This window comes from Zootoca vivipara, chromosome 13 (genome assembly GCF_963506605.1).
Source record: "Zootoca vivipara chromosome 13, rZooViv1.1, whole genome shotgun sequence".
NCBI lineage: Eukaryota > Metazoa > Chordata > Lepidosauria > Squamata > Lacertidae > Zootoca > Zootoca vivipara.
The window spans coordinates 43662286-43733880 of NC_083288.1; the positions used below are offsets into that span (position 1 = coordinate 43662286).

General features: G+C 41.6%; 5 protein-coding genes across 5 annotated transcripts in view; all 5 read left to right on the forward strand.

Moving 5' to 3' along the window:
- The window catches only part of LOC132592984 (vomeronasal type-2 receptor 26-like), a 13668-nt gene extending 11939 nt beyond the window's left edge, over positions 1-1729 (forward strand). The window contains exon 3 of the mRNA XM_060281314.1: positions 828-1729. Coding sequence (XP_060137297.1) covers positions 828-1729 — 902 coding nt within the window. The remainder of the gene's footprint in view (positions 1-827) is intronic.
- A 15790-nt stretch (positions 1730-17519) lies between these two features.
- Positions 17520-23598, forward strand: LOC118095569 (vomeronasal type-2 receptor 26-like). Its single transcript, XM_060281315.1, has 4 exons — positions 17520-17555; positions 19703-19930; positions 21877-22003; positions 22847-23598. Exons 1-4 carry the CDS (start codon positions 17520-17522, stop codon positions 23596-23598), a joined length of 1143 nt encoding a protein of 380 aa, XP_060137298.1.
- Positions 23599-32614: 9016 nt separating this feature from the next.
- On the forward strand, positions 32615-39023 carry LOC118095570 (vomeronasal type-2 receptor 26-like). The gene is made up of 4 exons (XM_060281316.1): positions 32615-33156; positions 35353-35446; positions 35551-35677; positions 38122-39023. The coding sequence occupies exons 1-4, from the start codon at positions 32615-32617 to the stop codon at positions 39021-39023; spliced, it is 1665 nt and encodes a 554-aa protein (XP_060137299.1).
- Positions 39024-39233: 210 nt separating this feature from the next.
- LOC118095571 (vomeronasal type-2 receptor 26-like) lies at positions 39234-55940 on the forward strand (the record flags this gene model as incomplete). Its single annotated transcript, XM_060281317.1, has 4 exons — positions 39234-39329; positions 49974-50201; positions 52285-52411; positions 55075-55940. Coding segments are annotated over exons 1-4 (1317 nt in total), but the record flags the coding sequence as incomplete, so codon positions are not given.
- A 7829-nt stretch (positions 55941-63769) lies between these two features.
- On the forward strand, positions 63770-68313 carry LOC132592985 (vomeronasal type-2 receptor 26-like). The gene is made up of 3 exons (XM_060281318.1): positions 63770-63811; positions 66670-66796; positions 67562-68313. The coding sequence occupies exons 1-3, from the start codon at positions 63770-63772 to the stop codon at positions 68311-68313; spliced, it is 921 nt and encodes a 306-aa protein (XP_060137301.1).
- The last annotated feature ends 3282 nt before the right edge of the window (positions 68314-71595 follow it).

The window sequence follows — 71595 nt, forward strand, 5'->3', positions numbered from 1 at the left end:
AATATTAAAATACAGAAATCCATCAAACATTAAAAGCTTCCCTAAACAGTGCTGCCTTGAGATGCCTTCTAAAGGTCTGGTAGTTGTCATTCTCTTTGACCTCTGGTGGGAGGGTGTTCCACAGGGTGGGTGCCACTACTGAGAAGGCCCTCTGCCTGGTTCCCTGTAACTTGGCTTCTCGTAGCGAGGGAACCGCCAGAAGGCCCTCAGCGCAGGACCTCAGTGTCCGGGCAGAACGATTGTGTATTAACAATAGTAGAATAATTTCCCTCCAGTCTCAGTAAAAGCTGACCCTATAAATAAATTAACTTAACATTCAAGAGTGAATACCATGAGGAAGCGAGTTTAATCTATAATTAACCATCACTGTATCTACGTACATTGATATTCTAAACATTACTGCATATAATATTCTCTAATGTTTAATGCAGTTTCCCATTGCCAGTGGATCACTGCTGTGCTGCCACATTTGAATAATACCTTTTAATGTTATAAACCATGAGTGTAGCTCCTCCCGGTCTGTTTTGATGCAACACGACATAAAATTTGTACATGCATTCTGTCTTGGAAGACACTAAAGGTTTGGAGAAGGGAGGGTGGTCTTTTCTCTAATAACAAAGCACTTTGGGGTCTTCTTCTTTATCAATACATTTTATTGGTTTTACACATTTTAATAATGCATTTTATTTTTATTAACCACTACTCTAGCTCCACCCTAAGTCTGCTTTGATTCAACAAGACATAAAATTGGAGCATGGTAAGAGGAATTTTAAAAACCCCTCAAGCATATTCTGGATTGTTTCAAATTGCCATACCACCTTTTTCAGGGTTGGAAACCTGTGCAAGATGTCCTCCTGATCAATATCCAAATGAAGAGCAGAATGAGTGCATTCCCAAGAAACCTAACGTCCTAGGCTTTGGTGAAACTTTGGCCATTCTTTCAACTTTCTTTGTGCTTTTATTCTCTCTGATCACAGCTGTGGTACTTGGCATTTTCATTAAGCACCGGAACACTGCCATCGTCAAAGCCAATAACAGAAGCCTCACTTACATTCTCCTCATCTCCCTCCTCTTGTGTTTCCTTTGCTCTTTGATGTTCATTGGAATGCCTAATAAGGTGACCTGCCCACTCCGACAAACTGCTTTTGGCGTGGTCTTCTCAGTGGCCCTCTCCAGCATCTTGGCCAAGACAATTTCAGTAGTTTTGGCATTCATGGCTACCAAGCCAGGATCCAGGATCAGGAAATGGGTAGGCAAAAAACTGGCTTATTCCATTGTCCTTTCCTGCTCTGTGATTCAAATGGGAATCTGTGCCCTCTGGCTGGCAACCTCTGTCCCATTCCCAGATGTGGACATGCACTCAATGAGTGAAGAAATTATATTACTATGTAATGAAGGGTCAACCCTAATGTTCTATTTTGTTTTGGGCTACATGGGCTTCCTGGCCACTGTCAGCTTCACTGTGGCCTTCTTAGCCAGGAAGTTGCCTGACAGCTTCAACGAAGCCAAGTTCATCACCTTCAGCATGCTGGTCTTCTGCAGTGTTTGGTTCTCCTTTATTCCCACATACTTGAGCACCAGAGGAAAATACATGGTGGCTGTGGAGATCTTCTCCATCTTGGCTTCCAGTGCTGGGCTGCTGGGTTGCATCTTTTCCCCTAAATGCTACATTATTGTGGTGAGACCTGAGCTGAATAACAGAGAGCAGCTGATATGGAGAAAGATGTAAATAACAGTAGAGTTTGTAATTTCTTTATTTAGATTCTGTAGACTTGTTAGCAGGGTAATTTCACTGTGGTTTTTCAAGAAAGGAAGTTACCTGAAATGATCAAAATAACAGAAGAGATTGTCTTATCATTTATGTTCTTGATATCCAGCAGAGTTGCATATAAAAACATATCTTGAAGGTTTAAGATTAAGATTAAAAATTTAGGCGCCTAACTAAAATCAATATCTGATGTCATTTTTTAAAAAAATTCTTATAACTATCAATAATCAGGTAACATTCCATTCCGTCTCTTGTACGAGAGGACGGCTGTTAGGAATTTAGCAACCTGTAGAGTAATATAAGGGTCCACATCTTGAAGAACCCAGGCTAGCTGAAGGTCAACTGGATTGTCAGCCATAGGCTGGATTATGGAGTTTAATATACTAGCACGAGCCGAACTGTACATAGGGCAGATAAACATAACATGGTGTAAAGATTCAGTTGATTTCATTTCGCAAGCACACATTGAAGAGACTTGGCCCTTAGTAAATCTATGTCTCAGCTCGTTAGTTGGAAAAACATTGAACCTAGCTTTAAGGAAGGCATATGGATGAGACGCGGCCGTAAGCGTTGTTAAGTAGGATGGAGTACGGTAAATAGGGGTTATGCCGCTATTTAACGGTGAGCAGACTCCCCCGCCAGCTAGACAATTTTGATATAGCTCCACATCATCCAACCTTTGGTTTATATACCTTTTTGCTGCATTTAAATCCAGTTTGAGCAATTCAGAGGGAGAGATCTCATAGGACAGCAATTTGGCATGGATTTTTCTGGTCCACAAATTTGTGAAGTCATCCCGCCACATGCATTGAATAAGATAGTGGTTCGGGAGTTTATGCCATAGGGATATCCAGTAAATCAAAACTCGCCTCCATAAGACTAACTCAACTGAAGGGATCTTCATTTCTAAACGAATAGCAGCATTACTTACGCATGTTGGTAATTTTAAGAGTCGACGTATGAATTGGCTTTGAAGCGACTCTAAAGGTGAGAGATTTGCAAAAGCAGCCCATAAAGGGGCAGCATAGGCCATTGTAGCCAACACTTTAATGCTATACACTTTCAAGGCCGCAGGGATGAATAGGGCCCCCTCAGAAAAGAAGAAACGAAGGAGGGAGTGCGATAGGGCTTTTGTCTTGTTTTGAAGGTATTCAACATGCGCTTTCCACCCTAAATTATACTGAAAATAAATTCCTAAATATTTAAATTTATGTACTTGTTCGATTTTCGTACCCTCCAGTTTCCATGAATAAAGTTTACGACTCCTTGAAAATATCAGTACTTTGGACTTGGTGTGGTTGATAGACAGATGATTAAGAGAGCAATAAGTTGCAGAAATCTTTAGTGCCCTCCTTAAACCCACTCTGGAGTAAGAGAGTAGCACCGCATCATCTGCATAGAGAAGTAATGGGCAACGATAATCAGCTATTCGAGGGGCATGGATAAATTTTTGTGAGTCGGCTAATGGGTTCCTCATATCACTGATAAATAAGTTAAAAAGAAGTGGCGCTAAGATACAGCCCTGGCGTACTCCCTTATTTACTGGCACTGGGCTTGTTAGGTCGCCAGCAGGGGTTAATCTCACCCTGGCCACAGACCCGGCATGAAGTTGGGAGATAAGCCACAGAAGTCTTCTATCTATACCCCAACGGGCAAGTTTATCCCATAGTAATTTCCTCGGGATACTATCAAACGCAGCTTTCAAATCTATGAAAGCTGCGCAAAGTTGGCCCCGTCGAGGTGTCGAGTATTTCCGGGCTAAGTGATAAAGAATAATTGCCTGATCTGTTGTGGATCAGTTTAATCTAAATCCAGCTTGCTCGTGCTTAATCAGGTCAGCCTCAACCGACCACTTCATCAACCTTGCGAGCAAAAAACGGGCATATATTTTCCCAATGGATGATAGCAGACTAATATTCCGGTAGTTCCCTGGGTCACCGGGGGGACCTTTTTTATAGATAGGTATTATAATGGCCTCCTTCCATGTTTCTGGTATTGAGCCCGTGGCATTTATGGCGTCGAAGGTTTTAGCTAAAATCCCTGCCCACCATACAGAGTGTAGCTTTATAGCCTCAACAGGGACCAAATCCGGCCCGGGAGCCTTACCAGTTTTCAGCTCAGCTATCAATTCTAAGATTTCAGCAGGGTCAGTGTAGGGCCAGACAGGAAGGGATTAGAGGAAGGTCTCCAGTGAGTGGTCGGAGCTTCTGCCACTGAGAAATATTTTCTCAGGGACTGCTCCCACGTAGGGGCCGGGATCACCGTTAAGGGATAATTCCTCGTTCTTCCCTTTATTAAAGACCAAAATTTCCAGGAGTTATGAGATTTTGAGGCAGTAATTATAGTCTGCCAACGATTTAATTGCCATTCCCTTTTGGCCGATTTCTGGGCCTGTTTGTATGCTTTTTTAGCCAGGGGATAAGATTGAGGTAAGGCAGGAGCACTGGAGAGTTTATAGTCATTATATATCGTGTGTAGATGGAGTCTGGCTTGTTTGCAAGAGGAGTTGAACCAAGGGGCGCCAAATTTAAAATAATGGTTTTTAACTCCATAGGCTGGAGAAGTAAAAAAGCGAGTTAAAACTACTATCAGACAAGAAAAAACCCTCATACACTTAATTGGATCATGCGGGACTATTCCTACGTCCGGCTGGTCGCCAGGAAACTTTTCTCGGATAAAATCCCTATATCTATGGGCAAGGGCAGGGGACCATTTAATCCCCTTTTATTTTAGTAGTCAACCCCTCAATCACCGGGATTGGGTGGGAACGGTCGAGCAACTGCCAGTCAACACATAACTTGGTTGACAGGGGAAGATGGTCACTAAATTGAGCATTGTCAATTTTAAAAGAGGTGACATTCAAAAATAGATCCTGGGAGACCAATACATAGTCGAGGACACTGTTTGATTTTAACCCTAGATGGGTAAATTCTCCTGGAATATCTGGAGGACATCTACCATTTAATATAATTAAATTTAGGCGTAAAGTCATCTGATAAAGCATCACTCCTGCCTTATTGACTTTTACATCCTTTGATATTCTAGTGGGGATATATACTGGATCGTATGTTTGAGTGCCGGGGTTGACCCACCATTTAGACTTCATAAGAGCCTTCTGATTTGAAGCTATCCGAGCGTTAAAATCGCCTCCAATAAGGGAAGGGACATTTTGGAAACTTAAGATAGCAGGAAAGTAAAAAATCCTCTAGGGATTCCCATCTAGAAGTCAGATCAGCTGCTAACCCTCCTGGGGGGAAATAGACATTTGTAACCAATAAGGAGAAGTTTTCACCAGAGATCAGTCCGGTAATAGCATAGGGTGGTAATGCATGCACTAGTGAAAGTTTAGCCCGAAGTTTAAGAGAGATACCGATTGTAAGGCCATCTTTAGTGGATCAGGATTAGCAGATTTTAAGACCTCTTTGGTTATTGCCTCCAACAATAGCGGTTTAGGCATAGGGTCTATGAAGGCTCTCGTTGGTGTTATCCCACAGCGAGACAAAAATGCTTTCCTTCGTAATATGATAGAGGGAATTCTTGTAGATTGAAACGCAAGCAGGACTCTCTGGGATTTGTGGTGATGGGCAAGGGGGAGGACTGCACAAAGGTCAATTTGCGCTGCCTCAATATTTAAAATCACCTTCAGGAGTTCCTTAGCACCGCCCAGAGTTCTCCATCTTGGGTCCCCATTTTGTATAGATAGGCTCACTTGCCTTGGTTTTAGAATCAAGGATTGATGACCTAATTGAAGGTTAAGGTTGTATTTAGATTTGTCAGTACATTTGATATTTAAGGACAAACTCCTCGTCGCCTTTCTCTCTTCAAGGGACTTAACACCGGCTGACAATAGTGTAGTAGTAACTAGCTTTTGTTGAAGACTGTGCAGCTGGGAGGAAAGATCATCTATTCTTTTGAATATACAGTGCAAGGTTTTAATTATTAAATGTAACTGTTCAAATGTCATATGATTGGCTGCGTCAACGACCAATTCCTCCTTCTGAAGAGAGACTACACTTTTGCTGTTGGCCACATCGCTTGTTATTTGTGGCATAAATTGCTCTTCGTCTTTAAGTACTGGCATGTGATCAATCAGGGGGTTGAAGCGGTTCTACCGTGTAGGAACATTCCAGTAGATTACTCCCTTCTTTAAAGTGACATGATTCAACCCTTGTTTGCTTTGATCTTGGAAAGGGAAAGGGAACTGTCTCCTCGGAATCTCTAAGACGTTTCCCATATCCCATAATTCGGATTATCAAGAAGAGGGGGGATAATATTTTAACACGAACTCAGGTAATAAATATTTCCTTCGAGGCCACCGGCACTTGCAGTGAGGATATGTTTCACTGCCTGTTCATATGAAAGTCGGCGTCTTCACCTTCACCCCCACAGCCCAGGAATTTAGTTCTTCGGGGGGACTAAGCGTACCTTATCCAAGCCAGAACCAAGTCTCCACAGCAATGTATTAATCCAAGTTTTTAGCCAGTAGAGAAAACAGCAAGTCATTCACAGCAACAGGCTTCATCAGGCATCCGTTGTTGCAGTAGGACAGATTGAGCAGTAAAACAATAAAACAATAAACTAAAACAATAAACTAAAACCAAAGAGAAGCGATGAGGTAGTAAAACAGCCAGTAAAACGTTAAAACTGAGTTTAAAATCACGAAGTGGCTAAAAACTACTTAAAAGCTTAATTGAAAGCAGGAGAGTCAGACCAGGCTGCTGTCTCCATCGCCATCTTGAAACATCCATCCATCTTGGCTTCCAGTATTGGCGCGCTGGCTTGCCTCTTTTCCCCTAAATGCTACATTATTGTGATGAGGCCTGAACTGAATACTAGAGAACAGCTGATACGGAGCAAAATATAAATCACAGAAGAGATTGTAGTATATGTTGGGAGTTAGGCTCTATCACCTTTCTGGCCAGTGTTAGATGTGGGGGTCAAAATAACAGAAGAGATTGTCTTATCATTTATGTTCTTGATATTACATATGAGCTGGAAATGAATTCGGAATATATGAATGAAACGATGGATGAAATCCAACATATCCAACAATCTGAATGCCTACAGATTCCTTAATCTACTTTTCTGGCATCCACTTTCAACTCCTGAGCAGTTGTTGGGGTCTCAGGAAACTGCAGATAGAGGAAAGGGGAAAGGGCACCTTGTAAGCTCCCTTATATGAGGGCCATGCACTAGACTCAACAAGCTTCTGTCCAAATTATGGAAGAATTTGGACAGTTTGGGTTGTATGATGTGTGGCTGTTGGGAAGGAATCCAGTGGTACCTCGATTTAGGAAGGCGATCCATTGAGCGGCGCTCTTCATAAGTCGAATCCTTCGTAAATCGAATCGTCCAATTTTGAGCTTTGTGCATGCACAGACCGCGCACGCCATTTCTGTGCATGTGCAGAACACACGGCGAAAATACTTCCGGGTTAGCGGATTTCGTAAGTCAAAACCTTCGTAAGTCGAGGCATTCGTAAGTTGAGGTACCACTGTATCAGGCAAGATGTGGGGACAGGCACTAGCCTGGGGAGACTGTGTGTAGTCTGAGACCTATCTCCTCATCAGGTATGTCTTCCCCTGAGACTGTAAAAGCCTTGTGCCAATCTAAGATTCTAGTGAGCTACAACACTCCCTTTCTCTGCTCATCTCATCATTTTTTAATTTTTGCATAATTATTATTTCTTTGAAACTCTTCCTACCATTGGATAAAAATACAAAAGAGGGTCAGCTTTAATTTGAACTAATGGGAACCTGAACAGAACTCTACTATTTGCTAAAAGGTTGAGAAATAAGGGATGTATAAGTAGCACTGTGAGGTTGAGTCAGTTTCATTTAAAGAACAAATCTAGTCACTGTTAAATGGGAAGGGTTTTGCTATATTTCTTTGCTCTAACTATTCAACTGCTTTAAAGTAAAATTCTTTTTAAAATATCTCTTCACAGTCAATGTTTCTATAACTGCATTACAAAAAATAAAAAATAAATCTGAAAACTCTGAAGATAAACTAGGACTTCTACACTTCTTTAATCTTATACCTGCAATGAGATGGGGCTGGGAAGGGAGGCAGGAACTGACTCGCCTTCATACCAGGGATCAGCAAACATTTTCAGCAGGGGGCCGGTCCACTGTCCCTCAGACCTTCTGGGGAGTCGGACTATATTTTGAAACAAAATATCAACGAATTCCTATACCCCACAAATAACCCAGAGATGCATTTTAAATAAAAGGACACATTCCACTCATGTAAAAACATGCTGATTCCCAGACCGTCCGCGGGCCGGATTTAGAAGGCGATTGGGCCGCATCCGGCCCCCGGGCCTTAGTTTGGGAACCCTGAAATGGACACTGCTTCAGACTCAGAGGGCTCAAAAACTTGACAATGCCCCAACAGTTCAGCATCACACCGGGTATGAGGCATTTTTTCAACTGCCCAAACCTTCCTTACACCAAGGGTACCCAATCTGTTGCCCTCCAGATGTTGCTGGACTACAGCTCACATCATCTTACAATTGGCTATTATTACTATGGATGATGGAAGCTGTAATCCAGAAACATCTTGAGGGACAAATTCTGCCTATCACTGCCTGACAGTGATAGACCACCTAGTCTTCGGAATTACTACGTCTTACTAGAGTAAAAGACGATGGCACACTTGTTCCTAAGTATGCAACTGTGACGTGGTGTAAACCAGAGCTTATAGGGTTTACTGATCTGCGGAAGTGCGTCCTGTGAAACTGGGGAATCTCTATGTTCACTGTCTGTTTGTGAACTGTATTGGTTTAGTTTTTACTACGAACGGAGAAGCACAATGCCGTGTCTTTCACCGGGATGAGTTATTGCTGCTTTGTTAATAAACACTTCTTAGACTAGAAGAAGTACGTTTCCGTGCCTTATTCCTCCTGCTGACCACAAGTCTGCTGTGCAGGAATTATGCGAAGATACTCTGCTCTACCGAGAGCCCAGAAGAAGGGGGCCAGCAGAGCAAGCAGAGGGAAGTCTGCTGGGTGCCATTATCTCCCGGTCTCACTAGCTATGGAGGGTCAATATCCCCATAGCTGCTTTAGTGATGACTTTGGGCAAAGCCACATCACAATAGCCACTCTGCTTCAAACTGTATATATGTGCTCTTTCAACAGCAGTTAGGCCTTGTTCTCCTGGGTCTCTATATCCTGATTGTTCCCAAGATTCAGTAAATGTAATCGATGTTACAGATGTCAGAGAGTGTCAGGGCCAATAGCAGTAGGAAATTAGACAAATGGGGAAAGGATGCAGTTGGCTCCCTTCTAAACACATTTTGAAAGGGGAATTTTTCAGGAAAAGATGGATGCCTGCATAAAGGTGGGGTGTTTTTCTTTTTGTTTGTCATTCTGGATGTCCTGCATTAGCTCAAGCCGATAGGACTTGATGACCTTAGAAGTCTCTTCCTAATCTATGATTCTGTGATGTGACAGATATGTTTACTTCGGAAATCTTCCCATTGCTGATGCACCATGGAGTCCAAAAACATTATACAAAACTTTTTCTGACCTGTAATTATTAAAATTACTATAATCAGTTCACCTGGCAAAGCACCAGAAGGCATATTGAAAAATAAAGAATCAAAAATTAAATCTGAAATGATTAAAAGCACCCCAGTGTTGGTAAGGGAGGAGAGAGGAGGCCAGGCTCTGTTATTTCAGTCAGTTTCCCTCTTTCATTGTATAGGTCAGGTTTCAAATCACTCTATATTATATAGCATTCAATGCAATTTTTTTGGTAACAGTGAAAGTGGATAACTACCCCTTTAAGAACAGAATTGCCAAAGTCAGCTGTCACCAACTCCATCCTGTTCAAGTCAGGCTGATGATAGTAACAATATTGTATAGAGGCAAAGGAGAGGAGAATGATATTTGGGATCAGGATGTTGTTGTTGCTGCTTCTCCTGCTGCTTCCCAATATGGTGCCCAAAGTGCACACTGTTGTTTGCAGCAGAAATAACCCTGTACATATAACACATGAGTGGTATGAACCAGGTGACCTTATCATTGGTGGGATAGTGTCTCATATCCATTATTTATCCCCCAGCATTTCATTCCATAATTACCCATCTCTCCCCTTTATTGACCAGCCAGGGTAAGTAAATGGACCTTAAGATTATTTCCTTTATTCTTTATACATTTATATCGGCCTAGAAAGTACTTTTGCTTTGGAAAAAAATGCTATAAAAATTATTTTTAATTTATTTTAAAAAACCAGTGGTAAGAATTTATAAGAATATTTTATTCTTGGTTCAGAGGAAAGAGGAGACACACCATAACCTGCTTCATATTGGACGGTATCTCTCCATCCTCCAATGAAGCATAGATAACTCACTGAACTTCCCCAGATGGCAATGGACACAGAGCCATGGGAGCACTGCTTCAAAGCCGGTTAAGACAGGCAGTGGGCTTGGGGAGAGGGCCATGAGGATCTGACAAGGTCCTAGAGTCCTCCTGCCTCCTTCACAAAGCCTAGGTAAAGGGACCCCTGACCATTAGGTCCAGTCGTGACCGACTCTGGGTTTGTGCGCTCATCTCGCGTTATTGGCCAAGGGAGCCGGCGTATAGCTTCCGGGTCATGTGGCTAGCTTGACAAAGCCGCTTATGGCGAACCAGAGCAGCACACGGAAACACCATTTGCCATCTCGCTGTAGCGGTACTATTTATCTCCTTGCACTTTGACATGCTTTCGAACTGCTAGGTGGGCACGAGCTGGGACTGAGCAACCGGAGCTCACCCCGTCGCAGGGATTCAAACTGCCGACCTTCTGATTTAACCCAAAGCGCCACCTGCGTCCCTCAAAAAGCCTAGTTGTTAGTAATTTTTCAGTTTTGGGAACTAGGTGGAAGGACTCTAGGACCCTGCCAAAGCCTTGTGACTCCTTCCTAAGGGACGCCAATGCAAGGTCTAGGTGGGTGCAAATTTTGGCCTTGCACATCGTGCCATAGTACCCAAGTCTGCCACTGCCAGTCAATCCTATAAAGCTCCATTAAAAAAGCCAAGAGAGGCAAGAGTCAAGGGGTCAGTTTGACTACTTCATTTCTTCAAGCGCATTCACTACATTCTCTGGCCAGAATAATCAAAACTTATCCAGCAAAAATGGAACAGAGAGTGAACTGCATACCATTTGACTGGCTCCATTGTATTATGCGATTCTGTCTGAGACTGATTCCATCCCTAAAGTGCTTCCAAAGATGTAGCAACAGGCTGCAAATATTATACAGGTAAGAGAGATGCTCTCTTGGCCAGATAACAAAAGCATATTCAACATTGAAAAGCTCTTCCAGATAGCTGGTTGTCTGTAGTGTTCTCTTTTAGGAATTTAATGTAGGAAATCAGGAAAACTTAACCAAGTGGTGGTTGAGAAGGAGGTCTAGAACCAAGGGTTCTTCGGACAGACTTTTTCTGCCTGGGTTGAGGGATTCTGATTTCTGAGAATTAAATTCCTTGCTAAATTCCATTTCTCTTGGTGCTGGAATCTCGTTTCCAAGCTGGGTTCAAAAGACCAGGCATCTGTACCTGTTTGACTTCCAGTTGCCATTTGTTTCCTGCCTGGTTGTAAAACATTTGGTGTCTTTGACCAAAAGGGCATTCTGCATTCCTCTCTGGCAAACATCCTCCCAAAGTGCCTTTGATGTAGATCTACTATCTTTCACAGGTTTCTGTGTGTGTTTACTGCTTTTACAATTTCCTGCTTCTGCTCCTGTTCACATGCTTTGTAGTGTTAATCAGGGGAATGTGAGAAGGGGGTAGGATTTCAGGATTTCAGGATAGTCGCTGTTAATTATTCACTGTACTAGAATCTTATTGGAGCATTTGAATCTTGGTGTCACCGTAATTATAATAAAAATGGCCTGGAGAGGAAGGAAGAGGGATTCATTTCTTTTCCTTCTCTCTCTCAGGCTACTTGCTGGTCAAGAGCTCTGTTCCTTTGTCTTATTTCCAATGTGGTTTTGCCACATTTTGGTGCCCTCTCTGAGGCTAATTGGAATGCCAATGCAGCTTCTCTGAGGCATCCATGAAAAGAGGATCAGGTAAATGATCGCTCTTCTGATTTTGGGCTTAACAAAGCTCCCTAGGTGCCATTAGACTCTGTCTGCAAACAGAGGGCTTTTGGACTGAAAGATTCTTATCGTCCGGAACCTTGGACAGAACCTGTGCGCACAGAAAATAGGTAAGAATGGGGGGAGATCTAAGTATTTTGCAGAAAAAACATAAAAGAGATTTGCTCTTTTTGTTAAGTCCTCATGGTCACAATCAGGTGATGTCCCCACTGATTGACCAGTTATTGCATGAGATTTCTCATGTTGCATCCTTCTTCCCTGAGGAAGGTACCCTAGATCTAGAAAAATGGGACAAAGTGGGTTTGGTTTTGAGTAAATCTGACCGACCCTCTGTTCAAATCTTACATACGTGGAAACTTTGCCGATCAGCTGTAGCTAGAGTGGCTAATCCATTGCTTCAGCTTCAAGATGCTTCTTCAGCATCCCCAAGCCCAAGAATTTTGCCTCCTTCACAGCCTCCAGGTTTTGGGGGAGACTTTGTTTTAAAGGCAGCTTCAGCTCCTCCAGCGCCCCTGCCTTCTGCCAGCTCCCTGTTGCCTGGGTCTGGTTTAGAAGTAATGCCACCTTCTTATTCTGTGGGTTCTCATTCTGAGGTACCACAAATGGCAGTGCAACAGATGGTTAGTCAGGCTTTAAAGGAGGGTGATGGTGAGGTAACTTTGGATGTTCTGCCTTTAATGGCTAACCTTCCAAATGAGCAAACAGTCATGGTAAAATCTCAAGAGTTGCCTGTTATTCCATTGATTTTGACTGAAAGAGAGCAGCAAGTTGCTGCTGATGATAGTTTTTTGGATGCAAATGAGAGCAGACCACTGAGAAAGCTCTCTAGCCCTGATTTCACTGAGTTGCCAATCTCTGTTAATGTAAGCAAGGTCAAAGATTTTTTTCCTGTCTTGAATGAGCAAACATGCATTGTTGAAGATGGCTGGCAGGAATTGTTTGATACTCCACAACAACACTTTTTGGTTGTTACAAAATATGCTGGAGACTCTTTTCCTGCTTCCAGTAAGCAGCAAAACTTGTCATGCATTGCAGGAAAGTTTCTGCAGGAAGTTTTTGAGTTTAGTACCTTTCAAAGCAGTTTAGGGAAAATCTTTTTTCCAGAGCAGCTCTGCCGTATTTCAGTGAGTAGGAAATCTGATGAAATTGCTGCATATGAACCTGATTGAAGGAAAGAGTTAAATTTGCATTTCTTTCCTTGAGGCAAATTTGTTTGTTTGGCTACCAGAAAAGTTTTGCTAGTAGATGGTTTTTTGTTTCTCAGTTAACCAGAACTCTCTTTGTTAGAGAAGCTTGTTAAAGTTTTAATTCTTTAGTTTTCAGTTGGTTTTAAAATATCTGCTTACCAGCAACCAGACTGGGAAAATTGAAATTTGATATTTTTGCTGCATTGAAGTAAATTCTACACAACATACATGCAGTGAATTGGGGTTGAGTTTTAATACTTATCTCTTGATAGCAGTATTGTTTAGCTTCATGTATTTTATGTTTAGATATGCAGACATGAGCATGAGAGTAAATTTATAGGCTCAATTCTGCTCTATGTATTTAGTTTAAATCTTTTTTCTATCTATATGTGGGTAAGAGAGAAATTGAGGATTGTTTTTTTACAGAATTTTCCTTTTCAGAATGCCTAAATGTTCTCTGACTTGAATTTAATTTCTGAAGGAATTCTAGCATCTCAAATTAATGGTTAATGTTTCTTTCTTCAAGACTTAATTATTTTTTTCTCCTAGCACTGAGTGAGATGCTATCAGACTGGGACATGCATTTAAGTTCCTCTTCTTTGTGTGTGAGATGTTGGTTCTTTGTTCTCATTTCATAGGTTTACACTCTGTACATGCTCAAGCACCCTCTGATTGTGATTTCTTCTTTAAAGGAATCTCCAGTGGCAAGGGTATGGGTTAATGATGTTTTTTACCCACAGTAATTATTTACTCTAGCGTTATCTTCAGAATTTTGGTTCTTAATCTTTTATTTGCTGATAAATGTTTGATAATTTCTTCTATTGATATGATGTATGATATTTTAGGATGCTGTGACTGGTATTTAAAGAGCAGGTCCTGATTCCTCTGACTTCCAGGAAATTACATGAAGGGAATTTATTTTAATGCTAAATAACATGTTTTTCTTCTAGGTAATGTTTCAGAAGTGCTGAATATGTTTGTTGGCTGAAATTTTCCTATTTAGTCTTTGGTGGTATAAAGTTGGTTAACATGTCTGATTTCTTTTATCTAGCTTTTTTCATGGTTTTTATTGCTGTAATTCTCTCCCATATTAGATTAGTCTGAAGATGGATACAGAGCAACTGCATGATTTCTTTGTTTCTTCTCTGTTGTTTTGTTCAAGTCAAGTTGCCAGTCCTCAATGAGGAGAGCTAACAAAAGTTTTATTTTTAGCTAGTGAACTTGTTTCAACATATTTTTTTTTCTCATTGTATGTTTTTGGGTAATAACATGTTTTCTTTTCCAGAAACTATTCTCTAACTAGCTTTTGGGAATGGGTTACATAAATACTTTGTAAAGATTTCTTTCTTTGTAGGTTTTTTCAATTTATCTACATGTGCTCTTCTACATTCCTAGCCCCTTTGTTCTCACTTCCTCCTTTCTTTGGGGGGTGGGGGAAAGGGCTAATCAAGTTTTTTTAGGTTTACTTTTACCTCTAGCTGGAGAAAACTTTACTCAAGAGTAAATTTACCCACCAGGTTTTTTTTCCTTCACATTTTTTTTAATGAACTTTTTCTGAATGCCAATGGGATTTTAACTTCAGTTCTTATGAGATACTATATTTTAACTTCCTAGGTTTTTTACTTTTATACTTATTAGTTGCATTAATGTATTTTATATTTCTGCTTTTGTGGATTTCTTCTTTCTGCAGCTTCTACACGAAAAAATAAAAAATAAAAAAAAAGAAAGGTGAAATATGGGAATTTAGCTAGGAAGCTACAGAAATATGTTAGTACTATAATACTATTATTTAGTCTTTCACTTATCTCAGTTTAAACTTTTACTATTCAACTTTAATTAAAACAAAATAAAATAAAAAAAATAAAAAAAACTTTTTTCTATTTTAAGTTTTATAATATGTGTTTTAATTGTCATAGTGTTCTTTTAATATACTATTTTAGGATTGTTTTAGGTTAAGAGGTTCTTTTCCAGTTGCTGGATCATCTGCTGATTCAAATATGGAAGAAAAGGATTTTTGCTAACATTGCTCAAGCTCATAATTTTGGGGCAAGGGCAATTCTGCTTATTTTAACAGGTTCCTGTGGAAAATCCACGTTGATGTGGTGATGTGGACCTAGCACCAGATTCCTTCTACAGAAGTTTCATCCTAGTCCTAACTGAACAACACAGGCATAACTGGACAAAGTACCAGGAAAGACAATTTGGAGAACCGTGAAGACTTGATGTGTTCCAGATATCAAATGTCAATTACAGAATGCAGAAGTTCCAGGAAGATTCAGAGACTTTCCAGAGACGTTTTAGCTAAAGACTTTCCTGTAGTTATCAAATTATCAGAACATACCATCAATCAATTGATTGCTGTGATTTATATTAGCCTATTCATTTATTGTTTATGATCTTCTGTAATCATTGTATTTGTATTTCGTGATTTTTAGTTCTCATAGTGGGAACTTGCTGCTTTATTCAATGTATCCCATCTCTTTTTACCTTATGTTCATCACTGTGTTTGGTTAAACCTTCCACTGGTATTTCAAGGAAGGATCTATATAAGATCCGACGCCATCTACAGGAATGTGATGAGGATGCAATGCCCTTGTTGTCCTAATTGCCAGAGAATATTTTTCCTCTGCTTCACAAAACAAAAACAAAAAAAGAAAAGATGACATGTAGTGTTCTCTTTTAGGAATTTAATGTAGGAAATCAGGAAAACTTAACCAAGTGGTGGTTGAGAAGGAGGTCTAGAACCAAGGGTTCTTCGGACAGACTTTTTCTGCCTGGGTTGAGGGATTCTGATTTCTGAGAATTAAATTCCTTGCTAAATTCCATTTCTCTTGGTGCTGGAATCACGTTTCCAAGCTGGGTTCAAAAGACCAGGCATCTGTACCTGTTTGACTTCCAGTTGCCATTTGTTTCCTGCCTGGTTGTAAAACATTTGGTGTCTTTGACCAAAAGGGCATTCTGCATTCCTCTCTGGCAAACATCCTCCCAAAGTGCCTTTGATGTAGATCTACTATCTTTCACAGGTTTCTGTGTGTGTTTACTGCTTTTACAATTTCCTGCTTCTGCTCCTGTTCACATGCTTTGTAGTGTTAATCAGGGGAATGTGAGAAGGGGGTAGGATTTCAGGATTTCAGGATAGTCGCTGTTAATTATTCACTGTACTAGAATCTTATTGGAGCATTTGAATCTTGGTGTCACCGTAATTATAATAAAAATGGCCTGGAGAGGAAGGAAGAGGGATTCATTTCTTTTCCTTCTCTCTCTCAGGCTACTTGCTGGTCAAGAGCTCTGTTCCTTTGTCTTATTTCCAATGTGGTTTTGCCACAGTTGTCAACATAGTCCTGGTAAAGATGCAGATATGAAACTTCAGCCATGTTTGAGCTGATTCAGTTTCAGATCACCACCACACCACCTGCTCTGTAGCATTTATCCTGTTGCATTGCTCACAGTCATTTACCATAGCAGACTTGCATTGGGGAGATCTGGGTTCAGATCTCCATTTTTTGGCCAACTGCAACCTAGAGGCTTTCATGTGTATGCAAGGGGTGAGAGGAGAGCTGTGATATCCAGCTTGAGCTGCTTTATTGAGGGATGGCATAAAGCACATTGAAAACAATCAGGACTTTAGATGCACTTCGTAATAATTGGATGAAAGCCCTTTTACCATCATCACTACTAGCTCATCACTGCACATTCTTCATATTCAGAATGGCAGCTGCAAATTCCTTCATTTTAATTTCGGCAAAGCAAAGCAAAGATGTTTATTCGGCTGTACGCCCATCATAAAACACAACAAAACAAATCAAATAAAAACCGCAGACTCGTACAAACCACAGATAATATAACACAATTCACAGATCACAAGGACAAATATTTTAATTTCATAGCCGATTCTATTGCTAGGGACAGCTAGGTACTGACAAAGGGATATAGAACTGATTTCAATAACTGTAGCATAGCCATATGGCCCAGTTCTTGTTTCTTGTGATAATCAGGAATATGGTGAAAAAACCTGAAGCTTTATAAGTGAATATCTTTTCTCAATCTATGGGTTCAGATGTATTAAAAGATCTGGTTAGGATGGAAGAGAGATCCAAACATTAAGAGCACAAAGCAATTTCAATATCTACAATAAGATTTAACAGAGGCAGTTGAATCTCTCACATCTAGATGTTGGGTTCTGTTTGATTCTCTATAAAATAATAACACACTTTATTTGTAGGGTGATTAGAAAGTTCTACCAACATATCCTCGCCTTGGTGTTTGCTGTTGATGAGATCAATGAGAGTCCCAAGATCTTGCCCAATTCCACTCTTGGATTCCACATCTATGATAGCTATTCTGATTCAAGGATGACCTACCGAAACACTCTAGATCTGCTTTCTAAATCACATCACTTTTTCCCCAACTACATATGTGGCACTCAGAAAAAAGTAGTAGGAGTCATTGGGGGACTTAGCTATGACACCTCCTCATCCATGGCAGACGTCTTAGGTCTCTACAAGATTCCACAGGTACAATATACTGGAGGTTTCAAAAAATAGATATTTCATGCTGTAGTTCACTCTACACTCCTGCTAGGAAGCTGTTGATTCATAAATATCATGGTGAAAAAGGGAAATGGTTGCAATGTATTAATATTTGAAGGAGTTAGTATGTGTATAAACCAACTATTATGACAGTGCCGAGTTCCCAAAAATATGTGTTTAATATATTTAGTGGAGGATTGTTCAAAAAATTCCAGTTTGATAAATGGGGCACTTTGATGGGCTCACATTATTTCAATCCTGCAAGCATTATTGAAGGCAGTGCAAGTAAAAAAGCTCTCCTGTTCTGGGAGAGAATCCAAGTGTACAATTATGCAGCTCTGATGAAAGATGGAATATATAGGATTTATATAAGATATATGAGTGTTTTGTGAATTCTTCCTTCCAGTAGCAGCTTAGAGACCAATGAAAGCTCATACCAATGACAAACTTAGTTGGTCTCTAAGGAGCTACTGGAAGGCATTTTTGTATTTTCTTTCATCTACATCAGACCAACACGGCTACCCACTTGTGAATTCTTGTTTCCACATGGAAAAGTTTGGCTTTTTTTCCAGATTTCATATGGTTCATTTGAACCAGCCATAAATGATCACATCAAATTTGCTTCCATTTATCGCATGGTCCCCAATGAAGATCTTCAGTACAGGGGAATTATCCAGTTACTTCTGCATTTTAGATGGAAATGGGTTGGGCTCATCACTCCAGCTAATGAAGCTGGGGAACAATTCTTGCAGAGAATTGAACCAATGCTTTTCCAGAATGGAATCTGTTCAGAGTTCACAGAAAGAACAGAATACTACGTGCAATTCACAGGTAACGTGCTTGATATGGTGGATCAAACAAAGCTTTTCTCACTAATTTTCATGAAAAGCAAAGCAAATGTGATTGTTATATATGGAGAAAGTACATCTATTGTGTGGCTTACAAGTGTTATAATGGCAAGGAATATGATTCAGCTAATACTTCATCAATCTGTAAGGAAAGAAACTGAAGGAAAAGTATGGATTACAGCAGCTCAAATAGATTTCATATCAAATGTTCCAGGAAATCTTATGGACCCTAATATACAAATGCTGCAAGGTGCTATCTCCATTATGATTCACTCCAAGGAGTTTCGAGACTTCTCAGACTTTCTGCAGGGTGTAAAGCCTTCTGGACAAGATGCAGATGGTTTTATCAAGGCTTTCTGGGAACAAGCCTTTGTTTGCTCACTTTCAAACGACACTGAATTAGCACACATTTTGAATACATGTACTGGAGAGGAGAAGCTGGACAGCCTCCCTGCACCGTTTTTTGAAATGAGCATGACCGGCCACAGCTACAGTATCTATAATGCTGTCTATGCTCTGGCACAAGTCTTACATATTAGGTGCTCATCTGAAACCATCTGCAAAAGGATAAATGGTAAAGACAGACACTTTCCTCAGAATGTAGAGCCTTGGCAGGTAGGGATTCCTGTTACAAAGTTATCACTTTATAACCTGCTCAGTTTTGCGCACTCAATTGAAATAAATAAATGCCAACCCATATTGTATAAGTAAATAAGTAAAATAATAAACCTTAATATATCAAATTAAACATTAACTAATTTTATTGTGATCCCTTCCAACACTACAATTATATGATCCTATGATTCTGGAAAGTATTTGCTTGAATTTGCCCTGCCTGACTTCCTTCAATGTAAAGATTCTTTTTCAGTGGCAGGCTGCCTTTCTTATAGCAGAACATGAATTCTAGGGACATTTTGTAAGTATCTTCAACAAAGCCCCTCTCAATTCTTATGTCCTGTGTAGGGCACAGTGGTGTGACCTGCTGTAGCCAAGAGCATAAGCTCCTGGCCATTTTCTTGCCCATCATCTCAAATCCCTTCTATAGCTTGAATTGTATTGAAGACTGCTCTGAAACCAGCAGGTCTACAGCCTTTATGTGAATATCTCATGACTATTGAGTTTACACTGATTCACGATTTCCCTGCTGAAATTTGGGCCCCCTCCACTGGGAACTGAAGTGGTGAACTCCTGGAGGAAAAGAACTTATATTCTTCCCGGAAATCAGTTAAATTATCTTAGACTATTACGACAATTCATAGACCTTTTGATTCTCTTTCCACCTAGCTGCGCTCATGCCTGCAGAGGATCTCATTCAACAACAGTGCTGGGGATGAAATTACATTCAATGAACATGGAGAATTAGCAGGTGGATTTGATATTACAAACCTGGTCACTTTCCCAAATAATTCCTATGTCAGGGTTAAAGTAGGAAAGCTGGATCCTCAGGCCCCTCCTGGAAAAGAGCTCACCATAAATGGGGACAGAATCCAATGGCACAGAGTCTTCACTCAGGTAAGGAAATCACTGCACATAGCAGTGGCATTTTGGGGCATTAGCAAAATGCCACAGAGTGCGTGCAGAGTTGACCACACAGATGGAATCACTGAAGAGATGCAAATATATCTTTGCATGGTTTAATAACAAAACTCCTGTAATCTTACGTAGTGTCTATAATAGTCAGCCACCCATACAGCACATCCTATACCATTCACAATTGCTGACAAAGCAAATTACAGTGACTTATCAGCACCTGCTATCACAGCTGTGAAAACTAGGTCAGGATATGCACCCTGGCTTTTAAAGTGGTACACATCCTATGAAACAATAATGAACCCTAACATTAAATGTCTAGTTTTGCCACTTGAGATGAAAAGGGAATTGCTGCCCACTACTAATAACACTGCTACTATTAATTCTTATAGTAAATATAAAATGAACCATTCCTTCAAAAAGAGCAAAATGCCAAAAAAAGACACGTCAAACTAAGAAGGACCAATTGCTATAAGAGAGTGTCATCCAACATGCTTGTTTCTTCAAGGCAGCTCTCTACTTAGTGGCATTAGATAGAATGCTAGGCTAACTGTATCATTGTGAATAAACACTGGAATCTACTAGAGTTTTTCAAATGCCGCTTGAGACTCTAGGGTTGAATTGGAATGATAGAAGCAGGGGCATATGCAGGAGATTTTCAAGTTGGGCCCTGCGACGGGCCCAGACCCAGGAGGAGCCCCTGCACAATCACACCTTGCTTGGAGTGACTTGGAGCCTGGCTGCCCATCCATGTACTCCATGGGCTGCTGGGCAAGGCATGCAGGCTCCTCTCAGTGGCTCGGTGGAGGAATCCAGGTGCTTGTCATAGTCCTGTGCTGCCAGCTATGGCAGAGCTCAGAGGAGCGAGAAGCAAGCCAACCAGCCAAACCTCAGGGGGGTACTTGCCGGGAGGCAGAGTCCATATACACGCTCCACTTCAGTCCAGTCATAAGGTCAGGCGTATCTCAGTTCATGTAGTCAGACAATCTGTGGGTCGAGAAAGCCAAGGGTCAAAGCTCACGAGAAACAAGAAGCAGCGAGGTCTGGTCAGGAATGACAAACATTGTTTCCTGCAACTGACTGAGGCTGGAAACCCTGCTTAAGAAAGATGGAGCCAGCAGGTTCTCATCAGGAGCAAGAAGGCTGATCAGCAGCAGGTGGAGTCCCTTCACCTTCTCCTCCTTCAGGCTGCTGCCCACAGGAGAAGCCAACTCCTGACCAATGACACCACTGGCGTTGGCCATCAGAGGAGCTGTGCAGTTCCACATCCCTAGTTAGCTGGTGGGGATGGTGGGGATGCCAAAATAGCACCTTGCCAAGGGCACAAGGGAGCCTAGGAACACCTCTACATAGAAGGCATCAATATCCTCACAAGCAGATCTCAGTTTTACTAGAACTAAAAGTGGCAATATGATTGCTCCTTCTTTGAGGATATATATTGTAAAGAAAAAGAACACTAGGTAAAGTTCAACAGCAGTTGACTTGTAAAGGAGAAATCTTCAGTACTTCTTCCCAGAAAGAAATTATTGTTTTACAACTTCAAAATATATGTATAAAATCTTCCTTAATTCCCTTATATATCCAGCACTGCCAGTTTCGGCCTAAATAAATAAATTCTGTATGAAGTAAAATACCATTGGAATATTGATGTAAGATAGTTCTCTTTCAGGTTCACACTAAAAACCATTTTTGGAATGTTTTAATGCCCACATCCATTTTACTTTCAGGATTGTTAACCCAATATTTGCTAAATAACATTCCCATTTCCTTTTGTATGAAGGATGAAGATATTCTTTTGCATATATTGAGTGTAGGGATCCTACATTTAACATTTCTGGCCCTCTTTTTTACTGATAGATCACCTGATGTTAGATGAAATCCCCTGAAACATTTTCTTAATCTTAACCTCTTCATCTCTCTTTGGATAGGTGCCACCCCTTTCCTTATGTAATGCCAACTGCCTTCCTGGTTATGAGAAGAAAAAGAAGGAGGGCAAGAAGTTTTGTTGTTATGATTGTGATCCATGTCCTCGTGGGATGTTCTCAAATGAGAAGGGTGAGAGATGCCATATTAGCATATAAAAGGCATTTTAGTAATTTCTGGGCAAATCAGCAGTGGGATTTGCTCCGTCTGGTCTCAATTTATATTGTGTATTAAGAATAGTAGAATAATTTCCCTTCAGTCTCAGTAAAAGCTGACCTTATAAATAAATTAACTTAACATTCAAGAGTGAATACCATGAGAAAGCGAGTTTAATCTATAATTAACCATCACTGTATCTACGTACATTGATATTCTAAACATTACTACATATAATATTCTCTAATGTTTAATGCAGTTTCCCATTGCCAGTGGTTCACTGCTGTACTGCCTCATTCACTAACACATTTTAACGATATAAACCATGAGTGTAGCTCCTCCCGGTCTGTTTTGATGCCATACGACATAAAATTTGTACATGCATTCTGTCCTGGAAGACACTAAAGGTTTGGAGAAGGGATGATAGAATAGAAGTGGCGGTCTTTTCTCTAAGAACAAGGCACTTCGGGGACTTCTTCTTCATCAAGACATTTCATTGGTTTTACACATTATAATTAAGCATGTTATTGTTATTAACCACTACTGTAGCTCCACCCTAAGTCTGTTTTGATTCAACAAGACATAAAATTGGTACATGGTAAGGGGAATTTTAAATAAACCTCAAGCATATTCTGGATTGTTTCAAATTGTCATACCACCTTTTTTCAGGGTTGGAAACCTGTGCCAGATGTCCTCCAGATCAATATCCAAATGAAGAGCAGAATGAGTGCATTCCCAAGAAACCTAACGTCCTAGGCTTTGGTGAAACTTTGGCCATTGTTTCAACTTTCTCCGTGCTATTATTATCTCTGATCACAGCTATGGTACTTGGCATTTTCATTAAGCACCGGAACACTGCCATTGTCAAAGCCAATAACAGAAGCCTCACTTACATTCTCCTCATCTCCCTCCTCTTGTGTTTCCTTTGCTCTTTGATGTTCATTGGAATGCCTAATAAGGCAACCTGCCCACTTCGACAAACTGCTTTTGGCATGGTCTTCTCTGTGGCCCTCTCCAGCATCTTGGCCAAGACTATTTCAGTGGTTTTGGCATTCATGGCTACAAAGCCAGGGTCCAGGATCAGGAGATGGGTAGGCAAAAAACTGGCTTATTCCATTGTCCTTTCCTGCTCTGTGATTCAAGTAGGAATCTGTGTCTTCTGGCTGGCAACCTCTCCCCCATTCCCAGATGTGGACATGCACTCAATGAGTGAAGAAATTATATTACTATGTAATGAAGGGTCAGTTCTCATGTTCTATTGTGTTTTAGGGTACATGGGCTTCCTGGCCATTATCAGCTTCACTGTGGCCTTCTTAGCCAGGAAGTTGCCAGACAACTTCAACGAAGCCAAGTTCATCACCTTCAGCATGCTGGTCTTCTGCAGTGTTTGGTTCTCCTTTATTCCCACATACTTGAGCACCAAAGGGAAATACATGGTGGCTGTGGAGATCTTCTCCATCTTGGCTTCCAGTGCTGGGCTCCTGGCTTGCATCTTTTCCCCTAAATGCTACATTATTGTGGTGAGACCTGAGCTGAATAACAGAGAGCAGCTGATATGGAGAAAGATGTAAATAACAGTATAGTTTGTCATTTCTGTATTTAGATTTTGTATACTCATTGGAATGGTAATTTCACTTTGGTTTTTCAAGAGAGGAAGTTACCTGAAATGAACAAAATAACAGAAGTTCTAGTTACAGGTAGGTAGCCGTGTTGGTCTGAGTCGAAGCAAAATAAAAAAATTCCTTCAGTAGCACCTTAAAGACCAACTAAGTTTATATTTTGGTATGAGCTTTTGTGTGCATGCACACTTCTTCAGATACACTAGAAACAGAAGTGTCAGACCCTTATACAGAGGGTGGTGGGGGTGGGTGGGAATGGGAGATGGGCTGATGGGAGTGGTAAACCTGTAGATGGGTGTTAATGGCTGCTGATGGCTGCAATTAGTCCTGGGCTGAGGTGCTAAAGAAAGCTTGATCATGCATAATGAGATAAGAATCCGATATCTCTATTCATCCCAGGTGCTTCCATGGTTTTAAGCTTGGTAATGATTTCCAATTCAGCAACTTCCCTGTCCAGTCTGTTCCTGAAATTTCTCTGTAATAAAACAGCTGCTTTGAGATCTTGTATAGAATGTCCTGGGAGATTGAAGTGTTCTCCTACTGGTTTTTCAGTCTTATGGTTCCTGATGTCAGATTTATGTCCATTTATCCTTTGGCGTAGGGTTTGGCCTGTTTGTCCAATATAGAGAGCTGAAGGGCACCGTTGGCATTTGATGGCATACACAATGTTAGAAGATGAGCAATTAAATAGTCCTGAGATGGTATGTTGGATGTTGTTGGGGCCAGTAATGATGTTGTCCGGGTGTATGTGGCAGCAAAGTTGGCATCTGGGTTTATTGCAGGCTCTGGTACCAGTGTCCATGTTAAGTCTGGTGGTTGTATTATTGTGGGTGAGGAGTTGTTTAAGATTGGGTGGCTGTCTGTAGGCAATGAAAGGTCTTCCTCCCAGAGCTTGAGAAAGGGAGCTGTCATTGTCCAGGAGAGGCTGTAGATCTCTGATGATGCGTTGTACTGTTTTAACTTGGGAGCTGTATGTGATGACTAGTGGTGTTCTGTTATTTTCTTTTTTGGGTCTGTCTTGCAGCAGGTTCTCCCTAGGTATCAGTCTGGCTCTGTTGATCTGTTGTTTAACTTCATCAGGTGGATATTTTAGTTCTAAAAAGGTTTGCTGTAGATCTCTTAGGTGAGATTCTCTGTCTGTAGAGTTGGAACAGATACGGTTGTAACGTAGGGCCTGGCTGTATACGATGGATTGTTTGGTATGTTAGGGATGGTAGCTAGAAGCATGTAGATATGTTTGTCGGTCAGTTGGTTTTCTGTATAAGGTGGTGTCTATACGTCCATCCTGTATTTTTATAGTAGTGTCCAAAAAATGTATTTCTTGCATAGATTGGTTCATTGTTAGGTTGATGGTGGGGTGAAAGTCATTGAATGTCTGGTGGAAGGTTTCCAGGGTCTGTTGTCCATGTGATGACCTGTTCCTCCAGATCAGCGGCACAGCCATGGGCACCCGCATGGCCCCACAGTATGCCAACATCTTCATGGCAGACTTAGAACATCGTTTCCTAGACTCCTACCCACTCAAACCTCTCTTGTACCTACGATACATTGACGATATCTTTATTATCTGGACACATGGACTGAGGGAGCCATCGGACACAGGGCGTCTGTTTCCCCTGACACCTGAATTGAGGCGTGCTAGTACGTGTAGCAATAATAATAATAATAATAATAATAATAATAATAAAATTTATTATTTATACCCCGCCAGCCACTCTGGGCGGTTTCCAACATAAAAATAAAACACAGTAATCTGTTAAACATTAAAAGCCTCCCTAAACAGGCAAGGAGGGCAAGGAGGTGGCGTTTTGGGGTCCCCAGGCTTTTATGCTGGGAAAAGACCAGGAAAAAGCCATTGCGAGGTTCTGACACGGACTGAGCAGTCATGTTTCCCGATACTCTTGCACTGTAAATACCATGCACAATAAACCTCTGAAAGAAATGACGGAGTGCAGGATATTTACTCAAGAGTAGCCGCAACCTTTTCTGACAGCAACCTCACAATCTTTGAGGCTACTTGTGAGCAGGAACACCATGAGTGCCGCAGATTTGGCAGCCGTGCAGAGGGACTTCACGATAGCCAAAGTCGAAATGGTGAAGGTGGTGGAGGATGCAAAGAGGGAGATCGCAATTGCGAAGCAGGAAGCGAATGCAGCCGGCACAGAGGTCGAGCAGTTGGTGCAGGAGGTAAGGGACAAAACAAAGTGGGAACAGAAGCTCATTAGTCACTCAGCCCTGCTGAAGGCGCAGCTGGATCAGAGATGGCTGGTGGATCAGCGGAACGCCCAAGGGGCATTTGGGAGAAGGGTTCCAGCCCTAGTGAGCAAGTTCAATGGGGATCCGCAGGAGTACTTGGGCCTTACGACTGAAATAAATTACGCCCTTAAGCTGCAGGAGGCGGAATTCACCAACAATAAGCAAAGAGTGGCGTTTGTCATCAATCATTTGGAAGGTCCGGCAAGGGATTGGGTACACCCCCTTATCGCAGCGGACAATCCCACGATCCAAGACCTCACATTATTTAACGATGCGATGGATGTGAGGTTTTCCAGTGAATCGCAAATTGATGTGACTAAGGAGGAACTGCATAATTTGAAACAAGGTTCAATGTCAGTCCACGCTTACTGGTCAAAGTTCGCCATGTTAGCTCACAAGCTGGGGTGGGATCTGACTTCAGAGCCAGTGCAATCCATGTTCTACCTGGGTCTGCACCCAGAAGTCAAGGATGAACTTTCCAGGGGGCCCCGACCCAAAGACATGGACGAACTGAGCAAGGCAGCACTGGCTGTAGGAGTCAGGTAGGAAGCATGCTGGAAAGAAAAACCAGCAGGGAAAACAGGAAGTCCTTGGTTCCCACGCTTCCAAGAACGGCCAGCGGAAGCTCCGCCCAGGCTGCCCCCTCCTGAACCAATGGAGATCGGGTCAGGGCGCACACGGGGATTTTCAAACGCAGAGGCACCCAAATGGAAGGAGGGAAAAGGCAGCAATTGTTTCCTTTGCCACAGCCCCCAATGCATGGAGTGGCAGGGAAAGGCGGGGACAGCTGTGCAAGAAACCAATGCGCAACCCCAGCCACAGAGAAACGGGAAAGCCTGGCTGGAGGAACAGTGGGGCAGCACCCAGGCAAAGAATCAGTAAAAGAGCCCCCCCACCCCACCCAAAGGAAGCATCGTAGCAGAGGTGGTCCTGCAACTGCCCAATGGCTGCCCCCTGGAGGTTATGGCTCCCCTGGACTCGGGAGCGTCAGCCAATTTTTTTTCTCGGCAATATGCAGAGCAGCATCAGATCCAAGGAGATCAAGAGGTCCATGCCTAGGAATATGGGGGGATCAGACAAGGTGGTAATGTTGAAAGCCAGCGTCTCAGAGTGCCTCCCGAAAATCATCCTCGAGGGGGGGGGGGCGTCTGGTGTGTGATTCCCCCCCCAACAATTCCCTCCCGTCAATGGTGGAGACGCGGAGTGGGAAGTCCAAGAAGAAGCCATTGCGAGGTTCTGACACGGACTGAGCAGTCGTGTTTCCCGATATTCTTGCACTGTAAATAGCATGCAGAATAAACCTCTGAAATAAACGACGGACTGGAGCGTCTTTACCTATGAGTAGCCGCAACCTTCTCTGACAATACCCAATAATTTTGAATGCCTACAAAACCCCTGACCTGCATCTGAAGGGATGCCCCCTTATCTTCCCAAGGGGCCCTGAACCTCTTCTGAGGAGATGATGGAGTGCAGAGAGAAGAGAGGACAAGAAAATAAAAGCAATGTAATAACTTGAGAAGCTATTTTGAACTGAGTTCATTTGTCTGTCCAGCCAAGTTGAGCACCCAATTTGACCTTGACCCCAAGCCAATTTCTGCATATTTTGGGTGAGCTGGGCATCTATCAAGTTCATCTGAGACAGCCATGAATTGCAGTAGGTTGGATCCAAGATACATTGTCTTCACTATATAAATGAACTGGGATTAGGTGTATGAAAAAACTATGGATGATATCCATAGCACCTCTGAGCACCAGAAGAAAATCCATGGTGGCTGTGGAGATTTTCTCCATCTTGGCTTCCAGTATAGGCTAGCTGGCTTGCCTCTTTTCCCTAAATGCTACATTATTGTGATAAGTCCTGAACCGAATAATACGGAGAAAAGTATAAATGACACGGAGAAAAGTATAAATGACTGAAGAGATTGTAGTATATGTTGGGAGTTAGGCTCTAGAACCTTTCTGGCCAGTGTCAGATGTGGGGGGTCAAAATAACAGAATAGCTTGTCTTATCATTTATGTTCTTAGTATCCAGCATAGCTACATAAGAGGGGGAAATGAATTGGGACTATGGGTATGAATGAAACTATGGATGAAATCTAACATCTCCAACAATCTGAATGCCTACACATTCCTTTATTCTACTTTTCCGGCATCCACTTTCCCAGAAACTCCTGATAAGGAAACTGCAGATAGAGGAAAGGTGAAAGGGAACTTTGTAAGCTGTCTTATGTTGAGCGAGAGCATTGCTCAATCTATCAGGGCCATGCACTAGACTCAATGAAGTCTCTGTCCAAATTATGGAAGAATGTGGGGAATTTGGGTTGTATGGCCTATGGCTGTTGGGAAGGAATATCAGGCAAGATGTGGAGACAGGCACTAGCCTGGGAAAACTGTGTATAGTCTGAGACCTATCTGCTCATCAGGTATGTCTTTTCCTGTGCAGCCTTTCCTCGACTCTTTGTTCCTGCGCTAAGAAGGGGGAAGGGGAAGGAGACGAATCAGTTCTGTATGGCTAAGCAGAAGACACACACCCTACTCCTTCTCTATCAGCATCTGTGGGTACCTCAACCCTCTCACTTTCACCTTCACTCTCCGCTGATGAGTCTTCTCTGTCCAACCAGTCTGAACTTAGTTCTAAGTCTCCTTCCACCTCAGGTGCCTCATGGGCCACTGGCTGCCACTACTCTTCCTCATCCAGTCAGTCCCTGACACTGTCTTAGATGTTCCTAAACATGTCACTCTGCTTCAAACAGTATATCTGTGTTCCTTCAAAAGTATTGGGACTGTATTATCCAGGGTCTCTATATCCTGATATGGTTTGGACCCTTCCCATAATTGTTTCCAAGATCTAGGAACTGGAATCAATGTTACATATCTCAGAGAGTGTCAGGGCCAATAGCAGTAGGAAATTAGACAAATGGGGAAAGGATGCAGTTGGCTCACCTCTAAAAAAAATTTGATAGAGGAGATTTTAGGGAAAAGATGGAGGCCTGCCTACAGGTGGGGTGTTTATATTTTTCTTGGTTTGTTTCCAGTTCTGTATGTTCTGCATTAGCAAGCAAATAGTGCAAGATGACCTTGGAGATCCCTTCCTAACCTTTGATTCTGTGATGTGACAGATGTTTACTTCGGCAGTTCTACTGATGACGCACCATAGAGTCCAAAAACATTGCAAGTGATTGCAAGTGATTATCTCCTCTGCAATTATTACAAATATTATAATTGATTCACCTGGAAAAGCTCCAGGAGGCAGAATGGGAAAAAATGAAATCTGAAATGATTAAAAGCACCCCAGTGTTCTATAAAGAGCTAAGGTAAGGGAGGAGAGATGATGTTTTATTGTATCAGTTAGATTTCAAATCATAGCATTCAATGAATTTTTTTGTGGAAGTGCTGAAGTTAATGAGAAGGTGGATACCTGCCTCTTTAAGTTCAGAATTGGCAGAGTCAGCTGTCATCGAATACACCCTGTTCAAGTCAGGCTGATGATAGTAGCAATATTGTAGAGAGGCAAAGGAGAGTCCATGTGTAGAAGGATATTTGTGATGAGGATGTTGTTGCTGCTGCTTCTCCTGCTGCTTCCCAATATGGTGCCCAAAGTGCACACTGTTGTTTTCAGCGGAAATAATCCTGTGCATATTCCACATTAATGGTATGAACAAGGTGACCTTATAATTGGTGGGATAGTGTCTCATATCCATTACATATTCCCCAGCATTTCCTTCCATGAACACCCATCTCTGGCTGTTATTAGCAACCCAATGTAAGTAAACAGGTCTTAAGATCATTCATTTATTCTTTCTACATTTATATCTGAGTAAAATGCTATAGGTTTTCTTTGAAGATTAAATCCAAGAGTAAGATTTTATAAGACTATTTCATTTATACTTCAGAGCAATACTTAGAAAGCTGGAAAACACCATAAACTGCTCCAAGTTACATGGTATTTCTCCATCCTCCAATGAAGCATGGATCACTCCCTAGACCGCCCCAGCCACAGGTGCAGTGTTAGGATTCTGCGAGAAGTGGCCACACATTAGGCACAGAGCCATGGAAGTGCAGTCTCAAAGCCTGGTAAGCAAGGCACTGGGCTTTGGGAAGAAGGCAATATCTCCTGCCTCCTTCCCAATGCCTAGTTAGCAATTTTCCAGCTTTGGGAAGCAGGTGGGGAGCTCTAGGACCCTAACCAAACCTTGTTTTTCCTTCCATAAGCCTGGGCAAGGGGTCAATTTGGCAGCTACATTTCTTCAAGTGCCTTGACTACATCCTCTGGCCACAATAATTTAGACTGTTCTAGCAAAGATGGAATAGAGAGTGCACTGCATAGCATTTGACTGGCTTTAATCATGGCGTGCAACTCCAAATATAATTGATTCCATCCCTAAAGTGTTTTTAAAGTTATAATAGCAGGCAGCTAAAGTTATAAGAGAAATGCTTTCTTGGCCAGATAACAAAAGTATATTCAACATTGAAAAGCTCTTCCACACAGCTAGTTGTGGACACAATTATAGTGAAAAAGTAAACTGTCTTCCCCACTTCCCCTTCCCTTCCACGTACCAGGTGCAGAAATGAAACCTCAACTATGTTTGAGCTGATTCAGTTTCAGGTCACTACATCTGGGTTCAAATCTCCATTTGAAACTTAGGAGCTTTCATGAGTATGCAAGGAGAGAGAGGAGAGCTGTGAGGTGCTTTAGTGAAGGATGGTATAAAATTGAAGTCATGTCTAAAGCACATTGAAAACAATCAAGGATAAGCTTTAAATGCACTTAGTAATAATTGAATCAGTGCCATTCTACAATCACCACTCCCAGATCATCACTGGGCATTATTCATATTTGAAATGGCAGCTGCCAATTCCTTTATTTTCATTTCATAATAGTTTGTCTTGCTAGGGAGAACAAGTGACAAAGCGCTGTAGTAATGATTTCAATAACTGTTTCTAGTAATAAAAAGCATCTAGGTTAAAAATCCTGAAGCTTAGTAAGGGAAGAACTCTTCTCAATCTATGTTTTCAGACAAATAAAAAAATCTAACTTGGATGGAGGAGACAACCAAACATTAACTCTAAAAGCACAAAGCCATTTGAATATTTACGAGAAGATTTAACAGAGGCAGTTGAATCTCTCGCATCTAGATGTTGGGTTCTGTTTAATTCTCTATAAAATAATAACACACTTTATTTGTAGGCTGATTAGAAAGTTCTACCAACACATCCTCGCCTTGGTGTTTGCTGTTGATGAGATCAATGAGAATCCCAAGATCTTGCCCAATTCCACTCTTGGGTTCCACATCTATGATAGCTATTCTGATTTAAGGATGACCTGCCAAAACACTCTGAATCTGCTCTTTAAATCCCATCACTTTGTCCCCAACTACATATGTGGCATTCAGAAAAATGTAGTAGGAGTCATTGGGGGACTTAGCTCTGACACCTCCTCATCCATGGCAGATGTCCTAGGTCTTTACAAGACTCCACAGGTACAAAAGTAGATATTTCATGCTGTAGTTCACTCTACACTCCTTCCACTAGGAAGCTGTTGATTTGTAAGTATCAAGTCAAAAAAGGAAAATGGTTGCAGTATACTGATATATTTGAGGGGATTAGTATGTGCATAAACCAACTATTATGAGAGCACCATGTTCCCAAAGATGTGTGTTTAATATAGTTAGTGGAGGATTGTTCAAAATATTCCAGTTTGATATATGGGGCACTTTGATGGGCTCACAGTATTTCAATCATGCAAGCATTGTCACAGCTGTCTGAAAAGTACAAATCCCAATTCATGGTATTGTTCATCGCTTGCGCGGGCATAAATAACTCAGGACAAGAATGCCCCTCTCCCTTGGAATCATGAAATTCTCACCTTGTGGAAGTATGATGTTATTCAGCATTGTCCACTTTCAGAGACTAATTCAAAGCAATTTTCTTATTTTTGTGGCCTTTGGGGAGAGAGAGCTAGTGGTACCAATTTTGTGTTGTTCTGCTAAATTACGGGCTTCATTTTAGTTGCCTCAATTTTAAATGAATATTTTACTTACATTTTATAGGTTATGGTTTATTGTTGATCACAGAAGAAGAAAATGTATTATATTCAGGAAACCTCCAGAATATGTACTAAGAACTCTCCCAAGAACTCCTCCCTCCATTTCCAAAATTGAGTTTTGTTGATTGAAACAAGCAGGGATAAATGCTCTCCTGAACTTTGACACAATCCATGTGTACAAGTGTGCAACTGTAATGACTTCACAATAAAATGAATTAATATCTACATGAATAGATGAGCAAGATAGTTTGTTTTGTGTGTTTTTCTATATAAATGGGAGGGTGGCCCTTTCTCTAAGATTAGAAAGATGGAATATATAGGATTTACCGTATATGAGATATATGAGTTTTTTGTCAATTCCACGCAGAAAAGTTTGGCTTTTTTCTTTTTCAGATTTCATATGGTTCATTTGAACCAGCCATAAATTATCACATAAAATTCGCTTCCTTTTATCGCATGGTCCCCAATGAAGATCTTCAGTACAAGGGAATTATCCAGTTAATTCTGCATTTCAGATGGAAATGGGTTGGGCTCATCACTCCAGCTAATGAAGCTGGAGAACAATTCTTGCAGACCATTGAGCCAATGTTTCTCAAGAATGGAATCTGTTCAGCGTTCACAGAAAGAACGGAATACTATGTGCAATTCACTGGTAATGTGCTTGATATGGTGGATCAAACAAAGCTTTTCTCACAAACTTTCATGAAAAGCAAAGCAAATGTGATTGTTATATATGGAGAAAGTACATCTATTCTGTGGCTTACAAGTGTTATAATTGCAAGGAATATGATTCAGCTAATACTTCATCAATCTGTGAGGAAAGAACCTGAAGGGAAAGTATGGATTACCGCAGCTCAGATAGATTTCATATCAAATGTTGTAAGAAAACTTGTGGACCTTGATATACAAATGCTCCAAGGTGCCATCTCCATTACGATTCACTCCAAGGAGATTCAAGACTTCTCAGACTTTCTGCAGGGTGTAAAGCCTTCTGGACAAGGTGCAGATGGTTTTATCAATGATTTCTGGGAACAAGCCTTTGGTTGTTCACTTTCAAACGACACTGCAATGGCAGACACTATGGGTACATGTACCGGAGAGGAGTTGCTGGAGAGCCTCCCTGCACCGTTTTTTGAAATGAGCATGACCGGCCACAGCTACAGTATCTATAATGCTGTCTATGCTCTGGCACACGCTTTACATATTAGGTGCTCATCTGAAACCATCTGCAAAAGGATAAATGGTGGAGACAAACTCTTTTCTCAGAATGTAGAGCCTTGGCAGGTGGGGTTTCCTATTACTGTACAAAGTTGTTACTTTATAACCTGCTCAGAGTTGTGTGCTCCATTGATATAAATAAATGCCAATCCATATTGTATAAGTAAATAAATAAAATAATAAACCTTGATATATCAAAATAAACATTAAATAATTTTATTGAGATACCTTCCAACACTACAATTATATGATCCTATGATTCTGAAAAGTATTTGCTTGAATTTGACCTGCCTGACTTCCATTAAAGTACAGATTCTTTTTCAGTGGCAGGCTGCCTTTCTTATAGCAGAACATGAATTCTAGTGACATTTTGTAAGTATCTTCAACAAAGGCCATCTCAGTTCGTATGTCCTGTGGTGTGACATGCTGTAGCTAAGCGCTGACACCCTCCACTTGTGTTGGATATGTGATGGCTTGTGGAAGAGTACACCTAGAGGTGTGGCAAAGGTTGTAGCCAGTCTGCCATTGAATGCTGTGGAAGCTCCTTCACATATCCATGGTGGTAAATTCAGTTCCACCTAAAGCATTATACCTTAAGGGTTAGACATGTTGCTGAGATAGTGTGTCACATGTCTATGCATTCCGTTTTATGCTGTATGAGTGAGTTACTGTAGGAGTATAGGAGGAGAAGCACTGCTCTCTCTCTCTCTCCCAAGTGTTCTAAGATGCTGTAAATAAAACTGCTTATGGAAATACAAGATGCCTCTCATCTGCCTCGTCTTCTCCGCTAACACTGCTAACCCTGCGTGGATAAGCTCTGCTAATTGCGTGCCCAGGCTACTGCGGTCCCTGGGTCGTGTTCCGTTTGAGACACCGGCTCCTGAAGGGAGAGAAGAAGGGGAGCTTTTGGCTTCCCAGTTTCGGTGATTGTCTCAACAATCCACCTAGAACATATTCCCTTTAGAGGTGAGGACCTTCATATGATGGAACAATTGCACACTGCTCTTCAGTGTGTCCTAAATATCCCCTACTATCCAGGAACCTATAGTCACATAAGACTGCTCAAAAAGAGGTTTGTTGGTTATCAGAAGAGGGCATACTTTGACTAAATGCACAGTAACTAATACAGAGCAGCATATAGCTACACAGAAATGCAGAAATCATGAAGGTCCTGAACTAATTAACTCAAACTCCTAACATTAATTATTCCAGTAGCACCTTAAATTCCTTGCCCTTCCCTGTGGAACTTACTGCCATCATTAACAGTCATCAACAGTTATAAGGTTATAGCATACATGCCAAGTTCCTGTCGGAGAAATAAGGGATCGGACCGGAAGTAGCAGACCGGAAGTAGCGCTGCCACCATTTTGGAACTGGGAGTAGCATTCTCAGAAGCGACTTTTGATGCTGCTCTGCCCAGTTCCAAAATGGCCGCCACGCCAGAAGTCACACTGCAGCCATTTTGGAACTGGGCAAAGCAGCATCAAAAGTCACTTCTGAGCATGTTCCGCCCAGTTCCAAAATGGCCGCCATGCCAGAATAAACCGGGGGGGGGGGAACCGGACCAGCTGGAAAAATGGGGGTTTCCCGGGGAATACAGGAGACTTGGCTGCTATGGGTTATAGCAACCTCTGCTTCAGATAGTGTGTATGCACACAAAAGCTCATACCTAGAAACCTTATATTTAGTTGGTCTTTAATGTGCTACAGGAATTATTTTTAAAAAATTGGAAAGATACTTTGAAAGACTGTCTTAAGACATAAAGACTTGATTATCTTAAGGGAGTTCTTTTTGGATCATCTATTTGTAATTTTTAAACCATCTTTCATCTTGTTACTTATATCTCATGATTGTTGAGTTTACACTGATTCATGATTTCCCCCTCTATTTTATCTGCTGTTGAGATTTGGGTGCTCTCCATTGGAAACTGAAGTGGGGAAGTCCTGGAGGAAAAGAATTTAAATTTTCCCAGGAAAACTATTGAATTCTCTTAGTTACAACACATTCTCTGTTACAACACTTCATAGACCTTTCCATTTTCTTTCCACCTAGCTGCAGCCATTCCTGCAGAGGATCTCATTCAACAACAGTGCTGGGGATGAAATCACATTAAATGAACACGGTGAATTAGCAGGTGGATTTGATATTACAAACCTGGTCACTTTCCCAAATAATTCCTATGTCAGGGTTAAAGTCGGAAGGCTGGATCCTCAGGCCCCTCCTGGAAAAGAGCTCACCATGAATGGGGATGAAATCCAATGGCACAGAGTCTTCACTCAGGTAAGGAAATCACTGTGTCCTATTTACTGATAGATCACCTGATATTAGATGAAATCCCCTGAAACGTTTTCTTACTATTAACCTCTTTGTGTCCGTTTGGATAGGTGCCACCCCTTTCCTTATGTAATGCCAACTGCCTTCCTGGTTATGAGAAGAAAAAGAAGGAGGGCAAGAAGTTTTGTTGTTATGATTGTGATCCATGTCCTCGTGGGATGTTCTCAAGTGAGAAGGGTGAGAGCTGCCATATTAGCATATAAGAGACATTTTAATAAATTCTGAGGAAACCAGCAATGGGGTTTGCTCTTTCTGGTCTCAATTTATATTGTTTATTAACTATACAGTAGTACCTCGGTTTATGAACACAATTGGTTCCGGAAGTCTGTTCATAAACTGAACCGTTCATAAACTGAAGCGAACTTTCCCATTGAAAGTAATGGAAAGTGGATTAATCTGTTCCAGACGGTCCGCGGAATACTTAAACTGAAGCGTTCATAAACTGAAGCAAACTTTCCCATTGAAAGTAATGGAAAGTGGATTAATCCGTTCCAGACGGGTCCGCGGAGTACTCAACCTGAAATGTACTTAACCCGAAGCATGGGTGTAATTGGTTCCGGAAGTCTGTTCATAAACTGAAGCATTCATAAACTGAAGCGAACTTTCCCATTGAAAGTAATGGAAAGTGAATTAATCCGTTCCAGATGGATCCGCGGCATTCGTAAACCGAAAATTCGTAAACTGAGGTGTTCATAAACCGAGGTTTCACTGTAGTAGAATAATTTCCCTTCAATCTCAATATAGGCTCATGGGATGTTCTCAAATGAGAAAGGTGAGAGATGCCATATAAGCATATAAGAGACATTTTAGTAAATTCTGAGCTAACTAGCAATGCGGTTTGCTCTGTCTGGTCCCATTTTATATTGTTTACTAGTTGACAGTCCCATGCGTTGCTGTGGGTTATCCCTGTGGCTGCCCCCACCCTGTGACAATCCATGACACATTGCTGTGCCTGGTTCAGGGGCATAGCTGTCAAGTTCTCCCTTTTTTAAAGGGAAATTCCCTTATGCTGAATAGGCTTCCTTGTGAGAAAAGGGAAAACTTGACAGCTATGCTCAGGGTCAATGTTTCCCAGGAAAGGGGGAGGATGTGTCCATTTCCCCCTGGACTATGTGTTATGTCTCATCCCTGTGTTTACTCCCATCCTGTAGCGACCCATGAGGTATCCCGTCCCCCCCATCCCCTACCCAGGGCTCCATTCGGGATAGTATTTAAAAGGTTGTAGAGATGAGGCCTAGTCTGTAAAGTGGAGCTGAGGCCTAGTCTTTAGGCTGTAAAGTAGAGGCGAGGCCTGGTTTGTGAAGTAGAGTGGAGGCCTAGTCTATAGGCTGTAAATTAGAGCTGAGGCCTAGTCTGTGGGCTGTAAAGGAGAGCCGAGGCCTAGTTTGTAAAGTAGAGCAGAGCCCTAGTTTGTAGGCTTTAAAGTAGAGGTGAGGCCTAGTCTGTTGGCCTTGGCTTTGGCTAGTATTTAAATGTGAGCTGAGGCCTCTGCCCTTAATCTCCATTCCTTGGCCCCAGCCTGACTATGTGGGTTGTCTGGTAATGGTTGTTTCAGTTGCTCAGTTGATGACAGCATTATTTGGCGCCGCCCTTTTTGCTGGTGACAGCACACAATCTGCCTTTCTATTGGATGCTTCTGGAGTCTTCAGAGCTTCTGCTAGTGAGGTATGAAAGGTGTGATTTTTTTTGAAGAAGAAAAAAACGCCAGATCCCTCCCTGATGGGCAAGGTACGCTTTCCCCTAATTTGATGCAATTTGGTTCAGCGGTTATGGTGCAAGGGTGTTACCTCCGTGCACACAGTGTCTACATTTTTATATAGAGAGATTACCAATAGTAGAATAATTTCCCTTCAATCTCAATAAAATCTGACCCTAGGAATAAATTATCTTAACCTTCAAGAGTTAATACCACGAGGAAGAGAGCTTAATCTATAATTTCCCAACACTGTATGTACATTGATCTTCTAAACATTATTGCATATAATGTGTTATAATGTTTAACGCAGTTTCCCATTGCCAGTGGATCACTTCTGTGCTGCCACATTTTAATAATACATTTTAATGCTATAAACCATGAGTGTAGCTCCTTCCGGTCTGTTTTGATGCAACAAGACATAAAATTTGCACATGCGTTCTATCCTGGAAGGCACTAAAGGTTTGGAGAAGGGAGGATGGAATTGAACTGGTGGCCCTTTCTCTAAGAACAAGGCACTTTGGGGACTTCTTTTTCTTGACATTTTATTGATTTTACACATTTTAATAATGCATTTTATTGTTGTTAATCACTACTGTAGCTCCACCCCAATTCCTGTAAAATGCAACAAGACATAAAATTGGATACATGGTAAGGGCACTCCCGATTTTTTTTTATTAAAAAAACCCTCTTAAAAGCATATTCTGTATTGTTTCCAATTGTCATGAGGACCACGAAAAACAAAGTTTCTCCATATATGAAATGTCAAATTCCATGCATAACTTTATCTTCAAATCATCTAGGGCACAAGCATTTGCACTAGAAGTTTTGAAACTTTTCCTCATGAATTCCTCCTGATTTTTTTTTAACCCACTCTTAAGCATATTCTGGATTATTTCCAATTGTCAAGCAACCTTTTTGTTTTCAGGATTGGAAACCTGTGCCAGATGTCCTCCGGATCAATATCCAAATGAAGACCAGGATCAGTGCATTCCCAAGAAACCAAACTTCCTAGGCTTAGGTGAAACTTTGGCCATTGTTTCAACTTTCTCTGCGCTTTCATTCTCTCTGATCACAGCTGTGGTACTTGGCATTTTCATTAAGCACCGGAACACTGCCATCGTCAAAGCTAATAACAGAAGCCTCACTTACATTCTCCTCATCTCCCTCCTCTTGTGTTTCCTTTGTTCCTTGATGTTCATTGGAAAGCCTAATAAGGCAACCTGCCCACTTCGACAAACGGCTTTTGGCATTGTCTTCTCTGTGGCCCTCTCCAGCATCTTGGCCAAGACTATTTCAGTAGTTTTGGCATTCATGGCTACCAAGCCAGGATCCAGGATCAGGAGATGGGTAGGCAAAAAACTGGCTTATTCCATTGTCCTTTCCTGCTCTGTGATTCAAGTAGGAATCTGTGTCTTCTGGCTGGCAACCTCTCCCCCATTCCCAGATGTGGACATGCACTCAATGAGTGAAGAAATTGTATTACTATGTAATGAAGGGTCAATCCTAATGTTCTATTCTGTTCTGGGCTACATGGGCTTCCTTGCCATTATCAGCTTCACTGTGGCCTTCTTAGCCAGGAAGTTGCCTGACAGCTTCAACGAAGCCAAGTTCATCACCTTCAGCATGCTGGTCTTCTGCAGTGTTTGGTTCTCCTTTATTCCAACATACTTGAGCACCAGAGGAAAATACATGGTGGCTGTGGAGATCTTCTCCATCTTGGCTTCCAGTGCTGGGCTGCTGGGTTGCATCTTTCCCCCTAAATGCTACATTATTGTGGTGAGGCCTGAGCTGAATAACAGAGAGCAGTTGATACGGAGAAAGATGTAAAGAACAGTATAGTTTGTCATTTCTGTATTTAGATTTTGGAATGGTAATTCCACTTTGGTTTTTCAAGAGAGGAAGTTACGTGAAATGATCAAAATAACAGAAGAGATTGTCTTATCATTTATGTTCTTGATATCTTGATATCCAGTATAGTTGCAGATGAAGTGTGAATGAACTGGGATTATGTGTAAGTAACTATGGATGATATCGGTCATGGGGTCTCCTTACAGAGAGTCCCCACCCATCATTTTCACCAGCTCATCACCCAGCGTCAACACCAGTAGCGAGTCAGAGGAGAGAAATGAGGAAGTGAGCAGAGTGGAGAGAGGGCTCTCGTATGCTACAGAGAGGGAGAGCTAGGGGAGGAGGAGCTGAGACAGCCATCGGACACAGGGCGTCCGTTTCACCCGACGCCTGAATTGAGGTGTGCTAGTACCCATAGGGTAAGGGGGCAGCGTTTTGGGGTCCCCATGATCTTATGCTGGGGAAAGACCAGGAAGAAGCCATTGTGAGGTTCTGACACGGACTGAGCAGTCATGTTTCCCGATACTCTTGCCCTGTAAATAGCATACACAATAAACCTCTGAAAGAAACGACGGAGTGGAGCGTATTTACCCATGAGTAGCCTCAACCTTCTCTGACAATATCCAAGAATTTTGAATTCCTACAAAACCCCTGACTTCTTTTCTCCTGCATCTGAAGGGATGCCCCCCTATCTTCCCAAGAGCCCCTGAACCTCTTCTGAGGAGATGATGGAGTGTAGAGAGAAGAGAGGACAAGAAAAGAAAAGCAATGTAATAACTTGAGAAGCTATTTTATACTGAGTCCATTTGTCTATCCAGCAGGGCTGAGCACCCAATTTGACCTTAATCCCAAGCCAAATTCTGCCTATTTTGGGTGAGCTGGGCATCTATCAAGTTCATCTGAGACAGCCATGAATTGCAGTAGGTTGGATCCAAGATACATATATACACTATATGCCTAACTGCCCTAGCAACCAAATTGAGCCATTTCAAAAAGTAATGGCAGTTAAATGGAGAGATCCATAAAGATACTCACGTTATGTTTAGGTAAGCATGTAAATGACAGTACAGTTTGTCATTTCTTTATTTAGATTCTGTAGACTTGTTAGCAGGGTAATTTCACTGTGGTTTTTCAAGAAAGGAAGTTACCTGAAATGATCAAAATAACAGAAGAGTTATTTTGTCGTATCATTTATGTTCTTGATATCCAGCAGAGTTGCATATGAGGTGTAAATGAACTGGGATTATGTGTATGGAAAAACTATGGATGGTATCTGGAACCATGGTGGCTGTGGAGATTTTCTCCATCTTGGCTTCCAGTACTGGCTTGCTGGCTTTCCTCTTTTCCCCTAAATGCTACATTATTGTGATAAGACCTTAACTGAATAATAGAGAAGAGCTGATATGGAGCAAAGTATAAATGACAGAAGTGATTGTAGTATATGTTGGGAGTTAAGCTCTATAACCTTTCTGGCCAGTGTCAGATGTGGGGGTCAAAACAACAGAAGAGATTGTCTTAGCATTTCTGTTCTTGTTATCCAGCATAGCTACATAAGAGGGGGAAATGAATTGGGACTATGTGTATGAATGAAATTCAACATATCCAACAATCTGAATGCCTACACCTTCCCTTACTCTACTTTTCCGGCATCCACTTTTCCAATAGGTTCAGAAACTCCTGATAAGGTGTTGGGGTTCATAGGAAACTGCAGATAGAGAAAAGGGGAAAGGGCACTTTGTAAGTTGCCTTATGTTGAGTCAGACCATTGCTCAATCTATCAGGGCCATGCACTAGACTCAACCAAGTCTCTGTCCAAATTATGGAAGAATGTGGGCAATTTGGGTTGTATGACCTGTGGCTGTTGGGAAGGAATATCAGGCAAGATGTGGAGACAGGCACTAGCCTGGGGAAATTATGTATAGTCTGAGACCTATCTGCTCATCAGGTAGGTCTTCCCCAGAGAATGTAAAAGCCTTGTGCCACCTATGAATTTGTGAGCGACAGTCTTCCCTTTCTCTGCTTAAGAAAGAGCGTCAGCTGTAATTTGAACTAATGGGAACCTCAACAGAACTCTACTCTACTATGGCAAAAGGTTGAGAAATAAGGGATATATAAGTAGCACTATGAGGCAGAGTCAGTTTCATTTAAAGAACAAATCTAATCACTGTTAAATGGGAATGGTTTTGCTATATTTCTTTGCTCTAACTATTCAACTGTTTTAAAGTAAAATTCTTTTTAAAATATCTCTTCACAGTCAATGTTTCTATAACTGCATCACAAAAAATAAAAAATAAATCTGAAACCTCTGAAGATATACTGGGACTTCTACACTTCTGGAATCTTATACATGCAATGAAATGGGGCTGGGAAGGGAGGCAGGAACTGACTCGCCTTCATACGGACGCTGCTTCAGGCTCAGAGGGCTCAAATACTTGACAAAGCCCTGACAGTTAAGCATGAGGCACCATATATGAGGCATTTTTCCAACAGCCTAAACCTTCCTTACACCAAGGGTACCCAATCTGTTGCCCTCCAGATGTTGCTGGGCTACAGCTCGCATCATCTTACAATTGGCTATTATTATCATGGATTATGGAAGCTGTAGTCCAGAAACATCTGGAGGGACAAATTCTGCCTATCACTGCCTGACAGTGATAGTCCACCTAGTCTTCAGAATTACTACGTCTTACTAGAATAACAGACGATGGCACACTTGTTCCTAAGTATGCCACTCTGCTTCAAACTGTATATATGTGCTCTTTCAACAGTAGTTAGGCTGTGTTATCCAGGGTCTCTATATCCTGCTATGGTTTAGACCTTTCCATCATTGTTCCCAAGATCCAGCAATTGGAATCAATGTTACATAAGTCAGAGAGTGTCAGGGTCAATAGCAGTAGGAAATTAGACAAATTAGACATTTTGATAGAGGAATTTTTAGGAAAAAGATGTGTGCTTGTCTACAGATGGGGTGTTTTTCTTCTTAGTAGTAGTTTTTTTTTTTAGTTTTGGATGTTCACCTACTATTTATGAACCATAGAGTCCAAAAATATTGCACAAGTGATTATCTCCTCTGTAATTATTAAAATTATGGTAATTAATTCACCTGGAAAAGATCCAGAAGGCAGAATGGGAATTAAAAAATAAAAATGAGATTTTAAATGATTAAAAGCACCCTGGTGTTCCATTGACAGCTTGGGTCAGGGAGGAGAGGTGAGGCCAGCTTTTGGTTCTGCATTGTATTGGTTAGATTTCAAATCATAGCATTCAATGAATTTTTTGTGGCAGTGCTGAAGTTAATGAGAAGGTGGATACCCGCCTCTTTAAGAACAGAACTGGCAGAGTTGGTTGTCAACAAATACATCCTGTTCAAGTCAGGCTGATGATAGCAGCAATATTGTAGAGAAGCAAAGGAGAGTCTATGTGTAGAAGGATATTTGTTATCAGGATGTTGCTGCTGCTGCTTCTCCTGCTGTTTCCCAATATGGTGCCCAAAGTGCATACTGTTGTTTGCAGTGGAAATAATACTGTGCATATTCCACATGAATGGTATGAACAAGGTGACCTTATCATTGGTGGGATAGTGTCTCATATGGATTACATATTCCCCAGCATTTCCTTCCATGAACACCCATCTCAGGTCTTTATTGACAGCCCAATGTAAGTAAACGGCTCTTAGAATCATTTCATTCATTCTTTCTACATTTATATCTGACTATAAAGCACTTGGTTTATAGTAATATTTTATAACCTGCTTCAAGATAAATGGCATCTCTCCATCCTCCCATGAAATATAGATCACTCGCTAGACCTCACTAGTTGCAAGGATGGTGTTCAGGGTCTGCGAGCAATGTGGACACATTAGGCACAGAGCCATGGGAGTGCTATCCCCAAACCTCGTAAGCAAGGCACTTGGATTTGAGAAGGAGTCATGGGCTCTGACAAGGTCCTGGAGTCCTCCTCCTTCCTTCCCAAAGCCTAGTTAGCACTTTCCCAGATTGGGGAACTGGGCGGGGGGCTCAAGGATCATACCCGAGCGAGCCTTGTGTCTCCTTTCTTAAGCCGGTCACAGCTTTACCCACCTTTGGGAAGGCCATGCAAGGGCTAAGGCTGCCCATAGTACCCAAATCTGTCACTACCAATCAATCCCCTATAGCTAATTTTTAAAAGCCAAGATGGGCAAGGGTCAAGGGGCTGTTTGGCAGCTTCAATTCTTCAAGCACAGTCACTACATCCTCAGGCCACAATAATTTAAACTGATCCAGCAAAGATGGAAAAGAGGCTGCACTGCATACCATTTCACTCACTCTAATCATGGCATGCAACTCCGAATCTTATTTATTCCATCCCTAAAGTGTTTTTAAAGTTATAATAGCAGGCTGCTAATGTTATAAGAGAGAGGCTCTCTTGGGCCAAATAACAAACGTATATTCAACGTTGAAAAGCTCTTCCAGACAGCTACTCGTGGACACAAATGTACTGAAGAAGTATGCTGTCTTCATGACTGCCCCTTCCCTTCCAAATACCGGGTGCAGAAATGAAACCTCAGCCATGTTTGAGCTGATTCTGTTTCAGATCAGCACCACTTGCTGTCTAGCCATTGATCCTCCTGCCCACAGTAATTTAGCATGGCAGACTTGCATTGGGGAGATTTGGGTTCAAATCTCCAATTTCTTGGCCACCTACAACCTAGGGGCTCTCGTGAGTATGTAAGGGGAGAGAGAAGAGCTGTGATATCCAGCTTGAGCTGCTTTGTTGAAGGATGGTATAAAATTGAATTCATGTCTAAAGCACATTGAAAGCAATGAGGGATAAGCTTCAAATGCATTTAGTAATAATAGGAAGATAGCCATTTTACAATCTTCACTGCTAGATCATCACTGGGCATTCTTCATATTCAAAATGGCAACTGTCAATCCCAGTTTGCATTGCGAGGAAAAAGAACTGATGTAGTAATGATTTCAATAACTGTGCGTGTCTCTAGTGATGAAAAGCAACATGGTTAGAAAAACTGAAGATCATTTCTCAAACTATGTGTTCAGACAAACTTATTCAGATGGAAGAGAGATCCAAACATTAACTCTAAAAGAACAAAACAATTTCCATATTTCCAGCATGATTTTATTAGTCAGTCGTATCCCTCAGATCTAGGTGTTGTGCACTGTTTAATACCCCATAAAATAGTAACACACTTTATTTACAGAGTGATTACGAAGTTCTACCCACACATCCTTGCCTTGGTGTTTGCTGTTGATGAGATCAATGAGAATCCCAAGATCTTGCCCAATGTCACTCTTGGATTCCACATCTATGACAGCTATTTTGATTCAAGGATGACCTACCGAAATACTCTGGATCTGCTATTTAACTCACATCACTTTGTCCCCAACTACATATGTGGCATTCAGAAAAATGTAGTAGGAGTCATTTGGGGACTTAGCTCTGACACCTCCTCATCCATGGCAGACGTCTTAGGTCTCTACAAGATTCCACAGGTAGAATATGGGTATTGAAATATTGGTATTTCATGCCGTTATTCATACTTTTCTCCTTTCAGTAGGAATCTGTTGATGCATAAATATGAAGTGGTAAAATGGAAAAAGGAAATAGGTTGCAATATACGGGTATATTTGGGAGGGTATAATATTAATACCCAGCAATGTACATGAAAGAACCCAGGGGTGTGTATAATATATTTAATGGAAGATTGTTCAAAAAGTTCCATTCGGATGAATGGGGCACCTTGATGGGTTCACATTACATCATTCCTGAAAGCACTGCCTTAGCCGCATGAGCGGTATACCAGTCCCACTTCGTAGTGATGAACTGACTTACAAAGCCATAAAAAACTTGGGACAACAATGTTCCTCTCCCTAGGAATCATACAGTAATATCTCCTCTTTTTGGTGATGTTTAGTACTGTCCACTATCAGAGGCTAACCGAAAACAAATTTCTTGTTATTTTTCTGGCATTTGGGAATGGATATATTCTAACAAATATGGTATTGTTCTGCTGCATTCCTGGACTTCTTTTTAGTTGCCTTAATTTTTGCTGGTCTTTTACTTTCATAGGATATGGTTTATTGTGGTCACATAAGAATAAAATGTATAATATTCAGGACACCTTCAGGATTTCCAACAGATCCACCCACAAGAGATCTTAGTAGTTATGGCATCAACCTCTCCCTACAAGTGTTATAAAGATTATAGACTAAAGGAACATGATCAATTGCTTGTATTTCTCCAGTTCCACTTTGGAGTATTGTTGAAGGCAGTACAAGGATTAAAGCTCTCCTGCTCTTGGAGAGAATCCTTGTGTACAAATCTGCAGCTGTGATGACTCCCATAGTAATAGGAATTGACATCTACAAAAATAATTGAGAAATATTGTTTCTATGTAATGGAGTTTGGCCCTGTATAATATTAGTAAATATGGGATAAACAGGATTTTGGTTCAGATAAATGAGTGTGTTGTGTATTCTTGTTTCCACTGGGAAAGGTTTGGCTTTTTCTCTTTTTCAGATTTCATATGGTTCATTTGAACCAGCCACGAATGATCAAATCAAACTTGCTTCCTTCTATCGCATGGTCCCCAATGAAGATCTTCAATACAAGGGAATTATCCAGTTACTTCTGCATTTTGGATGGAAATGGGTCGGGCTCATCACTCCAGCTAATGAAGCTGGAGAACATTTCTTACAGATCATTGAACCAATGCTTTTCCAGAATGGAATCTGTTCAGAATTCACAGAAAAAGTTGAATACCACCTGCATTTCACTGGTAACATAGTTGATATGGTGGGTGACACAGGGATTTTGTCTCCAGCTTTCATGTCAAGCAAAGCAAATGCAATTGTTATATATGGAGAGAGTACATCTATTATATGGCTATCAAGTACCATAGAGATAAGGAATATGATTCAGCTGGTATTACCTCCATCTAAGAGGAAGCAACCTTTAGGAAAAGTGTGGATTACAACAGCCCAAATTGATTTCATATTATATTATTTTTAAAAAATGGTGAAGGTTAATATACAAATGTTCCATGGTGCTATCTCCTTTGCAATTCACTCCAATGAGATTCAAGACTTCTCAGACTTTCTAAGGAGTGTAAAGCCTTCCTGGGCAGATGGAGATGGTTTTATCAATGATTTCTGGGTACAAGCATTCAGTTGTTCACTTTCAGATTCCACTGCTTCAGCAGACACATGTACTGGAGAGGAGAAGCTGGAGAGTCTCCCTGCACCATTTTTTGAAATGAGCATGACCGGCCACAGCTTCAGTATCTATAATGCTGTCTATGCTCTGGCACATGCCTTACATATTAGGTACTCATCTGAAGCCATTGTCAAAAGGATAAAGGGTGGAGACAGACTCTCTTCTCAGAATGTAGAACCTTGGCAGGTAATGTTTCCTCTGTGTTCCCCCTGTAAAGTATTCAGTGTTGTGTGCTGTATTGATATATAATGTGAGTTGGCATTCATCTATAAGTAAATAATTAAAGGTAATAAATACATGAAAGATTAACCTTAAATCATTATTTTTCCTATAATTATACTAAACAGACTTTAGATTACACAAACTTTCAGAAATGACAGAATGGCAGCCACTACTTGAAAGGTTAATAATTGTTCGAAAAATTCACTGCTTTTTAAACATTTAGAAATGGCACTGTTCCAGTATTTCAACTGGCATTTAATTAGACCAGTGGTTCCCAATTAGCTAATTACTGAGGACCCTCTGTTTTTCAAAAGCTAAGCTATGGACCCCTGCTTTTAAAAAAAATGATAACTGTATGCTTTTTTTGGAGAAAATGTGAGGTAGCAAAGGATTTTAAGTATACTAAAAAGCAGACCATAAAATTTGTGATTTTACCATGCAAAAATGACAGAGATTTAGTTGGAGCGGAGCCAAATTTTATTTTAGTACAAATGAACAAATTATGACATTTCCAGCAGCTTCTAAACCTATATCTATATACTTATCTTTATCTATCTATCTATGTATATATCTGTCAAACCAGGAACCCTGTGAACTCCCTCCCTTCAGATGTCAAGGAAATAAAGAACTACAAAACTTTTAGAAGACATCTGAATGCAGCTCTGTAGCAATAAGTTTTTTTGTAATAAATTTTATTAGTTTTCAATTACAATGATCCAATAATAGCCTCATTATATCAATGCCAAATTACAATTCCTAATATCAATCATTCAAATACCCAATTACATAATTTAGGTGGCCCCCTGTCTGCTGTAATTGATGATTTGATGATTTACTTTACTTCTGCGTTCCAAAATCTTGTTAATTTCAATTATATTCCAGTCATAATAGTAATCTCTTATAAAACAGCTGCAGCTGCAATATTGATTACTTCTATTCGTATTAACACATTTAATGATTTATTAGTTTACAAGTGAAGTTCTCATGCATCCTTGTTCTTCCTGTTTGTGACATTTCATCTGTCCATGTTGTTTCTTCCTGTCCTTATAAATTATTGTGTCTATTTTTACCGGTTGTTACTGCTATCGGTCATGCCTTGCACGGAGCTGATATCCTGATGTTATTCCAAAAGTTTGTCCCTCACTCAGTCCCATGCTTCTTTGTTTTTGCAACTTTTAACGATAGCTGCAAAAGTCACTTTGTCCCACTTTATTTTTTCACTTTATTTTTTTCCACCATTCTCTCAGTCTAGGGGAAAGAGTGATCTGACACCCTGCCAATGCCTTGTACTGGGAAGTTTTTAATGTATGATGTTTTATTATGTTTTTATATATGCACAACCCATCTGGCTGGGTTGTCCCATCCACTCTGGGCAGCTCCCAACAAAATGTTAAAAACACACTGAACCCTTTTTGGACTTCCAAGATAAGATGAATCCCCAACTCATAAGGCAAGATTCACTGAAAACCCTCCTTACAAGCAGTGGGATAGTCCTTTGATAGTCATTGTCAGGGGGGTCTCTCTACAGAGAGCCCCCACCAATCATCCTCACCAGCTCCTTGCCCAGCGTTGGCACAAGCAGCGAGTCCGGAGAAAGGAATGAGGAAGTTAGCAGAGTGGAGAGAGGGCTATCTCATGTACCAGAGCCCCAGCACCGCTCTGAGAGAGGGATAGGGGAGGAGGAGCATGGAGGGCATTTGGACCCAGGGCAGCCAGGAAGTCAGCCCTTCCCTCCGACGCCTGAATTGAGGCACACGCCCACCCATAGGGCCAGGGGGCGGCGCTTTGGGGTGCCCAGGCTTTTATGCTGGGCGAAAACCCGCAGGAAGCCATTGTAGGGTTCTGACACGGACTGAGCAGTCATGTTTGCTGATGTTCTTGCACTGTAAATAGTATGCACAATAAAACTCTGAAAGACAAGACGGAGTGGAGCGCCTTTACTCAAGAGTAGCCGCAACCATCTCGGACAGTCATTGAAAGCAATTAGAGGTTCTTTTCAGTTAAAATGTAGAGAGAAAGAGGAAGGGACCCCCCCCCACACACACACACGTGTGTGTGTGTGTGTGTGTGTGTGTGTGTGTGTGTGTGTTAAGCACGTGAACCCACCCCTTGGAGTAAGCCATTTGCGCTCTCCCCCCCCAATTGCAAGAGCCCTAATAAACTGTGTCAGATTTCTCCCACCTCACTTGCCATCCAGTGACTCTTTCACAAGTTTTTCCCCTGCCAGCAAGCAGGTATTGCTTGCAAGCAGAGGCTGGATGATCCATGGAATGTTTTCCCAGTGCAATTAACAAGATAAGTGAGTACCTTACCTTCCAAGTCCCGGACTGCATAATCCAGGACCGGCAGCCGTGTGACACCGGCAGTTGTGTCGACGTAACTTCCGGTGTCGCTTTGCCCTTCTATGGGCACCAAAAATGGCCATCGGCGGCTTCGAAAGTCACTTGTACGCATGTCAGGAAGTGTGTCGACGCAACTTCCGGTATCGCTCCGCCCATCTATGGGCACCAAAAATGGCTGCTGCCAACACCGGAAGTCGCGTCTATGCACTTCCGGACATGCGTAGATGCGACTTTTGAAGCCGGCAGCGGCCATTTTTGGTGCCCATAGAAGGGCAAATCGGAAAGGAAAAAAATGGCCACCGGCAGGAGAAAATAACGGAGAAAAAGGGAGACGAAGTGATACGGGGGACCACCGGGAAAAGGTAAGTAAAAATGGGGGTTTCCCCAGGGAAAACAGGGTACTTGGCAGCTATGGTGAGTACCCCAGCAGGGGTGGTGCTGCAGACCCCCTGGGTGTGTTCTGTGGAACCTCTGGGGTCCCCTGAATTAGACAATTTGTTGTATGAGGTTAATGGCATAAATTGCCCAAGCGTGGTGTATCTCAAGCAGCCTGAAATGACCCTTGTGGCCAAGTGCACCATGTTCCGCCCCACATTGTGGGTATGTGGTGTGTGTGTGTGATGTCATGTGCTGCATGTGATGTCACACACTGGGAGGAGCCCTGGCAGCTCCCCCCCCCCAGCCATTCAGAGGGCTCTCTATGGCATCTCCCAATGGCCTTTAGAGTCTGTAAGGGGCTCCATCGACCCCACCCATTGCTCTGTAGGAGCTCACTGCTGTTGCAGGAGGCAGCGATGGAGCCCATCACAGCAGCAGGAGGGCCTGCCAGAGCCCTTCCAGCATGGCCCTATCATTCAAAATTTTGTGAGTGGCTGGTAATTCAAGGCCCCAGAGAGATGGTGCCTATGGTTGTGGCTTTCTGTAGTTTCTCATCATCAGATAATATGCATAAAAATGTCTGGCTTCCATGGTAACTCGAACAAACAGAGCCAGGAAAAGATCTTAAATTCTCCCAGAAAAACTATTAAATTATCTTTGTTGTTGTTGTTGTTTAGTCATTTAGTCGTGTCCAACTCTTCATGATGCCATGAATTATCTTAGTAAGACTATTACAATATTACATAGACCTTTTGATTCTCTTTCCACCTAGCTCCACTCATTGCTGCAGAGGATCTCATTCAACAACAGTGCTGGGGATGAAATCGCATTAAATGAACATGGAGAATTAGCAGCTGGCTTTGATATTACAAACCTGGTCACTTACCCAAATAATTCCTATGTTAGGGTCAAAGTCGGAAGGCTGGATCCTCAGGCCCCTCCTGGCAAAGAGCTCACCATGAATGGGGACGGAATCCAATGGCACAGAGTCTTCACTCAGGTAAGGAAATCATTGCACACAAGTGGAGGAGCATTGTAGTTTTGAAAAGGGAAGTGCTGCCCAACTACTGCTGCCACTACTAATAATGCTGCTACTAATAAGGCATCCAGTTGCTTGTCATAGTCCTGTGCTGACAGCCATGGCAGAGCTCAGTGGAGGGAGAAGCCAGACAACCCGTCAAGTCACAGGGGGTGGGGTACATGCCTGGAGGCACAGTTGGTATAAAGGTCCAGGCCAGGCCAGTCAGGAGTATCTCAGTTCACATAGTCAGACAATCCAGGGGTCTAGACAGCTGAGGGTCCAAAGTCAGTGGTTCCGCCCCTTTTTCCTGGGCCATGTCCAGAAAGTGGTGTTGGGGGATGAGTGTTCAGACCCCTGGGCTCTCACTTGTGGGGTGCTTCAGGGTTCCGCCCTCTCCCCCATGCTTGTTAATATCTATATGAAGCCACTGGGAGAGATCATCAGGGGGGTTGGGCTGGGTGTTCATCAGTAGGCAGATGATACCCAGCTCTACATCTCTTTCAAATCGGAACCAGTGAAGGCGGTGAAGGTCTTGTGTGAGTGCCTGGAGGTGGTTGGAGGATGGATGGTGGCTAACAGATTGAGGTTGAATCCTGTGTGAGTGCCTGGAGGTGGTTGGAGGATGGGTGGTGGCTAACATATTGAGGCTGAATCCTGACAAGAAAGAAGTACTGTTTTGGGGGGACAGGGGCGGGCGAGTGGGGGGGGGGACTCCCTGGTCCTGAATGGGGCACCTGTGCCCTTGAAGGAGCAGGTGTGCAGCCGGGAGTCATTTTGGATTCACAGCTGTCCATGGAGCACATTTCAATTCTGTGTCCAGGGCAGCTGTCTACCAGCTCCATCTGGGACGCAGGATGAGACCCTCCCTGCCCACAGACTGTCTCGCCAGAGTGCTGCATGCTCTGGTTATCTCCCGCTTGGGCTACCGCAACATGCTGTATGTGGGGCTACCTTTGAAGGTGATCCGGGAACAGCAACTAATCCAGAATGCAGCAGCTAGACTGGTGACTGGGAGTAGCTGCCAAGATTATATAATGCCAGTCCTGAAAGACCTACATTGGCTCCCAGTACGTTTCCAAGCACAATTAAAAGTGTTGGTGCTGACCTTTAAAGCCCTAAACGGCCATGGCCCAGTATACCTGAAGGAGCGTCTCCACCCCCAATAATTGCTAAATCCCATTCCCATTTTCTTTTATATGAAGGATGAAAAGATTCTTTTGCATATATTATTAATAATATCTTTCTTATTTCTTTGGTTTTACCATTTGGCTTGAGAAGGCTTTCAATTGAGGTTTTTGGACATGTTAACCCATATTTAGTTTTCAGTCTCAATGGAATGATGGGTGTTGAATATCATTGCCTACAGTTTATATGGAATAATTGAATCCTCCACAAACCAGCTGCTATAGTTTAACAAACGTTTCCAATTTTTTCAATCTAAAGCTTTTCATCATTGTTTGCCTAACAAATCTTTTTAAAAGAAAGGAGAAGAAAAAAGAGGTCATTCGAAAAAATGTTGGAAATATTCCTTTTTGAAAAATGATACCAGACTTTATAAAATGATTTTTTAGAGAACAAGAATTCCCAACCAATTTTATTTCCACATAGCTGGTTTTATAAGTCCAGTTCACACCCCAATACACCTGCCCACCATCTTCACTGCCTCTTCTTATTCCAATGGTGTAAGTGGTAGGGCCCGTCCAAATTCACTTCTTCCAAATCCCAACTCCTTGAACCACATGAAAGTGACATCAAGTGAAATTCCTAAAGTAAAGGGCATGAGGCTGCAGTTCCATCAAAACAAATAACCAATGGTAGTATTAGATTGAATTATCTGATGGTTGCAGCATTGATCAATCTAGGTATGAAAAATTGTAATCTTCTTGTGTTTGTATGATGCTTAGAACTGTAGCTTTTTATCCCACTGTATGTGCTGCCTCTGCACATATGGTTCCCACGTTTAACATTTCTGGCCCTCCTGTTTAATGATAGATCACCTGATGTTAGATAAATCCCCTGAAACATTTTCTTAATATTAACCTCCTCATGTCTCTTTGGATAGGTGCCACCCCTTTCATTGTGTAATGCCAACTGCCTTCCTGGTTATGAGAAGAAAAAGAAGGAGGGCAAGAAGTTTTGTTGTTATGATTGCAATCCATGTCCTCGTGGGATGTTCTCAAATGAGAAGGGTGAGAGATGCCATATTAGCATATACAAGTTATTGTAGAAACTTCTGAGCAAAGCGGCAATGGGATTTGCTCTGTATTATTCTACTATTATGGGACGTGGGTGGCGCTGCGGGTTAAACCACAGAGCCTGGGGCTTGCTGATCGGAAGGTTGATGGTTCGAATTCCTGCGACAGGGTGAGCTCCCATTGCTCGTTCCCTGCTTCTGCCAGCCTAGCAGTTCAAAAGCATGCAGTGTAAGTAGATAAATAGGTACCGCTCTGGCGGGAAGGTAAACGGTGTTTCTGTGCGCTGCTCTGGTTCGCCAGAAGCGCATAGCTGTCAAGTTATCCCTTTTTAAAAAGGGAAATTCCCTTATGCTGAATAGTCTTGCTCGCGAGAAAAGGGAAAACTTGACAGCTATGAAGAAGCGGCTTAGTCATGCTGGCCACATGACCTGGAAGCTGTACGCCGGCACCCTTGACCAGTAAAGCGAAATGAGCACCCCAACCCTAAAGTCGTCCGTGACTGGACCTAACAGTCAGGGGTCCCTTTCCCTTATTCTTCTATTAACAATAGTAGAATAATCTCCCTTCTGTCTCAGTAAAAACTGCCACTATGAAGAAATTATATTAGCCTTCTAGGGGGTATAACATGAGAATGTGACTTTATCTGTAATGTAAAGATTTTATCTATATTGATTTTTATACATTATGAAATATAACATTCCGTGATGTTTAATGCAGTTTCCCATGCAACAAGGCATAAATATCATACATGCATTTTGTCCTGAAGACAAAACTCCAGTGGGTGCAGAATCATAGCTGCCAAGTTTTCCCTTTTCTCGCGAGGAAGCCTATTCAGCATAAGGGAAAATCCCTTTAAAAAAGGGATAACTTGGCAGCTATGTGCAGAATGCTGCAGAGAGGCTCATCATGGGGTCCCTGCCATGGGAGCATATTCACCCAGTGCTCTTCCAGCTGCACTGGCTCCCGGTGGAGTACAGGGTCAGATTTAAGGTGCTGGTTTTGACCTTTGAAGCCCTTTACAGCCTAGGACCCTTGTACTTACGGGACCGTCTCTCCTGGTATGCCCCGCGGAGGACCTTAAGGTCCATAAACAGTAATAACTTAGAGGTCCCGGGCCCGAAGTAAATCAGATTACCCTCTACTAGAACCAGGGCCTTCTCAACACTGGCCCCGACCTGGTGGAACACTCTGTCCCCTGAGACCAGGGCCCTGCGAGACCTGATTTCTTTCCACAGGGCCTGTAAGACAGAGTTGTTCTGCCTGGCATTTGGCCTGGAGGCAACCTGATTCCCTCCCCCATTTTCCCTTTCTTTTCCCCTTTTATATGAGGCTGCATTTTTAATTTTTAATTTAATTTTGATGTATGTAGTCTTGTTGTTGAGTTGTATTTTAATCAGTTGTTTTATATTTGGTGTTAGCCATTCTGAGCCCGGCTTTGGCTGGGGACGGCGGGGTATGAATAAAAATTTATTTTTATTTTTATTTTTATTAGAAGACAGCACTAAAAAATTTTGGGGAGGAGGTAATAGGAGTGATTGTCTTTTCTCTAAGAACAAGGATCTTTGGGGACAGGGTTAAAAACCTATTAAAAATCTTTTTTCTTTCTTTCCTCTTTTTTTTCTTTCTTCTTCTTTCTGGGAAAGAAGAAGGAGATTTTTTTCCACATGTGGTGGATGTGCAAGAAAGTTAAGGATTCTGGGGGAAAATATACAATGAACTAAAGAAAATCTTTAAGTATGCTTTTAAGAAAAGACCTGAAGCCTTCTTGTTGGGGATGGTAGCAGAGGATGTTAAAAAGAATGACCAAAAATTCTTTTTATATGCCACAACGGGGGCAAGACTACTGTTAGCCCAAGTTTGGAAGCAAAAACAAATACCTACAACAGAAAATTGGTGGCAAAAAGTAATAGAATATGCAGGAATAGCTAAATTGACAGGGAAAATTAGGGATCAAGGTGACGAAATATTTGATAGGGAATAGAAGAAATTTATGGAGTATATTGTGAAATCAAAAATATGAATCAAAAATTAACATGAAACTCAAAAAGATAAGATCAGTAGAACAGAAACAAATGGTTTAATGTGTCGACATCTGAAAATTATACATAGAGAGAGAATAATGCGCGAGATAAATTTGAAATGAAATAGACAGCAAAGGAAGAATGGAAGTCAACAAATGGAATGATATGACAATACAAATGTGAAACTTGATTGATTGTGAAATGCGATCTATAGAATAAGATTTGTATTAATGAAAGAAAAATAACAAATGGTAAAATATGTAAATACGAAACTATGTAATGGGTATGGGGGGGGGTGTTCAGAAAACCAATAAAAAAGATATTTATTTATTTAAAAAAAAACAACCCTACAAAAATAACCTCTCTTGCTTCCAAGATTTCAGCTGTAATATTTCTCTGATTTCATCTGTGGTTCTAAGAAAATGGAAGAGGACCACGAAAAACAAAGTTTCTCCATATATGAAATGTCAAATTCCATGCATAACTTTATCTTCAAATCATCTAGGGCACAAGCATTTGCACTAGAAGTTTTGAAACTTTCCCTCATGAATTCCTCCTGATTTTTTTTTTAAAAAAACCCACTCTTAAGCATATTCTGGATTTTTTCCAATTGTCATACAACCTTTTTGTTTTCAGGATTGGAAACCTGTGCCAGATGTCCTCCAGAACAATATCCAAATGAAAAGCAGAATCAGTGCATTCCCAAGAAACCTAACGTCTTAGGCTTTGGTGAAACTTTGGCCATGGTTTCAACTTTCTCTGCGCTTTTATTCTCTCTGATCACAGCTGTGGTACTTGGCATTTTCATTAAGCACCGGAACACTGCCATCGTCAAAGCCAATAACAGAAGCCTCACTTACATTCTCCTCATCTCCCTCCTCTTGTGTTTCCTTTGCTCTTTGATGTTCATTGGAATGCCTAATAAGGCAACCTGCCCACTTCGACAAACGGCTTTTGGCATTGTCTTCTCTGTGGCCCTCTCCAGCATCTTGGCCAAGACTATTTCAGTGGTTTTGGCATTCATGGCTACAAAGCCAGGATCCAGGATCAGGAGATGCGTAGGCAAAAAACTGGCTTATTCCATTGTCCTTTCCTGCTCTGTGATTCAAATGGGAATCTGTGTCTTCTGGCTGGCAACCTCTCCCCCATTCCCAGATGTGGACATGCACTCAATGAGTGAAGAAATTATATTACTATGTAATGAAGGGTCAGTCCTCATGTTCTATTGTGTTTTGGGCTACATGGGCTTCCTGGCCACTGTCAGCTTGACTGTGGCCTTCTTAGCCAGGAAGTTGCCTGACAGCTTCAATGAAGCCAAGTTCATCACCTTCAGCATGCTGGTCTTCTGCAGTGTTTGGTTCTCTTTTATTCCCACATACTTGAGCACCAGAGGAAAATACATGGTGGCTGTGGAGATCTTCTCCATCTTGGCTTCCAGTGCTGGGCTCCTGGCTTGCATATTTTCCCCTAAATGCTACATTATTGTGGTGAGGCCTGAGCTGAATAACAGAGAGCAGCTGATACGGAGAAATATATAAAAAACACTTAGTTTGTCATTTCTGTATTTAGACTCTGTAGGCATGTTGGCATGGCAATTTCACTGTGGTTTTTTCAGGAAATAAAGTTATATGAAAAGATAGAGAGAGGGGAAAAAAAGACTGTCTTATCATTTATGTTCTTGATATCCAGCATAGTTTCATATGAGGTGTAAATGAACTGTGATTACATGTATGAAGGAAGCTATGGATGATATCCATCCACTTGAATGCCTACACATTCCCTTACTCTTCTTCTCCTGGTGAGGAGATGATAGGATGCAAAGAGAAGAGAAGAAAAGGAACACAAGAACTTGAGAAGCTGCCTTACACTGAGTCCATTAGTCTATCCAGCAGGGCTGTGCACGAAATTTAGCCATGCCCCAAGCCAAATTGTGCCTATTTTGGGAGATCTGGGTATCTATCAAGTTCATGTGGTATAGCCATGAATTGCAGCAGGTTGGATTAGATAAAGCAGAACGATCCAGGGCCGCTGTGGAGAGGGGCATCAATCAGTATGTGAATGCCAGCATCAGGCTGAAAAGGCAGTCCTATCTGATCAACAGCTGTACCTTCCTGGGAGAATGTAGCAGCCTGACACCATCCAGCACTCCTTTCTGCCAGACACCCAACTCCACAGCATCTATGGCTCCTGCAGACTTTTAGAATTCCCAGGATAAACTTGGATTTCTACACTTTTGGAATCTCATACCTCAATTGACATGGGGCTGTGAATGGAGACAGGAAGTGATTCACCTTGCCATACGTAGACACTGCTCCAGACTCAGAGGTCCCTAATACTTGACAAACCCCTAACAGATATATACCACCATAGACATGGAGCCTTATTCTACTCCCCACTTTTATTTGCACCAGAGGTAGTCAATCTGTGGCCCTCCAGATGTTGCTGAATGACAGCCCCCAGCAGCTTACAACAGACCATTATTATCAAGGATCATGGAAGCTGTGGTCCAGAAACATCTAGACGGCATAAGAGTGCCAATCACTGCCTTAAACAGATGGGCCACCCTGACAGTCTTCTGAATTAATGTTTCCTACTAGAGTAAGAGAGAGATGTCTTGAACCAGTGGTTTTCACCCAGTGTGGTATCCTGGGGTGCCTTGAATGATGGTCAGGGGTGCCGCGGACAACACTGGCCACTGTCCCTCTTTGCTTGCCTTTCTCCTCTAATGCCCTCTTTTAACTCGGCCTCTCATAGGATTGTACAGCCTTGGCTAAAAGCTTCCCAGGTGAATGGTGCCTCTGGGGCTGACCTGGGGATGCTTCCATGTGGGGCAGTGTTAGGAGCTACCTCTCTTTGGGGTAGGTTGGTAGCCCAAAGGACTCGCAAGGGGAGGGGAGAGGAGGCTGAGGGAACACGCCAAATGGGAGGATGTTTGAAAAAGGGTGGGGGGCTGCCAGCTCAGTAGGCAAGGGGTGACATGACTGGGCTTCTGAGCCCCACGGGGTGCCACTGGAACGATGTAGTTGGTCAAGGTAGTTGGTTTGTTTTTAGTTCTGGATGGTCAGAGAGGTCAGAGAGTCAGAGAGTGTCAGGGCCCCTAACAGTAGGAAATTAGAAAAATGGGGAAAGGTTGCAGTTGGCTCACCTATAAACACATTTTGATAGAGGATTTGTTAGGGAAAAGATGGATGCCTGCCTACAGGTGGGGTGTTTTTCTTTTTATTGGTTTGTTTTTAGTTCTGGATGTCCTGCATTAACAAGCAGACGGGACAATATGACCTTGGAGGTCTCTTCCTAACCTTTGATTCTGTGATGAGACAGATTTGTTTACTTTGCCAGTTCTCCTACTGGTGATGCAACATTGAGTCCAAAAACATTGCAGAAGTAATTATCTCCTCGATAATTATTAGAATTACAGTAATTAATTCACCTGGAAAAGCTCCAGAAGGCAGAATGGGAAATAAAAAATAAAATCTGGAATGATTAAAAGTACCCCGGTGTTCCATAGGTAAGGTAAGGGAGGAGAGGTATCTTTTGCTTTTCATTGTATTGGTTAGATTTCAAATCATAGCTTTTGATGAATTTTTTTGTGGCAGTGCTGAAGTTAATGAGAAGGTGGATACCTGCCTTTTTAAGTACAGAATTGGCAGAGTTGGTTATCACCACATACATCCTGTTCAAGTCAGGCTGGTGATAGTAACAATATTGTGGCGAGGCAAAGGAGAGTCTATGTGTAGAAGGATACTTGTGATGAGGATGTTGCTGCTGCTACTTCTCCTGCTGCTTCCCAATATGGTGCCCAAAGTGCATACTGTTGTTTGCAGTGGAAATAATCCTGTCCATATTCCACATGAGTGGTATGAACAAGGTGACCTTTTCATCGGTGGGATGGTGTCCCATATCCATTACATATTCCCCAGCATTTCCTTCCATGAACACCCATCTCAGGTCTTTATTAACAGCCCATTGTAAGTAAATAGCTCTTAAGATCATTTCATTTATTCTGGGTAAACTGCTCTTGATTTTCTTTGAAGATTAAATCCAATAGTAAGATTTTATATGGTTCAGAGCAGTACAGTGGTCCCTCGCTTAACGAATGCCCTGCTTAACAAAATTTCCACTTAACAAAAGGTTTTTTCTAGCGGAGGTTGCCTCGCTAGACGAATTCATTTTATGAAAAATTCGTCTAGCGAATAGCAGTTTCCTATAGGAATGCATTGAAAATAAATTAATGCATTCCTATGGGCCAAAAAAACGCAATGCATTCCTATGGGATTCGCTAGACTAATTTTTCATTATAAGAAAAGACCCGTGGAACGAATTAAATTCGTCTTCTGAGGCACCACTGTACTTACAAAGTGGAGACACACCATAACCTGTTCCAAGATACAGGGTATCTCTCCATCCTCCAATGAAGCATAGATCACTCTCTAGACCTCCCCAGTCACAGGGGCGGCGTTAGGGTTCTGCAAGAAGTGTCCATGCATTGGGCACAGAGCCATGGGAGTGCTGTCTCAAAACCTAGGAAAAAGAACTGATGTAGTAATGATTTAAATAACTGTGCATGTCTCTAGTGATGAAAAGCAACATGGTTTCATTTCTCAAACTATGTGTTCAGACAAACTTATTCAGATGGAAGAGATATCCAAACATTAACTCTAAAAGCACAAAACAATTTCCAGCATGATTTAATTAGCCAGTCATATCCCTCAGATCTAGGTGTTGTGCTCTGTTTAATACCCTATAAAAATAGTAACACACTTTATTTACAGAGCGATGATGAAGTTCTACCAACACATCCTCGCCTTGGTGTTTGCTGTTGATGAGATCAATGAGAATCCCAAGATCTTGCCCAATGTCACTCTTGGATTCCACATCTATGATAGCTATTTTGATTCAAGGATGACCTACCGAAATACTCTGGATCTGCTATTTAACTCACATCACTTTGTCCCCAACTACATATGTGGCATTCAGAAAAATGTAGTAGGAGTCATTGGGGGACTTAGCTCTGACACCTCCTCATCCATGGCAGATGTCTTAGGTCTTTACAAGATTCCACAGGTAGAATATGGGTATTGAAATATTGGTATTTGATGCCGTTATTCATACTTTTCTCCTTTCACTAGGAATCTGTTGATGCATAAATATGAAGTGGTAAAATGGAAAAGGGAAACAGGTTGCAATATATGGGTATATTTTTTGGGGGGGGTGTATAATATTAATACCCAACAATGTACATGAAAGAACCCAGGTGTGTGTATAATATATTTAAGATTGTTCAAAAAGTTCCATTTGGATGAATGGGGCACCTTGATGGGTTCACATTACATTGTTCCTGAAAGCACTGCCATAGCCGCATGAGCGGTAGTCCCCATTCATAGTTATGAAACTGGCTTACAGAGGCATAAATAACTCGAGACAACAATGACCCTCTCTGTAGGAATCATAAGATCCCCTCCCTGTATAGATATGATGATGTTTAGTACTGTCCACTTTCAGAGGCTAATTGAAAGAAATTTCTTGTTATTTTTCTGGCATTTGGGAATGGATATATTCTTACCAATATAGTATTGTTCTGCTGCATTCCTGGACTTCTTTTTAGTTGCCTTAATTTTTGCTGGTATTTTACTTTTTACGGTTTATTGTGGTCACATAAGAATAAAATGTATAATATTTCCAGGATATCCACCCACGAGAGATCTTACTAGATATGACATCAACCTCTCCCTACAAGTGTTATAAAGATTATAGACCGAAGGAACACGATCAATTGCTTGTAATTCTCCAGTTCCACTTTGGAGTATTGTTGAAGGCAGTGCAAGGATTAAAGCTCTCCTGCTCTTGGAGAGAATCCTTTTGTACAAATATGCAGCTCTGATGACTCCCATAATTATAGGAATCAATAGCTACAAAAATAAATGAGGTATATGGTTGTTTGGTTTTTTGAGCAATACATTTTCTATGTAAATGGGGGTCGGCCCTGTCTAAGATTAGTATACGGTATATATACGGTATACAGGATTATGGTTCAGATAAATGAGTGTGTTGTGAATTCTTGTTTCCACTGGGAAAAGTTTGGCTTTTTCCTTTTTCAGATTTCATATGGTTCATTTGAACCAGCCACGAATGATCAAATCAAACTTGCTTCCTTCTATCGCATGGTCCCCAATGAAGATCTTCAATACAAGGGAATTATTCAGTTACTTTTGCATTTTGGATGGAAATGGGTCGGGCTCATCACTCCAGCTAATGAAGCTGGGGAACGTTTCCTACAGATCATTGAACCAATGCTTTTCCAGAATGGAATCTGTTCAGAATTCACAGAAAAAATTGAATACCATCTGCATTTCACTGGTAACATAGTTGATATTTTGAGTGAAACAAGGATTTTGGTCCCAGCTTTCATTTCAAGCAAAGCAAATGTGGTTGTTATATATGGAGAAAGCACATCTATTTTATGGGTAGCAGATACTATAGAGCTAAGGAATATGATTCAGCTGATATTGCCTCCATCTAAGAGGAAGCAACCTGGAGGAAAAGTATGGATTACAACAGCCCAAATTGATTTCATATTATATTATTATAAAAAACTTTTTGAAATAAATATACAAACATGCCATGGTGCTATCTCCTTTGCAATTCACTCCAATGAGATTCAAGACTTCTCAGACTTTCTAAGGAGTGTAAAGCCTTCCTGGGCAGATGGAGATGGTTTTATCAACGATTTCTGGGAACAAGCATTCAGTTGTTTACTGTCAAATTCCACAGCTTCAGCAGACACATGTACTGGAGAGGAGTTGCTGGAGAGCCTCCCTGCACCATTTTTTGAAATGAGCATGACCGGCCACAGCTACAGTATCTATAATGCTGTCTATGCTCTGGCACATGCCTTACATATTAGGTACTCATCTGAAGCCATTAGCAAAAGGATAAAGGGTGGAGAGGGACTCTCTTCTCAGAATGTAGAACCTTGGCAGGTAATGTTTTCTTTTATAAAGTGTTCCCCTTGTAAAGTATTCAGTGTTGTGGGCTGTATCTATATATAATGTGAGTTGGCATTCATCTCTAAGTAAATAATTAAAAGTAATAAATACATGAAAGATTAACCTTAAATTATTTTGTTTCCTATAATTATAGTAAGCAGACTTTAGATTATACAGACTTTCGTAAGTGACACACAAGCAGCAACTACTTGACAAGTTAATAATTGTTCAAAAAAATTAAACATTTAGGACTGGCACTGTTCCAGTATTTCTACTAAATGGCAAAAAAGACAATCACCGGAATATGTAATCAGCGACAAAACAAAACTAAACCCTGATGAATCCCTGAAACGAGATATTGATAAAGTGAATAATACTAAAACCAAACTAATCATTGTTCAAAAAAAACAAAATTGGCCTAAATCTCCCAAAAGAAACCTTGATATAGAAAAAACATAAACCTGAGCAGTGTTAGCAATGGCGTTATAACATGACAACTAGGAGAGCTTTTACAGCCCTCTACCTAATCTTTTTCAAATAGCTATGATATTCTTTATTTGAACTGTCTCATAGGATTAGCTAACCTTTGGTTTAAACAAAACTAGAGTCTTATTTTGGGGGATTATACCCCATACTGCGGTGTAGATTTCAGTTCTTTTCAGAGTCTACAGTTCCTGTCTAGTTTTTTGATAAGAAAACCTCAGCCCCTAAATATTTTCCTTCTGAGGAAACAGATAGAGATTTTCCAGTGAAACGAGTCACTCAGGCGGCACCTCGTCAAGGTTTACTTTATTTAGAAGTTTCTTTGAGAAATTTTATGTTTTTTCTATATCAAGGTTTCTTTTGGGAGATTTAAGCCAATTTTGTTTTTTTGAACAATTATTAGTTTAGTTTTAGTATTATTCACTTTATCAATATCTCATTTCAGGAATTTATCATGGTTGTGGGTGTCTGGTGCACATGTGTGATGTCATGCACTGCATGTGATGTCACAGATTTGGAGGAGTCCAGGCAGAGGGATCTCTAAGGCTTCTCTCAAAGGGTCTGTAAGGGGCTCCATCGCCCACAGCTGCAGCAGGAGGCAGTGATGGAGCCCATCACAGCAGCAGGAGGGCCCACCAGAGCCCTTCCGGCTGCAGAATGTTGAGGGCTCCTGGCCCCATCATTAAGAATTTTGTGGGTGCCTGGGAACCCAGGGCCCTGCAGCGATGGTGCCAGTGCTAGGCTGTTTGACTGCAGAGGAAAATGATGTAATTTTAGAGTATTCAATGCAATGCAGGGATTCCAAAATATAAAGCAGCAGTAGCAACAACAACAAAAACAACACAACATTTATGTGCTCCTCATCTGATTGAGATACCCCAGCCACTCTGGGAAGTCTCTGATGAATTAAAACACAAGACAAGAAACGTTTAAAACTTCCCTATACAGGGCTCCCTTCAGATGTCTTCTAAATGTCAGATTGTTGTTCATTTCCTAGACATCTAATGGGAGGGTGTGCTGCAGGGCAGGTGTGGCTATCAAGAAAGCCCTCTGCCTGGTTCCCTGTAACCTCACTTTCTGCATTCATTGTCTGGGCTTAATGATTGGGGTGCGGATGCTCCTTCAGGTATACAGGAGCAAAGACGCTAAGGGCTATAAAGGTCAGCATCAACACTTTGCATTTTACTTGGAATCATACTGGGAGCCAATGTAGTTCCTTTAAGACCAGTGTTATACGGTCCTGGAAGCCGTTCCCAGTCACCAGTCTGGCAGCTGTGTTTTGGATTTCTTTTAGTTTCTGAGTCAACTTCAAAGGTAGCCCCACATAAAGTGCACTGCAATACTCCAAGCGGGAGATAACCAGAGCATGTTCCACTCTGGTGAGACATTGCACAAACAGGTAGGGTCTCAGCTGGAATACCAGATACAGCTGGTAGACAGCAGCCCTGGACACAGAATTGACCTGCACTTTCATAACATCTGTGAGTCCAAAATGGCTCTCAGGCTGCACACCTGGTCCTTTAAGGCCACAGTTACCCATTCAGGGCTAGGGAATACCCCACACCTACCCACCCCTGTCCCCAGAAACACTCCGTCTATCTTGTTGGGATTGAATCTCAACTCAAAAAGGATGTTCACACCCAAACAGATTGTCTTGTGATTCTCTTTCCACCTAGCTCCATTCATTGCTGCAGAGAATCTCATTCAACAACAGTGCTGGGGATGAAATCACATTAAATAAACATGGAGAATTAGCAGCTGGCTTTGATATTACAAACCTGGTCACTTTCCCAAATAATTCCTATGTCAGGGTCAAAGTCGGAAGGCTGGATCCTCAGGCTCCTCCTGGCAAAGAGCTCACCATGAATGGGGATGGAATCCAATGGCACAGAGTCTTCACTCAGGTAAGAAAATCACTGCACAAAAGTGGGAGAGTGTGTAGTTTTGCCACTTGAGGTGAAAAGGGAAGTGCTGCCCAACTGCTGCTGCCACTACTAATAATGCTACTAATAATTTTATGAATAAGTAAACAAATGAACCACATTCATAAATAGCAATAAGCCCAAAAGACATGTCACACCAAGAAGCATTAGACAGAATGCTAAGCTACCTGTATCATTGTGAATGAACATTGTAATATTCATGAATTTTTCTGTTGCCGCTTGAGACTATAGTGTTGAGTTGGAATCATAGAAGCAGGGGTGTTTGGAGGTGTTTGTCAGGTTGGCCCTGGCCACAGGCCCAGGCCCAGGGGGAGCCCCCCCCCAAAAAATATCATGGCTTGGTCAGAGCAGCTAGGAGCCCAGCTATCCATTCATGTACTCCATGGGTTCCATGCATTGCTGGGCAGGGCATGCAGGTGAATCTCAGTTTCATGGTGGGTTTATCCAGCTGCTGGCATTGGCCATCAGAGCAGCTGTGTGGTTCCGCATTCCCGGTGGGCCTGTGGCACTATTATAAGTTTGAGCAGCGTGCCAAGCAGGGCTTGGAGGGGAGAAAAGAGAGGGAGGGTGGAAATAGAAGGAAGGAAGGAAGGGAGGGAGGGAGGGAGGAAGGGAGGAAGGGAGGAAGGGAGGAAGGGAGGAAGGAAGGTAGGTGGTGAGTGAAGTGGGGGATGCATGAAGGCAGGCAGACAAACAGACAAAGGAGGGCAAGTGGCGGAGCCAATATCCAAGGAGAAAGTGACTGAAGGAGCACAAAAGGTGACAAAAAGTGTTGGAAATGTAAGAAGGTGGAAGGAACATTTAACCATATGTGGTGGACTTGCTCTCTAGTTAAGGAATTCTGGGAAAAGATTTATAATGAGTTGAGAAAAGTGTTTAAAAACACTTTCCTTAAGAAACCAGAATCCTTTCTATTGGGTATAGTAGGAAAAGAAATACCTAAAAAAGATTTGAATTTGTTCTTATATGCCACAACCGCAGCTAGAATATTGATAGCAAAGAACTGGAAAACACAGGAGATGCCAATGGTGAAAGAATGGCAAATGAAAATGTTGGACTATATGGAACCTGCTGAACTGACCGGAAGACTACGTGACCAGGGAGAAGAGACGGTGGAAGAGGAATGGAAGAATTTTACAATTTATTTTAAAAATATTGTAGAATTGATGTAGGAAGAGAATTATAAGTAATCGTGAAGTTGCAGGTTTGGAAAGTAAGCTGAAGTTTATTTTGGACAAGGTGTTACATGGTATAACATGATATAAAATAAGAAATAGAAGATGTGAATAGGTTAAGGAAAGTAAGATATAGAATTTGCCGATAATGATTTGTAATGAGCTGCAGGGAGGGGGAACATGAGGAAGTCCCCTTTCAAAATGTGATGAATTATTGTAAGTTTTCTTTTTCTTTTTCTTTTCTTTTTTTGTTGTAATAATTATGCTGGGATAATTATGCTTGAATGTATGGAGGCGAATCATTGTATAATCTAATAAAAAAATCATTTATAAAAAAAGGTGACAGAAAGCAAACTTTTTGAGTTTCTTCTCCATGGTTCCTCCCGACTTTGGCAACACTAATACATCTCCTTGCCCCCTTGCACAAGGGAGCCTAGGTACACCTCTGCATAGAAGGCATCAATACCATCACAAGCAGTTCTCAGTTTTTCTGGAACTAAAGGTGGCAGTATGATTGCTCTTGCTTTGAGGATATATATTCGTAAAGAAAAACATCACTGGGAAAAGCTCAACCTCAGCTGACTTATGAAGGAGAAATCTTCAGTACTTCGGTCCAGAAAGGAATTACTATTATTTTAAAACAGCAAAATATATTTATTAGTTCTGCCTTAATTCCATTATACCTCGAACAATGCCCGTTTCCACCAAATAAATAAATAAATAAATTCTGTATAAAGTTAAGTACCATTGGAATATTGACTTAAGATAGTCCTCTTTCAGGTTCACATTGATAAACATTTTTGGAATGTTTTAATGGCCACATCCATTTTGCTTTCAGGATTGTTAAACCAATATTTGCAAAATATTGTGCCCTTTTCCTTGTATATGAAGGATGAAGAGATTCTTTTTGCATATATTGAGAGTCATTGGGGGAAATGTTGAAAATATTTCTTTTTGAAAAATGACACCAGAATTTATAAATTGATTTTGCAGAGAACAAAAGGTTCCAACTTATTTTATGTACATATTGTATTGTAGTCCCCTGTTTTTTATAAAGCTGGTTTTATAAAGCCAGTCCAACACAACTGCAATACATCTGCCCAACATCTTCACTGCCTCTCTTTATTCCAATGGTATAAATCAGACATCCCCACACTGCGGCCCTCCAGATGTTTTGGCCTGCAACTCCCATGATCCCTAGCTAACAGGACAAGTGGTTGGGGAAGATGGCAATTGTAGTCCAAAACATCTGGTATAAATAGTAGGACCATCCAAATAGGAGCAGAACTGCAGTAATTCACTACTTCCAAATCCCAACTCCTTGAACCTCACTAAAGGACATCAAGTGAAATTTCTAAAGCAAAGGGCATGAGGCTTCAGTTCAATCAAAAGAAATAGCCAGTTAGATCAAATTATCTGATGGTTGTATGAATGGTCAATATAGGTATGAAAATTGTAATCTTCTTGTGTTTCCATGATGCTTCAGGATGAGAACAGGAAACACGCGGTGGCAGCAGGAGGCCCATTAGCTAAAGTGGTGCTTCAGGTTAAGAAAAGTTTCAGGTTAAGAATCGACCTCCGGAACAAATTAAGTTCATAACCAGAGGTACTACTGCATTGACCTCTTTGTGTCTCTTTGGACAGGTGCCACCCATTTCCTTATGTAATGTCAACTGCCTTCCTGGTTATGAGAAGAAAAAGAAGGAGGGGAAGAAGTTTTGTTGTTATGATTGTGATCCATGTCCTCGTGGGATGTTCTCAGATGAGAAAGGTGAGGGATGTCATATTACCATATACAAGTTATTTAAAAAAAATTCTCATCAAATCAGAAGTGGGGTTTGCTATGTCTCGTCTCAATTTACATTGTTTATTAACAGTAGGAGAATAATTTCCCTTCAGCCTCAGTAAAAGCTTCCACTATGAAGAAATCATCTTAACCTTCTAGGGAGTATAACATGAGGATGTGAGCTTGGTCTGTAATGTAAAGATTTTCCAACGCTGTATCTATGTACATTCTACATCATTTAATGCAGTTTCCCAAATGGCTCACTGCTGAAATGCCACATCTTACACATTTTAACAATATAAACCATGAGTGTATGTCCGCCCGCTCTGTTTTGATGCAACAAGACAAAAAAATTGTAAATGCATTCTGTCCTGGAAGAAACTATAGTTTTGGGGGAGGGAGGATGCAATAGAAGTGGTAGTCTTTTCTCTAAGAAAGCTCTTTGGGGATCTTATCTTCAAAGCATCTAGGGCACAAGCATTTGGGCTAGAACTTTTGAAACTTTTCCTCATGCAAACACTATCGTAAGACGACTCCTGTAAAAACCTCTTAAGCATAGTCTGGATTGTTTCCAATGGCCATACAACTTTTTTTTTTCAGGGTTGGAAACCTGTGCCAGATGTCCTCTGGATCAATATCCAAATGAAGAGCAGAATGAGTGCATTCCCAAGAAACCAAATGTCCTAGGCTTTGGGGAAACTTTGGCCATTGTTTCAACTTTCTCTGCGCTTTTATTCTCTCTGATCACAGCTGTGGTACTTGGCATTTTCATTAAGCACCAGGACACTGCCATTGTCAAAGCCAATAACAGAAGCCTCACCTACATTCTCCTCATTTCCCTCCTCTTGTGTTTCCTTTGCTCTTTGATGTTCATTGGAATGCCTAATAAGGCAACCTGCCCACTCAGACAAACGGCTTTTGGCATGGTCTTCTCTGTGGCCCTCTCTAGCATCTTGGCCAAGACTATTTCAGTGGTTTTGGCATTCATGGCTACCAAGCCGGGGTCCAGGATCAGGAGATGGGTAGGCAAAAAACTGGCTTATTCCATTGTCCTTTCCTGCTCTGTGATTCAAGTAGGAATCTGTGTCTTCTGGCTGGCAAAGTCTGCCCCATTCCCAGATGTGGACATGCACTCAATGAGTGAAGAAATTATATTACTATGTAATGAAGGGTCAGTTTTCATGTTCTATTGTGTTTTAGGCTACATGGGCTTCCTGGCCATTGTCAGCTTCACTGTGGCCTTCTTAGCCAGGAAGTTGCCTGACAGCTTCAATGAAGCCAAGTTCATCACCTTCAGCATGCTGGTCTTCTGCAGTGTTTGGTTCTCCTTTATTCCCACATACTTGAGCACCAAAGGGAAATACATGGTGGCTGTGGAGATCTTCTCCATCCTGGCTTCCAGTGCTGGCCTGTTGGGTTGCATCTTTTCCCCTAAATGCTACATTATTGTGGTGAGGCCTGAGCTAAATAACAGAGAGCAGCTGATACGGAGAAAGATGTAAATAACAGTATAGTCCGTCATTTCTTTATTTAAATTCTGTAGACTTGTTAACAGGGTAATCTCATTGTTGTTTTTCAAGAAAGGAAGTTACCTGAAATGATCAAAAAACAGAAGAGATTCTCTTATCATATATGTTCTTGATATCCAGCATAGTTGCTTATGAGGTTTAAATGAAGTGGGATTAGGAGTATAAAAGTAACTTTGGATGATATCCAACCACTTGAATGCCCACACATCCCCTTACTCTTCTTCTCCTGCTGAGGAGATGATAGGATGCAAAGAGAAGAGAAGGAAGGGAACACAAGAACTTGAGAAGCAGCCTTACACTGAGTCCATTAGTCTATCCAGCAGGGCTGTGCACCAAATTTAGCCATGCCCCAAGCCAAATTGTGCCTAGTTTGGGAGATCTGGGTATCTATCAAGTTCATGTGGTATAGCCATGAATTGCAGCAGGTTGGATTAGATAAAGCAGAACGATCCAGGGCCGCTGTGGAGAGGGGCATCAATCAGTATGTGAATGCCAGCATCAGGCTGAAAAGGCCCTATCTGATCATCAGCTGTACCTTCCTGAGAGAATGTAGAAGCCTGACACCATCCGGCACTCCTTTAGACCAGACACACAACTCCATAGCATCTATGGCTCCTGCAGCCTTTTAGAATTCCCAGGATAAACTTGGATTTCCTCACTTTTGGAATCTCATACCTCAGTTGACATCGGGCTGTGAATGGAGACAGGAAGTGATTCACCTTGCCATACGTAGAAACTGCTCCACACTCAGAGGTCCCTAATACTTGACAAACCCCTAACAGATAAATACCACCATAGACATGGAGCCTTATTCTACTCCCCACTTTTATTTGCACCAGAGGTAGTCAATCTGTGGCCCTCCAGATGTTGCTGAATGACAGCCCCCAGCAGCTTACAACAGACCATTATTATCAAGGATCATGGAAGCTGTGGTCCAGAAACATCTAGACGGCATAAGAGTGCCAATCACTGCCTTAAACAGATGGGCCACCCTGACAGTCTTCTGAATTAATGTTTCCTACTAGAGTAAGAGAGAGATGTCTTGAACCAGTGGTTTTCACCCAGTGTGGTATCCTGGGGTGCCTTGAATGATGGTCAGGGGTGCCGCAGACAACACTGGCCACTGTCCCTCTTTGCTTGCCTTTCTCCTCTAATGCCCTCTTGTAACTCGGCCTCTCATAGGATTGTACAGCCTTGGCTAAAAGCTTCCCAGGTGAATGGTGCCTCTGGGGCTGACCTGGGGATGCTTCCATGTGGGGCAGTGTTAGGAGCTACCTCTCTTTGGGGTAGGTTGGCAGCCCAAAGGACTCGCAAGGGGAGGGGAGAGGAGGCTGAGGGAACACACCAAATGGGAGGGTGTTTGAAAAAGGGTGGGGGACTGCCAGCTCGGTAGGCAAGGGGTGACATAACTGGGCTTCTGAGCCCCACGGGGTGCCACTGGAAGGATGTAGTTGGTCAAGGTAGTTGGTTTGTTTTTATTACTGGATGTCCTGCATTAACAAGCAGATAGGACAAGCTGACCTTGGAGGTCTCTTCCTAAGCTTTGATTCTGTGATGAGACAGATTTGTTTACCTTGCCAGTTGCCCTACTGGTGATGCAACATAAAATCCAAAAAGATTGCAAAGGTAATTATCTCCTCAATAATTATTAAAATTATGGTAATTAATTCACCTGGAAAAGATCCAGAAGGCAGAATGGGAATTAAAAAAATAAAAATAAAATCTGGAATGATTAAAAGCACCCCGGTGTTCCATAGACAGCTCAGGTAAGGGAGGAGAGGTGAGGCCAGCTTTTGCTTTTCATTGTATTGGTTAGATTTCAAATCATAGCATTCAATCAATTCTTTGTGGCAGTGCTGAAGTTAATGAGAAGCTGGATACCTGCCTCTTTAAGAACAGAATTGGCAGAGTTGGTTGTCACCAAATACATCCTGTTCAAGTCAGGCTGGTGATAGTAGCAATATTGGAGAGAGACAAAGGAGAGTCTATTTGTAGAATGATATTAGTTATCAGGATGTTGTTCCTCTGGCTGCTGCTTCTCCTGCTGCTTCCCAATATGGTGCCCAAAGTGCACACTGTTGTTTGCAGCAGAAATAATCCTGTGCATATTCCACATGAGTGGCATTTACAATGTGTCCTTATTGTCGCTGAGATAGTGTCTCATATCCATTACATATTCCCCAGCATTTCCATCTATGAACACCCATCTCAGGTCTTTATAAGCAGCCTAATGTAAGTAAATAGCTCTTAAGATCATTTCATTTATTCTTTCTACATTTATATCTGACTATAAAGTACTTGGTTGGCTTTGAAACCCAAAGTGAGATTAAACCAAATAGTAAGATTTTATAATACTATTTTACTCTTGTTCAGAGCAGTACTTTTAAAGAGGGGAAACACCATCCTCCAATGAAGCATAGAGATCATTCTATTGGTTAGATTTCAAATCATAACATTCAATGATTTTTTTGTGGCAGTGCTGAAGTTAATGAGGAAGTGGATGCCTGCCCCTTTAAGTACAGAATTGGCAGAATCAGCTGTCACGAAATACATCCTGTTCAAGTCACACTGGTGATAGTAACAATATTGTGGCGAAGCAAAGGCGAGTCCATGAGTAGAAGCATATTTGTGATGAGGATGTTGTTGTTGCTGCTTCTCCTGTTGCTTCCCAATATGCTGCCCAAAGTGCACACTGTTGTTTGCAGCGGAAATAATCCTGTGCATATTCCACATGAATGGTATGAACAAGGCGACCTTATCATTGGTGGGATAGTGTCCCATATCCTTTACATATTCCCCAGCATTTCCTTCCATGAACACCCATCTCTGGCTGTTATTAGCAACCCAATGTAAGTAAACAGCTCTTAAGATCATTTCATTTATTCTTTCTACATTTATATCTGAGTAAAATGCTCTAGGTTTTCTTTGAAGATTAAATCCAAGAGTAAGATTTTATAAGACTATTTCATTTATACTTCAGAGCAATACTTAGAAAGCTGGAAAACACCATAACCTGCTCCAAGTTACATGGTATCTCTCCATCCTCCAATGAAGCACAGATCACTCTCTACCGTAGACCTCCCCAGTCACAGGGGCGGCAATAGGGTTCTGCGAGAAGTGGCCACGCATTGGGCACTGATCCATGGGAGTGCTGTCTCAAAACCTGGTAAGCAAGGCGCTGGGCTTTGAGAAGCAGTCATGGGCTCTGACAATATCCTAGAATCCTCATGCCTCCTTCCCAAAGCCTAGTTTCCC

Coding starts and splice junctions, on each gene's coding strand:
- LOC118095569 (XM_060281315.1), top strand. CDS start 17,520: ATGGCAGACGTCTTAGGTCTCTACAAGATTCCACAG. Junction 19,931..21,876: donor GGCACAGAGTCTTCACTCAG/GTAAGGAAATCA, acceptor CTCTTTGGATAG/GTGCCACCCCTTTCCTTATG. Junction 22,004..22,846: donor GATGTTCTCAAATGAGAAGG/GTGAGAGATGCC, acceptor CTCTGATCACAG/CTATGGTACTTGGCATTTTC.
- LOC118095570 (XM_060281316.1), top strand. CDS start 32,615: ATGGTGGATCAAACAAAGCTTTTCTCACAAACTTTCATGAAAAGCAAA. Junction 33,157..35,352: donor GCACACGCTTTACATATTAG/GTGCTCATCTGA, acceptor TTCCTATGTCAG/GGTTAAAGTCGGAAGGCTGG. Junction 35,447..35,550: donor GGCACAGAGTCTTCACTCAG/GTAAGGAAATCA, acceptor CCGTTTGGATAG/GTGCCACCCCTTTCCTTATG.
- LOC132592985 (XM_060281318.1), top strand. CDS start 63,770: ATGAATGGGGATGGAATCCAATGGCACAGAGTCTTCACTCAG. Junction 63,812..66,669: donor GGCACAGAGTCTTCACTCAG/GTAAGAAAATCA, acceptor CTCTTTGGACAG/GTGCCACCCATTTCCTTATG. Junction 66,797..67,561: donor GATGTTCTCAGATGAGAAAG/GTGAGGGATGTC, acceptor CTCTGATCACAG/CTGTGGTACTTGGCATTTTC.